Raw genomic sequence first — 71,425 nt, 5'->3', positions numbered from 1 at the left:
ATATAAAATAGATGCAATTCCTTTTTTAAATCATTTATTTATTAATTTATTTTAAAGTAATTATTAAGCAATTTTTTGAGTTCAAAATTCTCTCCCTCTTGCTCTGCCCCTCCCCTTTAAGAAGGCAAGCAATAAAAAAATATGCAATTCCAATTATCTCATTTTACATAGAATGAAATTAAGGCCCAGAGATGGGAGAGGAGCTGCTCAAGATACCCAGCAATCTCTGTAGTTTCAGTCCAAGATGGGGGTTGAACACTTGGCTTTTCTTATAGCTGCCTTACAATTTCATATCTAATGCTCGCTCCTGACCCTAGACCTGACTATCTTCTTGGAGCCTTTTGTCAGGGAGGAGGAAGTTGGTATAAGTATTTGCTTCTCAGAGATGTTTGCCATGCCTCTGGCTACATGTTCTAACCCAACCTGTCTATTATCTCCACCCCACCCCTTTTTGTTTCTGTTGGAGTAGAGAGAAGAAGAATCTTAGTTCCTTGGTACCTTTCTGAAGTATGGGTGGGAGTGGGAGGATGGGTGAAATTATCCATTTTCAATATATCCTTGGGAGAGGAAGGACGAATATAGGAAGAGAAGTTAGACTGCCCACATGGCCGGGAACTGAAGTACTCCTTCTGTAGTGGGATAGGGATTTTGACCTGTGCCCCTCTGCTTGGGTCTGGGATCATTGGCTTATCCGTTTTGGCCTGGGTTGGGCAGGTAGGAGAGGGTGGAGAAACCTTTCCTTTTATTGACATTGGCTTTCCCCTTCTATGAGTATTTGCTACTCTGAAGCATCTTCTCTTCTCTCACTCTCCTCCCTCCATCTCCAGGGGTGATATAGGATAAAGGGATGGATTTGGAATAATTAGTCCTGGGTTTGAATTTTGGTGTAGTTAATTATTACTAGTGTAATATTGGTGGGAAATTGTTTAGTTTTTCAGGGTCTTATCTTCTTCATTTATAAAATGAAAGACAGACTGGATCTTAGCATCAAAGATTTATTTATTTCCTGGGAGCATCATAGAGTTAGAGTTAGATGAGACTCGAGAAGTCATTTAGTCCAACCTCCTTATTTTATGGATCAGGAAACTGAGGCCCACAGAATTGCCCTAGGTCAGCTAGTAAATGACAGAGCTAGAGATATTTCTGAACAGCTAGGTAGATAGAACATTGGGTCTGGAGTGAGGAAAACTCATCTTTCTGAGTTCAAGGCTAGCCTCAGGTACTTATTAGTTGTGTGACTCTGGGCAAGTCTCTTAATCATGTTTGCCTCAGTTTCCTCATCTATTAAATGAGTTGGAGAAGGAAATGTCAAACCGCTTCAGTATCTCTGCCAAGAAAACCCCAAAAGGGATCACCAAGAGTCAGACACAACTGAAAAACAAAGCAACAGTTATTTCTAAGGTTTTTCTAGCTTTGAATCCGAGGGTCCTTTGGTAAGGATAGTAGAATCAGAATCTCTTACCTAGAAGGAGCTTCAGAGATTATTTTATTAACCTCCCACTTAGTACAAGAACATTTTCAACTGCCTCACTGACAAGGTCATCTTCCAGGCCCTGTGGAAACAACTGTAATAAGGGGGAAATTCACTTTCTTATGAGGCAGTCATTTCAGTTGGGTCAGACTCCCACATTTGGAGTTTTCTTGGCAAAGACACTGGCGTGATTTGACATTTCCTTCTCCAGCTTATTTTATAGATAAGGAAGCTGAGGCAAACAGGATTGAGTGACTTTTCCAGGGTCACACAGCTAGTAAGTATCTGAAGTCAGATATGAACTCAGGTAGAGAGGAGTCTTTCTTGACTACAGGACTGACACCCTGCCAACTATGAGACTGACTGTTCTATTATTGGAGAACTCTGTTAGGAAACTTCCTTATATTGGACCAAAGTCTGCTTCCAGCTCAGTAATTGAAGTTCAGTTCTCTGGGACCCCACAGAATAAGACTACTTCCTAAAATGTGCCAGAAGCAGGAGGATATGTGAAACTAAACTCTAATAAGGGTAGGCATCATTAACTCCACCTGGATGATAAAGTGGAAAGAGTGGACTCATAGGATATAAGTTTGAATCTTGTTTGCCTCTGTTAGTCAAATCAACTTTACTTCTCTAGGCTTCAGTTCCCAAGTTGAGGATGGGTCCCCTCAGTATGTTAATTGTTACACATATGATAATTGTCATACAAGATAGACAGGCATATCACTGAATTTCTTCCAAAGCAGGTTCTATATTTTTGCTTTTCTTTCTGTTCCTAATCTTTAATCCAGGGCCCGGCACATTTTAGGCCTTAATTAAATAATGAATGAATAACCAAGCACTGTGCTGTGTGCTGGGGATACAAACAGAAAATTAAGACAATCCTTGCTCTTAAGGAACTCACTTTTTAATGGGATAGACAACATATTGCTAGTTGATTGACTGACTAGCAGGGATAGGTTATGAGTGCCATTATTTCAGGGAACATTAAAGTGGATGAAATTATAAGTCCATTTGAAACATTCGCTTATTTGTTTATTTACTGATTTATTTAAATTTTACCTCATCTAAATCATCCTATGATCCTATAATACATGTAGAAAATAAGGCAGGGGTGGGTGGTGAAGGGATGCTGAACAGGTATGGGATTTCCCCATAGTCACATAGTGAATTAGTGATAAAGCCAGGACTAAAACCCAGGAATGCTGATTCTCTAGCTAAGGCCCTTTCAACTACTTCACACTGTCACTTTATGCCATGCCATGAACCCTGTTATGAATGCAATGAGAAGAGCTGAGGTCTAGGAATTCATTCAGTTCTTACCTGTCTGTTCCCTCCCCTCCCTTCCCCCCAAGCCCTTAACAGTCTAATTGGCAGCTAGTGGTGGAATGAGACTCTTATACAAAGAAATAAGTGTCATACGAAGTAGAATGTAATGAGTGCATGAGAGAAGTAACAAAGTGCTGATCAAGATCTGAGGAAAGAAATGTCACTTTGGACTGAAAGGGATTGGAAAAGCTTCTGGAAGAGGTGGAATTTAAGTTGTGTCTAGTTGGAGATTGGTGTGACAGTGGTAGGATTCCAAGAGTAGAAATGTCAGAAGCAAGGATAGTGATAGGGAATAAATGGATGATGGATGGCAGGGACTTTATAGGATCTAGGATATAAAGCTAGAAAGGAATTTAGAAAGCATCTAGCCTAATCTTTCATTTTGTAGATAATGAAATTAAAGTCTAGGGAAGGGAAGTGTAGCAGGCCAGAGGGGAATAGGGTGAAAAAAATCATCTAGGGTAGATGGGTAGTGCCAGCTTGTAGATGCTGTGAGAAGGGATGGCCATTTTGTAATGTAAAGAGATGAATAGCCATCTATTGATGTTGAAAGGAGGGGATGAAAGACCATTTTACCTTTGAGGGTCAATGAAGAGACTGATGAATAGAAAGAGATTTGGTTGGAAAGATGGGTTAGGTCAAGATGATGGGAGACTTTGAAGGAAGCCATTTTATGTTTTCAAAGTACAGCTCATGAACATGACAATCTCAAGAAATACAAATAAACAAAGAATACAATTCCATGTAAAACCATAAAAATGGAACTAATTATATTTTCATATGAGAAAAGCTAATCTTTTGACAAAAATGATTAAAAAAAACCCAAACTTATTTGCTCTGGATCATCTTCCAATCTTATTTCTCCATGGACTTCAAAAATTTTGTTTCTTTTTTTCTGTGGATGTTGTCAATGGGCTTTTGTTCTGATTCTGCTTTCCTTACTCAGCATTTCATCCTATTGCCCACATTTCTTTTACATTCTGTCTTTGTCCCCCTCCTCCTTTTTTTGCAAAAGAATAGTCACATCGATATCCTTAAAATTTAATTCAATAGTTAAACTATACTAGTGATGATGGTATGACGATGATGATGATGATGATGATGATGATGATGATAGTGCTAGCCAACATTTCAATAGCATTTGCTAGGTGCTAAGCGCTGGGCCAATCACTTTTCATTTATTCTCTCATTTGACCCTCACAACAACCATGGAAAGAAAGTAGGCTCTATTATTATCCTCATTTTATAATTGAGATAAACAGAGGTTAATTGACTTTCCCAGGGTCACATAGCTAGTAAGTATGTGAGACCAGATTTGAATTCAGGAAGATGAGTCTTCCTGACTCTAACCTGGGCACTCTATTCACTGTGCCACCTAGCTTCTTAGTTAATGTGGTATAGTGGACACTGGAGTCAGAAAAAATCTAGATTTGAATTCTATTTCTGTGATTTTTCCACCTAACTAATTTATCTTCTCTGGGCATCTGTTTCCTCCTCTCTACAATGAGAGAACTGAATTAGATGACTGATAAGGTCCCTTTTTATTATCCCCATTTATATATGAGGACATAGGTTCAAGATCTAGGATTCTATTAAGGTAGGGCACTGTCCTAGGTACTGGACATACTAAGAGAAAAAACAAAACAAACTTCTGCCTGCAAAGAGCTTATGTTTTAAGGGGAGTTGAGAGAGAACAAAGTGTTCCAAGATATGAGAATAGGGTTTAGGCCTGTGGTTTTATTAATATAGGTAACTAATGGATGAAGGAATTCACTCTGCCAATGTAGATCAATACCTTCTTGCCTAGAGTCCTTAGAAGTTAAGTGACTTACCCAGAGTCTTATAGTCAGCATGTCAAGAGGTGGGACTCAAACTTAATTCTTTTTGGCTCCATGGCTCTCCATCCACTCTGTATCCAGACTGGCTCTCTCTAAATGCAAACATCGAAGTAAGTCAGATAAAGTATTCAGTAGTCGTTCAGTTGTTTAACATGTAGGATGTTTCCATGTTGGGGTTTTTTTTGTTGTTCAATTTTCTGTTGCAACTAATACTACTGTGAATATTTTTCTACCACTAACTCTTTTTTTCAGCTTTTAGTATTTTGTTAGGTCATAGGCAGTCCTAGTTGTGTGATTTCTGGGTCAGAGGATGAAATCTGTTTTGTAATTCTTATTGTATAATGGTAGATCGTTCACCAACATGTCCACTATATACAAGTTCATAGTTCTGCCAATGGCCTAATAATGTGGCTATTTCCCTACAGCTCTGCCACCATTGTATTTTATTGTTTTATTTATCTTTTTTCAATGAAATGAGTACAAGTTAGTACTTAGGGGTAAGTAGGTGGCCAGGAATCAAGAAGACCTGAGTTCAAATCTGGCCTCAGATATTTTAATAGTTGAATGACCTTTGGCAAGTCACTTAACCTATGCCTGCCTCAGTTTCCTCATATGTAAATGGGGATAATAATAGCATCTACCTCCCAGGGTTGTTAAGAGGATCAAATGAAATAATAATTGTAAAGTGCTTAGCACAGTCCCTGGAACATAGTAAGTACTATATAAATGTTGGCCATTATCATCATTATTGTTATTTCAGTGTTGTTTTCTCAGATTAATGGAAAATTTGACACTTTTTCCAAGTGATTATTAACAAATCCATTTTTCTATCTTGTCTCTTGATACTATCTGGTGATTTAGTTACTGGAGGAACAGACATAACTGGGTGTTAATTGTCTATTTAATATATTTATCAACAACATTTTCTCCTGATCTATTTCTTTTTAATTTTATGCTGGGTGTGTTACTTTATATTTTTGCATAACCAACCATATTTATTTCCCTTAATTTCCAAAAATAATCTTTAATAAACATTGATCGAGTGGAAGAATTTGTTCACAATGTATTTAGGAAAAATACATTTTTCCTAAAGGGAATTTTTGAGACAAGCTGTAGGAGGTAGAAGGGAATCACTGGAATATTTTGAGCCAGGGAGATGATTCCTCCTTCCAGAAGATCTGGACTGACCTAACTCTAGGACCTTTTCCACCTCTGAGATTTTATGAGGGAAATGGTAGAGAAGGAAATTAGGAAGACAATTTGAATAACAAGTGTGATGGGAAAGGAGAGACAGACTGTAAAGGAATGGAGATTTTAAAAAAATCTTTTTTTTTTATTGCTCTACCTTGTTTTTATGTCACCTAAATTTCCCCCTTTCCTCCCACCCCATAAGGAAACTTATAGTTCAGGCAAGAGGAGGAAAGGCCTCTGATGGGAGAATGGTTTTGGAAATGGGAGGAGTGGGGTAGTGGATAAGAAAGACAGTCATCTGTGGGTATCTCTGTTTCTGTATGTGACTCTTACCTTCTTAGCTGTACTAGAAACTCTTTGAGGGTCTTTCTTATTTGTTTTTTGCACTTAACCACGCTCGTCCTTGATGATAGGTATCTAGGTGTTCATAATATAAGCTCCTTGAGAGAAGGGCTTGACTATATCTTATCAATCTTTGTGTCCCTAGAGCTGAACACTGGACCTTGTCCACTGTAGGTGCTTAAATGCTGTTTATTTAATTGAATTTCTCATCCACATCTCCCTCAAATCACCACAGAGCCATGTGCACAATGGCCTTTCAGTAAATAATTTTTTGTTTGTACAGTGAGCCTTAATGCTCATTTCTGCTACTTCAGCCCTCCTCCTCCTCCCCATCTACAAGTGCCTTCCCTCTGAGATTACCTCCACATTCATACTGTAGAGATCTTATAAGTACATAGTCGTTTGAGTTTATCTCCCTCATTAGAATTTGGGCTTTTTGAGAGCTTGGACAATGTTCATGCCTTTCTCTGTATTTCCAGTGCCTGAGAGATACATAGTAAATGCTTAGTAAATGCTGGTTGGAAGCTCCTTCTACGAGGGAAAGCTCTAGTTAGTCAGAGGCCATGTGCATTCTTTCAGAGGATCTGATGTAGATGTAGAGCTGAAAGGGATCTCTCAGAAGCCATGTAGTCAGACACTTCCCTTGCCCCCTTCATTTTATAGTTGAGCAAACTGCACCCCCTCCCCTCCAAAGGAAAAGTGAAGTGACTTGCTTACAGTCATACAAGCAGTAAACATCCAAGGCAGGATTGTAGGTTCAATCTATATTGAACCTAGTTCCTCTAATCCTTACCTAGGGCTCTTTCTACTCAACCATGCTTCTTTCCTTTTCACTGGACAAGCATTTTAAAAATGTTTTTTAAATTTTTACTTTTTTATTATCCTTACTTTTTGTCTTAGTAACAACTCGAAGACAGGCAAACAGGGTTAAATGACTTGCTTAGGATCACACAGCTAGAAAAGGTTTGGGACCAGATTTCAACCCAGCCCCCTCCTGACTTTAGACCTGGCATTCTGTCCACTCAGCCACCTAGCTGCTGCCTGGATAAGCATTTTTTGAGTGCCTACTACATACCAGGTACTAAATTATAAGCTAGGTGATGGAGTTACAAAGACAGTCCCTGACTTCAAGGGCATTATTATATTCTACTTACAGGTAATAACCTGTACCATATAAGTAAGTCCAAAATATATAGCAGGTCCCTGACCTTAGGGCTGTCTAAGATGCTGATCTCTGACCATACGGGTTGCCTGGGCCCCCTCTGGCAGGAATCCCTCTTCTTCCTGATCCAGCTCCTTGGCTCTTCCCCTTGCAAAAGGGCCTGCTTATTAAAACTTTTTTTAAAATTATGAATCCCATTGAATGTGTTTTCATATTTATTGTTGTGGGATTGATTGTTTGTTTTGAGTTATGTTATATTCATAGAAATCCTCTAAAGGGAAATTCCATCCATGGAGCACAGGAGAAACTGGGCCCCTTCCCCATCTGCCTGAGTGTTACCATGGGAACAGAGTGACTCAGATGACTAGTTGAGGGTGAGGCCCAGTTGGGAAAGATAGAGATTTGTAATTGTATCTCCAAGTGGCTGAGGTTTGAAGGAGTGAATGTCAAGGGGGTCAAGTTTGAGCAAACCTAGACTTAGAATGATTTTTTAAAAAAAAGCCTCGTCTTTCACTATGAAAGAGGGACATGCTGGGATTTTTTTTTAAAGCTAAAAGCCACATTGTGATGAAATATGAGGGTGGGAGGAGGGGGCAAGTAAGAAAATGAGGGGAAACTGCAGTCAGGCATTTGATCTGTATAATAAGACACCAAAGAGACCCTAATAGGAAACTCCCAGCTCTATCTATATGACTCTGGTCTCAGTCATTTAACCTCTTTGGGGCCTCAGTTACTTTGTAAATAAATGAAAGGATTAGATAGACTAGTTGCTCTCTCATGTCCTGTCCAAATCTAATTCTGTGATCCAGTGGATATTTGTTTCATCTTGAACCACTACTAGATCCTGACTCTGGACTAACCAATTTTACTCCAGGGTGAGAAATTACAGGGTTTATGCCCAGTTGGGAAAATGGCAGGTACACAGCTTAGTTACAAAGTCAAGCTGAAGCCAGAAATGTTGCTTAGGGAATTCCTCATTTATAGATTCTCTCTGACTTGCCCTCTAAGCATCAGCCCTTTCCACCTAGATCTTTCTCTTGCTTTAACTCTCTTTCAAGGACTGACTTTTCTTCCTTTTGTGTTTATTCCCTAAGTCTAAGCTAAAGCTCAGTTCTTGTAATCTGTCATTGAGGAAGTCCTTTCCTCCCCCTGTATTTTTTAGGTTTCACCCTCAAATTCATGCTAGATTGTCCTCTGGAGAGTCTGCTAAACCTTTGTGACTATGTTCTTCCAGCCTCTATTCATATTCACCCTCCTGCATTCTCTCCTTTCAACCTATCACCTTCTAAACTGGCTTCCCCCTTCCTCTGGCCTTAACTTCTTTTCTCTTTACTCTTTTCTGCTCCCAGAATGATTATACAGTGATGGGAATGGCACTGGGTATGGAATCAGAGGATATAGATTTTGATCTTGGGCTCTACTCCTCCATGTGACCTTGGGCAACAAGCCTCTGTAAGAGCCTGCAATTGTATATCACTAAAGGATTTATAAATTATTTTCAAGGCCTCATCTCTTTAGGTCCTAGTTTGCTCTTCTCAAATGAGGGGCTTGGATAAAATGATTTCTAAGGGCCCATCTAGTTCTTAATCCTGTCATCTTATGTTTTTCCCAATCAATTCCCTGCCATGACAGATGAATGTTTATAACAGCTCCACCTCATTACAGGATATCTAGGAAATGACTCTTGTCTGCAGCAAACATGGAGAGCCATATAACATAGGGAGTAGAGATGGGACTCTTCAACCCTGCCCGGAAGAGTAAGTGAGGAGTGGCCAGAACTAGAACTCGGTTTTCAGACAATTCACAAACCTACGCTTATGACAGGACTTGGCATCAGAAAAGTGCAATGAGTACAAGCTCTAGTGCCAGAGCACCTGGGTTCAAATTCCATTTCTGCAGTTTTACTATCTGTTTGACCTTGGATAAATCACTTGGTCCTTATTGGTCTTTGATTTTTTTTAACCCTTACTTTCTGCCTTAGAATCAATACTACGTATTGGTTCCAAAGCAGAAGAGTGGGAAGGACTAGACAATGAGGTTAAGTGGCTTGCCCAGGGTCACACAGCTAGGAAGTGTCTGAGGTCAAATTTGAACTAGAACCCCTCCTATCTCTAGGCCTGGCTCTCAATCCACTGAGCTACCCAGCTGCCCCCATCTTTGATTTTTCATCTCTAAAATGAGAGAGTTGGACTAGATGTTAGCTCCTAGATAAGAGATCATTTTCTCTCTCTGGAACTACTTCCCCATGTGCATAATGAGGGTATTAAACTTAATTTGCCACATTTGCCCTGCTCTTTGCAACCTCAGTTGCTCTGTAGGCTCCAGGTCTTGTGTGTGAAGGGGCAGGTTTAAAGGTGGCAGACATCAGGGATGCCAGCCCTCTCATAAATAAAAAATATTTGTTAAAATCAAGGTGTTGGCCTAGATCAGTGGTTCCCAAACTTTTTTGGCCTACGGCCCCCTTTCCAGAAAAATTATTACTTAGTGCCCCCTGTCATATACTATCACTGCCCCCTTACAGTTATTCACCACCCCCAAATACACCTGTGGCCATCACCACTCCCCCATCACTGCAGCACCCACCAGGGGGCAGTGGCACCCACTTTGGGAATCACTGGCCTAGATGATCTCTAAGGTCCCTTGCAGTGCTAAAATGCTATGATGAAAGCTTCCCTCAACCTCAGTCTCCTTACTAGCAGAGGAGAGATAATGGTCTCTGCCCTTTGCCTCTCTGGGCTTTGGGAATGATTCTGTGAGATAACTGATATGCACATGCTTTGGAAATGGAAATGGTAAAGTTTGGTGCACATGGGAGATGTTTTCACAATCAAATTTCATTGTGTCTGTGAACTCTCTGGTCCCCTCCCCTGTGGCCATGGAGAACAGCTCTTGGCTAACCTTCTCTTCATCCCTCTCTGATTTTCAGCTGAGAACATCTGGTCTTCCCCTTACCCCCAGCCCTGTGGGTCAGGGACTGAGCCAGGTAAGAGAATTTTTCAACCATATAAAGTCATTTCAGACAGGACAATGAAGAGATGAGATCCTTGTTTAATCTGTCAGGCAGCCCATGACTGTGTGCAAAGCTCGCTCACAATCACTTCGATCAAGAAGAGTGAGGTGAGGATTTATTTTTTTGTCCAAACCTATGATTTGGTCAGTGTCAGGAGCTCTCTGATGAGGAAACTCCCTTCCTTTACCAATGTAATTCAATGACTATCCTTTGATTTATAGCTGGAGAGAGTTGCCTGAAAAGTTAAGGGGCTTTCCCAGAGTGCCACAGCCTATATGCTTCAGAGGTAGAATTTAAACCCAAGTCATCCTGTCTCCACGGCCTGGCTGTTTGCACATAATGCCACACTGCTTCTCTGATGATCTTGGACCCTCTGCCATCAAAGACCTTGTAGCCTTCTTGGGGCAGACAGGCCACCAACAATGAAAAGGACTAAAGATTAGTGTCAAAGGAATTGTTACTTAGAGTAGAGAATAGGGTGATATGATAGGAGATGTCCTTTCAGTAGGAAAAACAATGATCCAGGGAATTAATCCAGGGATCCACGTTTTAATCTCAAGCTGAGAACTAACTTACTGTGGGACCCCGGGCACTTCATTTCTTTCTTGGACTAATTTTCCTCCTGTCAAACAGGGATAGTCTGTGTTTATCTCCCCCACAGTAATGTTGGGAGGCTCCTTGAGCAGATGAGTAAATGGTTTAGAAAATATTTTGAATAATTCACAAGAGGGCACAGCTAGGTAGCACTAGTGAGTGCTAGGCCTGAAGTCAGGAGGACTTGGGTTCAAATCTGGCCTCAGACCCTTCCTAGCTGGGCAAATCATTGCCTAGTCTTTACTGCTCTTCTTCCCTGGAACAAATACATGGTGTCGATTTTAAGTCAGAAGATAAGAGTTTAAAAAAATGCAAAAGAGTAAATGTCTTAGTATATTAGTCCTTCAATCTGATGTCATCAAGGCCATTGTTTTGAGGATGTTTGGTGACATCTGTCCCATACTTTTCTTACTGACTTGAATGGAGGGAGCAGTTTAGCTGGAGGCCAGCTATTTCTCACCAGTACATGCTTCCCTTTATGCTAAAATGATCGTGTTGTGGATTTCTGTCTCCCATCCCCTCCCTGAGTCATATCTACTTGTTCCCTACTTGGGACAGAACCTACTAGCTGGGGAGGCTTTTATTATACAAGGAGTCAGTGTGTGGGGTAAGTGGAGAGATGGATTTCTCTGTACCACCAGAGGAACAAGAGCAAATGATATTGTCTATCAGTTGATCAGCAAATGTCTGGGAAATGCCTTCTAGGACAAAGAAAGCAATAGTCCCTGCCTTCAGGCAGCTGATGTTCTATTGCAGAAAACAACATGGCCCCAGTAAATACAACGGGGAGCAGCTGGGTGGCTCAGTGAGGCCATTGAGAGCCATGTCTCGAGATGGGAGGTTCTGGGTTCAAATTGGGCCTCAGATACTTCCTAGCTGTGTCACCCTGGGCAAGTCACTTAACCCCCATTGCCTAGCCCTTACCACTCTTTTGCTTTGGAACTAATATACAGTATTGATTCTAAGATAGAAGGTAAGGGTTTAAAGAAAAGATAAACACAAAGGTAACTTTGTAGGAGAGGCACTAACAGTAGGTGCATATAGAAAGTATACATATCATACAAAGTAATCATCTGGTTCTGGTGGAAGAGTGGGATCAGGAAAGTCCTCATGAAGAATGTGGTACCTGAGATGAGCTATGAAAGGAATTAGGGATTCTAGAATGTGGGGATTAGAAGGGAGAGCATTTCAGAAGCCACAGTTTCAAACCAGAATCCTGAGAAAAGGACAGAGGCGGAAGGAGAACAGGCAACAAACCAGCCTCCAAGAAGGGCTTCAGCTCAGGAAGAGGCAACCTGATCTAATAGAAAGGATCATGGACATGGAATTAGAGGTCCTGGATTCTCATCCTACCTGCCACTTACTACTTAGGCAACCAATGATCAGATCACTTACCTCCCTTGGCCTCAGTTTTCTCATCTGTACAGAAGACCTTCGAGGTTCATTACTATACTTGAGGGATGAGCCTAATCTGAGATTTAATACCTTTGCAATCTGAGACATTATCAAATGAGGATCTTTTGATGAACTGGTTCCCTCCAGCTCTTCGATCCTAGGACAGCATCCATTGCTAAAGAGGATCACCTAGGAAGCAGATAGTTACCCAGTTTATAGGCTGGAACCCACCACCCTTTTGAGGCCAGCCAAGCTCTGAGAGCTCCCAGGCTTATGGAGACGGCTGTTTTCTAGGGCTGCAGATGTTACTCCCATTTGTCAGATGGTGCTCTTTGAGGGATGTGGGAATCCTTTTCTCCTATATGCCCTCAGGACATGAGGTCCTGGGAAGTGGTCATCTAAGGCTGCTGTTGTGGCTGGTATGTCATAATCTTAGTATAGTCAAATTTTGAGTCATGGGCACAAATGAACACTTGGATTCTTGAATTTGGTCAGTAAAATTACAGTTTCTGAGGGGCCTTTAGCAGCTCTTCCAATCAATCCCAAGGGGATACACAGCAAATCATAGTCTGTCTTTTGTTTTAAGCTTCTTAGTCTAGTTTCTTCAAGTAGACTGTAAGCTCCTTGGCAGCAAGCAATGTGGCGTACTCTTGGGAGGCCGCCAGCTTGGCTCCATAGAGAGAGAGCACTGGCCAGGAATCAGGATGCAGGAATCCTGATCTCAGCTGTCAGTGTCTCTTCCCTCCTCTGGGCTCTGGTATCCTCAACTGAAGGTTAGGAGCTCTGTATTCTACTCTGTACTTGGCCCTGCTATGTTGGAATATACTTCTGGAAAGTTCTCCTCCCTCCCATCTATTTTTAGAATCCCCGGCTTCCTTCAAGACTCAACTAAAGCACTACCTTCTTTCTGGAAGAGATACTTTCTAGTGCTACTTCTAGCCCCTAGGCCCTTCCCTCCTAAGATGACTGTCCATCTACATATTTTAGGAATATTTGTTTATGAATGGGTTATTTCCCCATTAGAAGGTAAGACTCTTGAGGGCAGGAACTATTTTTTGCTTTTTTTCTGTATCCTCAGTGCCTAGCATAGTTCCTGGAATATAGCAACCAGTTATTAAATAATTGTTAATTAATTAATTCCCCATCTATAAAATTAAAGGGTTGGACTAGATTTTCTAAGTTTGAACTCAGATTTAGGGATTCTTTATTTTACATAGTGCAGAGCACAGAGTAGGAGCTGATTGATCAGAGTACTGATCAAAGACAGCTAAATCTCAATATCTCCTACCTGTTCCCCAACTCTCAGTTTTTTCACTTAATGTTTAGATATAAAAATTTTTTAATTAAAAATACCTTTTTAATGTTTTTCCTATTAAAAACTTTTCCTTAGAGAATAATAGGGGGTAAAAGGCACTTACTAGACTTGGAATCTAATACTGATTGGCAGTATGATCTCTGAAACTCAGTTTCCTCACTTCCAAAATAGGATGATAATACTTGCCTCTTAGGAGTAGGATGAGAAATGTTCTGTGCAAATCTTTTAAAGGGCTCCAGAAATGCCTTGAATTTTGCTTATTATGGTTCAGACATCTAGAACTGGAATGCAATTTCATTTCAACCTTTTATTTTATAGATGAGAAAACCGAGTCCCCAAAGTGACTTGTCCAAGGTCATACATCTAGGAAGCAACAGAATTGAGATTCTTTACTTTAAAAATGAGTGCTTTCTTTTCTGGGGCCCGTAATGGAGTCCAAATGGAAAGAATGAGGTCTATGCTTGTTAATTTAGTGACCAGGCCTTGGAAAGTTGGGCCCAGCTCCCACATTCCTGTCTCTGTACCCAGCAAGTTCCTCCCTCTTCTGCATCAGTGGGGATGTGAGAGAGTGAGGAGTAGGAACTCAAGTTCCTCTCTCACTTATACTCACATTCCTCCACACCCTCTCATTACAGAAGTCTCAAGCTTAAGTTTCAAAAGTTCCTTCCTTACAACAAGATAACCCTTGTGGAAACTGGGGAACAGAATCACAAGACTACAGAATTTTAAGCAAGATGAGACTAAAGGTCATTTCACAAAACAGGAAACTGAGGTCCACATTAAGTGACTTGTCAAATGTCACACAGATAGTTAGTGGCAGGGCCAAGATTCAAACCCATAGCCTCTAAATTCCATATCCTGTGCTTTTACCACTATTGGGCTCCAATAGTGAAGTGACTTGTCCCAGGATTGACTAAGAAATGTTAAAACCAGGACACACAGTCTGTTGCCTAATGTGGGTGGAAGAGTGGAAAGAACACTGGATCTGGAATTAGAAGAGTTTGGTCCAATTTAAATTTCCCACTTACTTCCCATGTGACTTTGGGTTTACCTTCACTGGGTCTCAGTACCCCAATCTGCAAGTGAGGAGGATAGACCAGATCAATTCTAAGATCCCTAACAACAATAAATCTTTTTTATTCTCTCCAGGTCTCCTGACTACAAGACCACCTAAAGAAAGTCTGGATCAGAAGGTAATAACCACAGCTCACCTTTATAGGCTGTTTTATAGCCCTTTAAGCATTATTAAACACTTGGAAGAGAGTCAAAGCCTAGCTAAGCTCCTGCCCTTTGGGAGGTCACAGATTAGTAACAGCCAAGGAGTGCCCACTCCTGCCAGGCTGCCCTGGGCAAATAATTTTTTAAAAAATGATCAATAACTTTTGTTTTTACTGCACTGACATTTCTCAGTGAATCCCCTTCTCCTCTCAGTTAGTCCTTAGAATAAAAAAATAATGAGGGTCGAGGGAACCAAGCGTGTGAAAGCATATGAAAGTGCCACAAAAATGTCTGATGACATTGTTATTACCAGCTGATGGTTATTGTTTCAGGCAAGTTGAGATGGGGATGGGGGAAATGGTGCCTCAGGGAGGAGAGAGGTAAATCTTTAGCTGAGATTAGGAGACAAGACAGAATTCAAGCCCACCCGGCTTTCTCTACACTTTTCTCCTTTTGGTGGATGTACATTCTTGGCTCATTAATACGCCTTTCTTCTGGGGGCCTCTGCTGTGCCCCTTTTATCAATGTGGATTCCTTTGCTGGGTGGGTGAATAGCCAATGACCTCTTTGTGCTTTATTGGAAGGAGGTTGCTTGCAGGGTTGAGAGGGGGCTAGGAGGGGGGTAGTTATCCCATTTCTTTCTGCTGTCATGGCTTCCCTCTGGCTTATGTGCAGATGGTGCAGTGTTAACCCTTTCCTTCCCTCTTCTGCTAATCTGCATTTCCCCTTGCCTTTTGAAAAGGGGAAAACTGAGATAGTCCCAATCTGGTGTGATTCACAGCTCCTCAGACTGGGTTCCCTAAGGGAGAGTGTGCTTTTGGTTTTAGGGTTGTGGCTGTAAATTTTCGTTTTTATTAAAAAAACAACAAATTTACTTTTTCATCTTTGAATTGATGCTAAGTGTTGGTTCCAAGGCAGAAGAGCAGTGGGACCTGTTAAGTGACTTGCCCAAGGTTACATAGCCAGAAAGTGTCTGAGGCTAGATTTGAACCCTGGACCTCCCCTCACTGAGCCACCTAACTTCCCTGTGGCTGGAAATTATTTGTGGAGTAAGGAAGAATAGACATTACCCTTCATTCCTTGGGTAGCTTGGAGCAAAGAATTTCTTTCTGGGTCACAGTTTTCCCAACTCTAATGAGAGATTTGGACTTGATGGTCTTATCATTGTTGTTTTATTTGGTGTAATGCAGGCCAGGTTGGTCATTCCTACTCTATAGTAATGGTAAGGTGGCCTCAAATGAACTGGCATCATGGTATAGTGAAAAGGGCACTGAACTGAGAGAAGAGAGGGCTGGATTCTGTTTCCCCTCTAGCACTGTTTGCTGATAAGCCAGAACAAATCAAGACATTTAGGACATCATTGTCTGATACCACAACATTGAATAATATTCCCTACCCAGTCAACCTCAATCAGGTAATTGCATCAAATGGAATGAAGTGCTATCTATAGAAAGATAACCTTACACATTAAGGCATTAAAGATATTGAGTGAATTTGTTTTGTTAAATTGATTGATTAGTATTCATGAAACAAAGCTCCCCTAAACCATTAATCCACATCAGTCCTGTCTTCTCTTACCTGGTGTGGATAAAAAGTCCAACCTTGACTAGTAAAGAACATAGAATATCATAAATGGAGGGGACCCTCAAACACAGAACATAGAATGGCACAGTTGGAAGAGATCTCAAAACATAGAACATAGAATGTCAAGGCAGGAATGGATCTAACCAAACACATACAAGTTAGAATGTAGAACATCTGAGCTGGAAGGAAACCTGAAGACTAAACAGGTGAAGTGACTTGCTTCTAGTCACACAGCTAATGAGAACCTAGGGAGGGATCCAAACTCAGATGTTCTTGGCTTCAGGTCCAGGGCTAAGCCTATATCCCCTGAATCACTTCTCTTTTCCTTATGCCAGTCTAGTGCTTTACAAAGCCTTTTCTCACTAAGAAAAAACTAGTACCCAAGACAGTCACATTGTTACCTTCTCAGCTACTAGAAATCTCCTGAAGTCTTTGTTAAATCACATATGGCAGTGATGTTGAACCTGTGGCATGGGTGTAAAAGATGGCATGCAGAGTGCTCTCTGTAGGCAGCTCCCCCCTTCCGGTTTGTTATTAGAAAGGCAGAGGGACTCAGATGGAGCTGTTCCCTTTCCCTTTCCACCATACCTGATGACATTTTGCTCATTACCCACCCCTCTACCCAGCAGCCCAGTGGGAGTGCTTCTTCCCTTCTCTGTCTGGGCTAATTGGGATTGGGGAGGAGGGCATGGCATGGCACTTAGTCTCTGGTCAGGGGCCGACACAGCACTCAGACTAAGGGGTAGGGTCAGGGCCTGGCACTTCATTTCTAAAAGGTTTGCCATCACTAACATATGGTCTTGCTAACTTTTTCTCCCCGTCATCCTCCTTTGATGCCTTATCTTGGCATAGAGATGACCCTGATCATTCTTTTTAAAAAGAGGCTGATGTTTATATTGTGCTGTGCATGCATCATTTCATTTGATCTTCATAGAAGACCAATAAGATGGGTACCATTATTATCCCCAATTTAAAAAAGAAGAAACTGAGGCTCAGAAAAGTTAAATTATTTGCTCAGGTTCTCACAACTAGTGAGTACTGAGGTAGGATTTGAATGCAAGCCTAATGTTCTTATTTCCTGATAGAGTCCTATGTTGCTTATCTTGACCTAGGGCTCTTGCAGCCTATGCTAATGTGGTCCAAGCTCTGTCAAGTTTTGCCAAGGCAGAGAGGCTTCCTGTATGGCTTTGGTAACTGAACATCCTTGTGTTCTTAGTTAGGACCAGTCTAAGGATGGTCATTATCAGATTGACCACAAGGTGATGGATTTTTTTTTTTTTTGTCAACAACAACTCATGAAACATTGAACGTGCTAAGACATGATGGGAGCATTTTCCTTGACAAAATTGGAGATCCTTGAAATATATATTAGTGTCAAGAGTTTAGAGCTCAAAAGGACATTAGAGATCTTGCAGTCCAGTGCCTCCATTTTGTGGATGAGAAACCTAAGGCCCAGAGAGGTTTTAGTGATTTGTTCAAGGTCCCACATTTAGTATACAGCAGAGCTATCTGGTCCTCGGTCCATTCTTCCCTGTAGCATGCTGTTCAATTCAAACATTTATTAAAGAATGGGCATTATGCTAAGTGCTGAGAATTTGAAGCCAAAAATGAAACAGCCCCTGCCCTCAACGTCTCCTGCTGCTGGTGGTGGTGGAGGAATACAACATGTAAACAAGTTAGTAAATACAAAATATGTAGAAAGCAATTTAGGAGGAAGAATGTATTAGTAATTGGGGGGCAGGAGGGATTCAGGAAGGTCCCTGTGTAGGAAGTAGCATGTGTTTATGCTTTGAAGGATGTTAAGGATTCCATGAAGCAGAGCTGAGAAAGAAGTTCATTCTAGATTTGGGGGACCAACTTGTGCATTGGCTTTATGATAGGTGAATGGAAAGTTACCTTTTCCATTCTATAGCTAACAGGCCAGTTCGATTGGAGAAGAGTACAATAAAATGCCTGTTGAATTGAAATAAGACTGCTCTTGTTTCCTGTGTGTAAGTCTTAGCTTCCTAATTAGGCCCTGAGATCCCTGAGGACAAAGCCTGTCTCTTATATGTCTCCCTGTCCCAGTTGCTCTCTCACTCTCTTTCACTCTCGCTATCTCTCCCCTTCCTTCTCCCCCTCCCCTGTCTTTTTCTCCACCCTGCCCCCATCTCTCTTTCTCTCCCCATCTCTCTGTCCCTCTCTCCCCCTCTTACCTATATCATTTTAACTGGGACCAAATCAACTTGCTGAGTCAATGTCACATCTCTAGTGGGAAGCAGTTAGGCACCAAATATTGGTGGCTTTTATAAACATTTATTAAGTGCATGTTTTGTACAATGCCCTGTGATATAGGTAGTGTGGTAAGCAAAGATGAATAGAACTGTAATCTCACTTTCATGAAGTTTGCCATCTAGAAGAGGGGCCCGCAAGGCAACTTCAACTAAGTAAAATACAAAACTGTACAGAATCCTTACATTAGAGAGGAGCAAACCAAGTGTTATGTGAAGTCTTAGTGGGAAATAATTGCTCCTAACTATGGGGAACAGGATAGGCTTTGTGAAAGAGTTGGACCCCAAAACCTGGAAAGGATTAGAATAGTCAGAGATGAATAGGGGAGAGCATACACTCCAGCTTTAGAGTATAAACAAAGGTCCAGGGGTGGGAAAGTATAGAGGACCAAGCAAGTACTAAATTCACATTAGAAATAATAGGGCAATTTGAAGAGAGAGATAAGCCAATCGATTAATCTAGGAAGGAGGGAGGCAGAGAGAGAGAGAGAGAGAGAGAGAGAGAGAGAGAGAGAGAGAGAGAGAGAGAGAGAGAGCCAGAGCCAAAGTTAGATCATTAGAAATGTTTTAGAGTGCAATATGGCAAGGACATACAGGGGGCTTGCTTCCTTCACAGAACTTCTTCTCCCTTTCCTCTTCTCACCACAACTCTCTCATTAACTCCCTTGTCAGTCTGTCTGTAGCCACACTATTTTCATCTCGGGCCCCTAGAATTTCCCCTCCTGTCAGGGGCCCCTTGGGAATCAGAGGAAATCATGTGAAATTGAGACTATCTTGAGTGAGGTGGAAAGGAAAGGCTCATCATGATTCAGCACCAAGTGAAACTGAGTTCAGTTTCTGTCTTGGTGGGGTGGTGGTGGCAGGAACTCTAGAAGAGTGGAGACTTCCCATTGGCCATGAGGGGCTGTGTAATATAGTTGTAGGAAGAAGGAGCTTGGAGGTTGAGCCTAACTGCTTCCCACTAGAGATGTGACATTGACTCAGCAAGTTGATGTTATATCTCTGCCCCTCAGTTTCCTTCTTTTCTAGAATGGGGGTATTACTTCCTATACTGATTCCCTCACAGGATTATTATCAAGTATAGTATGTGATGATGTCTAGGAATGTTCTATAAACTATAAATGGATTGCTTTATTCATTTTTTCTTCCATATCTCCCTCTAGATCTTTAATAAAAGGATAACAGGGGAGGTATGGGAAGGAGAAGAAACAGGAGAGTTGAGACTTGACTACTTATTTAGTTGCTTCCTCTCTTTTCTTTGAAACTTTCTGGTGGCAATCATTTGTCTGTTACAAATAGGCCAAAAATCTTTTTTTTTTAATTAAAAAAATTTTTTTACCATGGTTACATGATTCGTATTGTCTCCCTCCCCTCTCCCTCATGGAGTTGACAAGCAATTCCACTGGGCTATCTATGTATATTATCCCTCAAATCCTACTTCCATATTATTCATTTTTGTAATAGAGACATCTTCTAAAACCCCAATCCCAAATCATATACCCATATAAACAAGTGGTAAATCATATGTTTTTCTTCTGTGTTTCTACTCCAACAGTTCTTTCTCTAAATGTGAATAGCATTCTTTCTCATAAGTCTCTTAGAATTGTGAATAGCATTCTTTCTCATAAGTCTCTTAGAATTGTCCTGGATCATTGCATTGCTTTTAGTAGCAAAATCTATTACCTACAAATAGCCCAAGAATCTTAAAAGACACTGAGAATAAATGGAGCAAGAAGACCTTAGCAAGAGGTTAGCACTTTCCTATTTCTTACTGACCTTTGACTGCAGAACTAAACTTTTCTTCTTTTCTAATGACTCCCCATTAACTCTACACATTCTTCTAGAATTTTTTTAAAAGAAAAGAATTGGGTCTACAAAAAATAGGTCATTGATCTTGACGTCAATTCTTGGGGAGATTCTAGAATAGATTACTGAAGGAATGGTTAGTGAGCATCCAGAAAAGGAAGCAGTGATTACACAGAGCCAGAACGGCTTTCATCCAGAACAGATCATGAAGAGATGAATCTTACTTCCTTTTCTGACAGGGTAAAAAAAGTGGCCCATGAGTGGAATGCTACAGATATAGTTTACCTAGATTTTTGAACATAATGTTTGATAAGCATTTCACGCTATTCTTTAGAAGGTGTGGAAAGGTTTGAACTAGGTGAAAATTCAATTAGATAATAAAAGTAATAACAGCTACTATTTATATAAAGTGCTTTAAAGTATACAAAACATTTTAGAAATATTATTTCATTTTTTCTCTCACAACAACTCTGGGAGGTAGATGCCATTATTATTCCCATTTTATAGATGAGGAAATTGAGGTAGACAGAAGTCAAGTCATACAACTAGTTATTTGGTTGGTGGTGGTGGGATCTGAACTTAGGCCTTCCTAACTCCAGGTCTAGAGTTTTATCTGCTAGGCTACCTAGCTATCAGTTAGATGGATTTGGAACTGTTTGAATGAGTAGATTCAGAGTAGTTGTAATGGTTCAGTGTCAGCTCTAGAAGGATGTCTCCAATAGAAGTACATGGAGACCTGTTCTGAGTCCTCAACTATTTTTTTCCTCCCCTGATCATTGATTTGTATTAAGTCATAGGTGACATCCTCTCACATCTGCAGGTGACACAAAGCTGGAAGGCATAACTGAGTAACACAATTAGGATCTAAAAAGATCTTGACAGGCAAGACCATTGAACTGAATCTAATAAGGAGAAATTCGATGCGGATACGGTTCCACTCGTTGCTCCTATTCTTGACCTATGGGGCCAGGCAGAACAAATATAATCTCTTACTCACAGGATGAGCATTCAGGTTTTTTAAACTTGAAGTTTTTTTGTTTTTAATCAATGTTACAAATACAGTATTGGAGATGAATGGTAAGATGGAAGTTTGAAAAAGATCTGGAGGTTCTGGTGGTCCACCAATTCAGTAGTCCACAGTATCATAAAGGATACTTAGCTCTTGGGCCACACTGAGAGGTAGGGCTTCCAGGAATAGGGAAGTGATGGTCCTGCTGTGCCTGGTCAGAACACATCTGGACTGTTGTTTCCGTTCTAGGAGAAAGTATAGATATGACATTGATAAACTGGAGAGTGCCCAAAGGAGGGCAATCAAGATGGTGAAGGTGCCATGTTATTAGGATCCTTTGAAGGAACTGAAAGAATGGTGTTTAGTCTGGAAAAGCAAAACTGAGGGGGTAGGGAGAGGAAGGGAAGTGAATGACATGCTGACTCTCATGTGGATCAGGGATTCGACTTGTTCCATTTGGTCTGGGAGGACAGAACCAGGAACAATGGGGAGGAATTGCCAAGAGGAAAATTTAGGCCTGAAGTCAGGAAATAATTCCTAATAGTTCAAGTTGTCTTAAAGGTGGAGTGGGCAGCACAGGAGGTTATCAAATGGGCTTCCCCTCTCTGGTGGTCTTCTGGCTGAATATGGTAGACCATTTCATGTTACAGTGGGGATTACTTTTGGGGTATGAGTTAAGACTGTCTGGCCTGTGGAGTCCCTTCCAGTTCTGTGACTCTGGACTTTACCTCACTAATCCCTAACTATTATTAGAAACATGATTGTAATTATGTTACCCCAGCTCTCCTCCTTGTCCCAGAGCCCCTCAGTTGTTTCTTTAAGAGAATATGGAAGGAAGCCACTTAGCCTAGAATTGAAGGCCCTCTGAATTCTGGAGTCAATTGAGAAAACTGAGGCCTAGAAAGGAAGATGAATTGTCCAAGGTCATTCAACAAATTACTAGAAGAATCAGGAAAAGAACCTAGAATTTCCTGTCCTTCTGTAGTATTGTTTATCATTATCATGACAGTTTTGGGTAATGAATAGAGAGAGCTGGCCTCAGAATCTGGAAGGCCTATGTTCTAATCCTGCTTCTGATTTCTCTTCATATATTCTACACCAGTGGGTCAAACTCATAGAAATGTGTGTGTATGTATGTGTGTGTGTGTGTGTGTGTGTGTGTGTGTGTATGTGAGAGAGAGAGAGAGACAGAGGCAGAGACAGTGAGGCAGAAAGAGAGACAGAGAGAAGGGGTGGGTGGGAGGGAAGAAGAGGCTAGACCAGACTTCAAAATCTCTCTGTGAGTATATATTGATTCAGAAAATCACATTTTAACATTACCTATGTTTCTTGTAATTTTATTTTATTAAATATTTCCTAAATATGCTTTAATCAGGTTCAGTCTACACTCAGGAGTACAGTGGACCACAATTGGCCTGTGAGCTGTGCGTTTTGACATTTCTGTTCTCCAATTCCCGCTCTTGCCTATTTTTGTGTATTTGCTCATATTGAGGGCAGAATATGTTGTCGTTCAGTTGTTTTTGGTTGTGTTTGACTCTTCATAAGTCTATTTGGAATTTTCTTGGCAAAGATACTGGAGTGGTTTGCCATTTCCTTCTTCAGTTCATTTTACAGATGAGGAAAATGAGGCAAACAGGCCTAAACAGCTTGCCCAGGGTGACACAGCTAGTAAGTGTTTGAGGCCAGATTTGAATTCAGATCTTCTTGACTTCAGGTCCCATGCTCTAGGTAGTATAATGAAAGAAATACCGGAATTAGAGTGAGGAGCCTTGGCTTCAAGTCTCAGCTTTGACAGCTAATGTTCACTTTGTGACTTTGGGCAATTAGCTATTAGTCTTAAGTCACTGTTCTCCACTGATAGATGGTGTTCCTCTCTGGGAAGTTCCCAAAACTAATGAAATAACGAGCTAAACAAAATAAAATTAGTTATCATAACATTAATAATTTTAATAGTCTTATTGTAATTTCCTAATTGCAGTGTGACTCTGGGTTTTCAAATGTGATTCTAGGAGAACTCAAGATCTAGGTAGGTTTTTTCAGGCTGTTTACAGAGGCCAGCAAAGAATTGCATTTTTACTCCCTGAGGATTATTCTAGCTAAAGTTTGGAGAGCCTTGGTACTAGGATGGCTACAGTTGGGAATGACTCTTTTGACCTCAACAGCTCTTGGGGACCACCTGCTAAGTTAAAGGAGTTGGGATCTCTGTTGGGGAAGAGTACTCATGCCAGCAAAATACAGAGCCTTGAAATAAAAATAGTATTTCACACTTCATATTTATATAATCCTTTATGATTTATAGCACTTTCCACCCCAATCATGTCACAAAGCAGTGCAGGGAATGGAGTTTGAAACTGAAATGAAGAGACTTGCCCTAGATCACATAACTATGTCCAAATCAAGATTTGAACCCAGGTTTTTTGATGTCAAGTTTAGATTTGCCACTCTAGCATATCAATTGGACCACATTGTTCTTTGTAAAACCCAAGGAAGAGCCCCTCTGATTTGATTGTCCCAGTTGACAAGAGGAGAAGGGGTGGAGGGCAGCCTGCGTTGGTGGATCCACTGGGATGATGGAGGTTAATGCTCACCATGTACTGAATAGGAGTTGAGAGAGAGGATGTTTGTGGGTGGGCAAGAGTGCTCCAGGGACAGGGAGCAGTCTGGTTTTCCAGATGGGAGAGTAGAGATACAGAAGGGAACAGACTGAATGAAACAGATGAATGGGAAACATGGCTTTTGGACAGACATCTTCAAATAGTAGGAGCCAGAAGGAAGAAGCCCTCTTCTGGGGTGAGGTAGAAACTGAGAACATAGTTCAAGGAAAATACCATTTTCATCATATCTTTCCTCCTGCTCAGAAACTATCTATGACTCCCCATTGTCTACATAGAGTCCAGACTTAGTCTGCCGTACAAAGCTTTCCAGAGTCTATCTCTAAACTTCAGCCTCAGCCTTATCTTTCGCTACTCCCTTAAATACTCCCACTTATGCTTGTCAAAGTGATCTCCAAGCCTATCACACACCCTGCCTGTTACTTCCTCTGTATCTTTGCTCACTCTGTTTTGCCCTTACTGGAAACATCTTTGCTCATCACCTACTTAAATCCTTCAGGGACCACTAGGAACTCTTCCACGATAAGTTGGCCTGTTGGAATCTGGAGTTAAAAGAACTCTAGATTGAATCACATGAAGAGATTGGATGAGGTGATTCTCTTGGGAATTTTCCAGCTCTCTATTCTGTGATCCATTGAACCTTTTCTGAGGAACTCAAGGCCCTGACTTCTTTGGATAACTGAGTTTATACCATTTGTTGTACCTTCTCTTCTATATTGTTTAATATTCCCCGTGTTAGTCAAATTTCCCAGCTAAGCCATTGTTGCCAGGATAAAAGCAGGGACCAAATCCTGACAACTTTTCCTTTCTAATGACTTTTGGATCCATCCACTGCTTTTGGCCTCTCAATCACCACCCTTGCTCTCAGGCCCTTATTATCTTCTGTTCAACCTAAGTTTTTTTGTGGTGGTTGTTGTTGTTTTGGCAGTGGGAAGGAGTGGGAAATAGTGTTGGAGAGTCTCATCTTTTAGCGCTGGAAGGAACCTTAGAGAAAATGTGGCCCAACCTCTTCATTTTACAGATGGGGAAACTGAGACCCAGGGAAGGAAGATAACTTAACCATGGTGACCTAGCTATTTAGAGTCAGAGGCATGCCTAAAACTCCTGACACCTAGTTCACTTCACCTTATCATTACTGCCTATGGTCTCTTTCCTGCCTTCCCCCTCCCAATTCCTCACACCTATCCATCCTACAGATGAAACTTTCCAAAGCCCAACTTATATCACTACATTCCCTCATTCAAAAACTGTCTATGTCTCTCCATTGCTTAAAGGACAAAGCCTGAACTCAGTCTGGCATTCAAGGCTCTCCATAGTCTGACTTTAGCATCATTTCATATCATTCCACATAATCTATAATTCCCACTCTTTCCCAATTTTGTGCATTTTCTCATGTTGAAGTCACAGTAGTGTAGTGGAAAGAGTACTACTGGGCTAGGGATGAGGAGCCCTGGGTTTCAGTTTTGGTTCTGATAGCTAGTCACTTCCCCTCTCTCACAGTCTCTTAATCTATTAAATGGGCTTAACTGTCCTGGTACTTCCTCATGAGGTTGCTGTTCCTCATCTAAGAAAAGAGGAAACAGTTAAAAAAGGGAACACAATTTAGGGTATATTTGGAGGACTGGGTCATTGAATTTTTCTGTCAGGGCAGAAGACTAATGTGGTTGGAAGAGCACTCATGGGCAGTCAGAAACCTGGTCTTAGTTCTATCATTTAATAGCCATGTGATCTGGGCATATCACTTCCCCTTAGATTTATCATCTACAAAATGGGAATAGTAATACTGGTCTTAATGATCTCACAGTGGTGTGGTTGGGATCAGATTGATATGAAACTACTTTGTAAACCATAAAGTCAATACAGCCAGTCAACTGTATTTGTTAAGCACTGACTTTGTGCCAGGCACTGTGTGCTAAGGGATACAGGTAAGGGATTATTATTATTATTATTATTTTTTTTAAACCCTTATCTTCCATCTTGGAATTAATACTATATATTGGTTTTATCCACCGAGCCACCTAGCTCCACCCTAAATTCACTGACTCAGTCTGGGTAAGTCACAACCTCCCCCCGGGGCCTGAATGAGGAAGTTGAACTGTATCATCTATAAGGTCGTATCCAACTCTTACATTCCATATTATGAGGCCCCTGCCAGTTCTGACAACTGTCATCCTATATTGTCTCGGCTTTGGTATTCTTCAGCTCTAAGTCCGGTGGGAAGGGCCGTTCCCCTGGTTTGATAGAAGAGGAATGAGAGAGGGAACCAACCACTAGGTCTCTGATTCTTAGGCTGTTTGTTACCTACTTTTCTCTGCCATGTTGGATGTTATCCAGTGATTGGCTGTTGAGATTTATCTCTTTTGATGGCAAGGTGTGTGTGTGTGTGTGTGTGTGTGTGTGTGTGTATGTAGAAGGTCAAACTGGGATTCTCACAACATGTCACATTCCATCCACTAAGACTAGTTTTAGGGCCTTGCCTGGCATCATGACTGAAGCTCAACTATGATCTTCTAAGGCAGTGATTCCCAAAGTGGGCGCCACCACCCCCTAGTGGGTGCTGCAGTGATCCAGGAGGGGTGGTGATGGCCACAGGTGCATTTGGGGGTGGTGAATAACTGTAAGGGGGTGGTGATAGTATGTGACAAGGGGCGCTAAGTAATATTTTTTTCTGGAAAGGGGGCAGTAGGCCAAAAAAGTTTGGGAACCACTGCTCTAAGGGCTCATGCTGTAGCCTCCATTTCTCTCTGCCACATTATACCATGTGATACATGCCCCTGCTCAGATTTACTTCCTGAGGAACCAACTCATCTGTCACAGGCAACAGATGGTGGGTGAGGTGGGTCTGACTCAGGAGCTTTGGCCACAGGGATGCTTCTGAGAATGATAAAATGTCAGAACTGACTTTTTGTTTAGAAGGAATTTTAGGACCTGGAAAGTCCAAGCTGAAAAGGAACTTAGAACAAAGAAAATGGAATGCCAGAGCTAGAAGAGACTTAGAACATGGAACACAGAGGCTATCTACTGTTAGAGCAGGTACAGACCTCAGTGACTATGTAGTTTAACCCCTTTATTCTACAGAGGAGATTGCGGTTAAGAGAAGAATAAGTTGTATGTTGAGCTGCCAGAGAGCTGAGTCTAGAATTTTGGTAATTCTGAGCCCAATCAAGGGCTTTTTTTTCCCTTCTGTGTTACTACTTCCCCAGGAAAATGTGAAACTCCTATCTGCTCAACTATGCTGACTGGTCACCCTGTCTGAAATATCTCCCCACTCCAGTCCATCCTGAACTGTTAAACTGATTTTCCTAAAGTCCAAGCCCGACGGTGCCATCCTTACCCGTCCCCCCTCCCCGCCTTCAGTAAACTCCAGTGGCTTCCTATGATCTTTAAGATTAAATATACAAGCCTTTGGCACTCGAGATCTCTATAACCTGGCCCCTTTCGAGCTCTCCAGGCCTCTTAAACCTCACTCCCTGTCTCCTCCCTGTCTCCTCCCATACTTTGTGATCCAGTGTCACTGACTTCCTTGCTCTTCCCTTACACAGGACACTCCATCTCCTGCATTTTCACTGGCTGTTCACTATGCTTGGAATGTTCCCCCCTCCCCATTTTTACCTCTTGACTTCATGTCTCAGCTACAATTTCACCTTCTTCAAAAAGCTTTCATAATCTCCTCTAATGCTAGAGCCTTCCCTCCATGATTATCCCTTAGGTACTTGTCTTTTGCCTCCCCCATTAGATTTTAGGCTTCCCAGGAGTAGGAACTGGCTCTTGCCTTCCTCTGTATCGCCAGGGTTTTGTAACAGGTGCTTAATAAATGCTTGATGACCCAACTCAGCATGCTTCTATGGCATTCCATGTACCTAGTGCTTTGGAGTTCACCAAAGCCTGTTTTGTGCACTGTTTCCCTGAATCCAAGGGATCTGTGTTTAAGCCCTACCTCTGTTACTTCATTACCTTGTGATCACCTTTCTGGGCCTCATTTTCCTCATCTGTAAAATGTGAGGCTTGAGCTAGGTGACATCTAAAGTACCTTGCAATTCTAAGTTTATGATCCTATGAATCCTATAAGGCCTACCTTCAGTGACTATAGATAATTGAGATATTTTTTTTTTCAAAGCTGAGCTAAGGGGATGAGAAAATAGGATGGTGGGGGAGACCCACAATTTGGAGCCCAGACTTCTGATTCAGGTTGTTGAACCTATAGGATTCAGAGATTTGGTTGGGCAGCACCTGGGAGATTGGGAGTCGGGAAAGGAGGCAGCTGAGTGGATTTCCTCTCATCTACTGGAGGCCCTGCACCTGGCTCCTCTGAGAACTGGCTTGCCAAGAGCTAATGGGCACTTGGTGTTTGGGGAATTTCAGGAAACAAGTGAGAACCTGCAGAATGGGCCTGGAGAATGATTTCCCATAGTTTCTTCTCTTCAATAGTGACTGAGATTCTTATTGCTATAGCTTCTTTCTACTCTAAACTCCAGGTATGTTTTCTCAAGGCTTTCTTCTATTTGGGGAAAGAATTTTGGGGGCAATTCCAATGTTTTGAAACTCAGAACCAATTCGATGGCTTTGATTTATAATCTCTTTCTGCCAGAGCTGGAGGGCTCTGGACAAGGCCTCTAGCCTAGTTCCTACCTAAAACAGGAATCTGTGCTATAAAACCTTTGTCAAGTGGTCATCCAGCCTCTTGTTGAACACTTCTGGGACCAGGGAACTCATCACCTCATGAGTCAGTTCATGCTCCTTTAGTTAGCAGTCATCGTTAAGAAAGTTTTTCCCCATACCAATATGTTTCCCATATACTCCTCTCCTTCAGCTTTGGTCCTGGCTCTGCCCTCCAGGGTCAGGCAGAATGAGTCAAAAATATTTCTTCCTCATGCTAGTCTTTCAGATATTTGAACTTCACAATCTGTCTCCTGTTTTCAGTTTCCTCTCTGTCACCAATCCCTCTAGTAATCTACAAAAACTATCCAAAGTGGCTGCTAATGACTGACATCAATCCTCAGATTTGTACCTTCCATACAGGTAGTATAGAGAAACAACAGTAAGTTGTTTCTGTAGAGTACATGATAGTTTACAGAGTTCTTTGCCATCCATTCTCCCAGGCAAGCCTCCTAACAGGTCTATGAGTCGAAGAGGCATGGGACCACCCCCATTTTACAGGTGAAGAAACTGAGACTCAGGCTAAATGATCATATGGGTCCATAAAGCAATCGAGAGGGCAAGCCAGGGCCAGAATTGAAGTAGGTTCATTTTTCTTTGAGTGTGTTTTCTTTTACCCTAGACCAGGGGTCGGCAACCTTTTTGGCCGTGAGAGCCATAAACGCCACATTTTTTAAAATGTAATTTCGTAAGAGCCGTACAGTGCTCACAGTGCGCGCTCCTGTAACAGCGCCTGAAAAAAAATGGACTTTATGGCTCCTGCAGAAAGAGCCATATGTTGCCGACCCCTGCCCTAGACTATGAGGCGGTGATCAATTAAAAGAACCAGGGATGTATTGCCTGGGGAAGATAAGGTGTGGGATGTGGCTTTAAGTCTTTGAGGGACTGTCATGGGGAAGCGGGGTTCGCCTTATTCTACTTAGTCCTGGAAGGCAAAGCCAGGAGTCGTGAGTGGAAGCTTCAGAGAGGTAGATTTAAACTTTTTATAAGAAAAATCTTGCTTATAATTGGAGATTTCAGAAAGTGGAATGGGCCTCCATGAGACTGAGTTCCCTGACAGGAAAGGCCCTTCACCAGAAGCCGGATGACCACTCACCAGGGATAGTGTTCACAGGATTTCAGTACGGGCAAGGATTCTGCCGAGGGGCCTCTGAGGACCCTTCTAGCTCTGACTGAGATTCTGGGATTCTGTCATCTTACTCGGCCCCTGGAGGCTCCACGGTAGAGGCTGCTAGGCAGAGAATCCACCATTGATCTCTTATCCCATTGATTAAGAGGTCTATCTGTCTTTTCTTTATGGGAATATATAGAAAAAGCAGTCAGTCGAGTACTGAGTCCTTCCTGTCAGGGAACTCAAAGTCCTTAGAAGATGTTGCCTCAGTCTGTGTGTGGGGAGAGAGTCATTTCTCCAGCTCAGAGATAGGGAAACTGGGACATCCCAGGGGTATAGGCCTAGCAGCCCTCACAGGCAGTACATAGGAGTGAACCTTGGGTAAAGGAGGGACAGTGTCATAGTCTGCACCCTGGCCACTAGCTTAGGCAAATTGTGACTTTAGGCCACTCGCTTTCTCTCTCTAGGCCTTTGTTTCTTTATAAAGTGGAGCTAGTCATATTTACCATTACCCCCCACCCCATAATGTTGCCAGGTAGGATGTAAAAATCTTAAAGAACCAAATACATTAAACTATTATAAATTATTATTATTATATAACTAGGCAGGGCTGAGGATACAAGACCATTGTCCTGTGGCCCCATCTATCTGGGTGAGTTGTCTGTAAATGCCATACCAGGGTAGGTTCACATTGCTGAGCCAGGTTCATAGAATTGAGAAGAAAACAGATATAGAGCAAAGTAGAACCAGGAGAACAATTTATTTGGTAATGACAACAACTAAAAAGGCAAACAACTCTGAACTTTGATCAATACTATAACTCGGCAGTATCAGGCATGCAGAAGAAGATGTCGCATAACACTCCCAAGAACAACAGACATTCCTGGAAACCAGATCAAAGTGTAATTGGGAAACAGATAACAAAATAAATGAAAACAACAATAAAACATATTAATATGTTTTTCATGTCAAAAGATGTCCCACAGGGGGCAGCTGGGTAGCTCAGTGGATTGAGAGTCAGGCCTAGAGATGGGAGGTCCTAGGTTCAAATCTGGCCTCAGACACTTCCCAGCTGTGTGACCCTGGGCAAGTCACTTGACCCCCATTGCCTACCCTTACCACTTTTCTGCCTTGGAGCCAATTCACAATATTGACTCTAAGACGAAAGGTAAGGGTTTAAAAAAAAAAAAAAAAGATGGCCCACAGGGATTTTTGTGTGATTTAGTGGTTCCCATTTCTTTTTGATAATTAAAAAAAAAAAACCAAACCCTTACCTTCTGAATTTAGAGTCAGTGCTAAGAATCAGTTCCAAGGCAGAAGAGCAATAAAGGCAGTTGGGGTTAAGTGACTAGCCCCATGTCACCCACCTAGCAAATGTCTGAAGTCAGATTTGAACCCAGGATCTCCTGTTTCTAGACCTGGCTCCCTCTATCCACTGAGCCACCTAGCTGCCCTTTGATTTGAATTTGACACCCCTGCAAGTAACCAACTGTGACCCTAGATATCAGATGATGAAACTGTTCCCTACCTCTGACAAAAGTGGTGGACTCAAGATTCAGAATGGGACAGGCATTTCTGGTAATGACCAGTGGGAGATTTTTTTTTTTTTTTGCTTGACTCTGCTTATTTGTTATGAGGTTTTCTTTTTTTTTTTTTAAATGGGGGGATGGAGAGAAGAAGAAGAAAACATTTTAAATGATTGTTAATTTAAAAGGATATTTTTAATGGCAAAAAATTACTGGAAGAGAATTTTAAGATTAAACTTAATTTTCTAGATAGGTGAAACTAAGGCCCAGAGACAGAAAATGATTTGCTCAAGGTCACATATGCTGTGAATAATAAAAGTGGGTCTCAAGCCAGGTTCTCTAACTCCATCCGCATCTAGTCTTCCTTTTATTGGGCCTTGCCACTTCTGAAATAGAGGCTGAAGTTGTTTTAGATCAGCTGGGTACTGGTTCTCAAAGCAAGGTAAGCTGCTGGTCAGAGCCCAGAGAGACAAAAATAACTGGAGAGTAAAGGAAAGGGAAGGCTTCAGAGGGACACAGAAAGCAGGATATCAGTAGTACTGGATGGGCGAGAACAAAGCCAAAAGGGAGCCTGGTGCCCCACAGCCTTGAAGGGAGAGAAAAACCGTGTTACTGAGTAGTTAAAAACATTCCTTCTTTTAGTTGAGAGAGAGGGGCCAGGACTGATAAGGGAAGAATAACAATTGTCATTTGGGGTTTTTTAAACTTTATTTTTGGATTCAGACCTATGATTGCATCTGTGTAGTCCTGGTATAAAAACTCCCGTCACCATTGCAGGTCAGCAACTCACCTGAAATTTATGGGCTTAGAGAGTTGTTTGGGGCCCTGAAAGGTACAGTGAATTGCCCAGGGCCACACAGAAGGGAAGCATCACAGGTGGGACAATAACATTCCTGACTCCCAAGTCCATCATTTCTTCCAATACACTGTGAATGTGATGGGAGAATCAGCAATGGTTTTCTAAGGTTCAAAGTTCTTTATCTGGGATTCTCAAGGCCCTCCACAATTTGGCACCGCCACACTTTCCTGCTTTATCTTATATTAGTCTCCTCAGGTACCTTATTTTGTAACCAAACTGGATGCTTTCTCAGCCACCAGCCATCTCTTTCCAATGCCTGCTAGGTCCTTCCTTCTCTGCCTGCTGAATTATTTCTTATCTTCAAAAGCCCATTTTGCCAAAAGGAACTGGGTTCAAATTTGACTAAGATGCTTCCTAGCTCTGTGACCCTTGGCAAGTTACTTAACCCAACTGCCTAGCCCTAACTGCTCTTCTGCCTTAGAATCAACACTTAATATAGATTCTAAGGCAGAAGGTAAGGATTAAAAAAAAAAGTTCATTTCAAATACTAATTTTATGAATTCCCACCCCCCCGCCCCACCCCCCACCACCACCACCGGCCCTCCAATGTTCTCCCTCAGAGCTCACATGGCTCTTTCTTGTTTTATAATTCTTTAATGCCCGGTATCAGGTAGTGTTTGTATCCTAGTTATTTGTGTTTGTGTTTTATCCTCTTATTAGAATAAAAGCTGCTTCAGGGCTGGGCTGTGGCTAATCTAAAAACTCTGTTTCTCCCAGCACTTAACACAGTTCTGGACACACTGGAGGTACTTCATAAATATTTGTAGTAACAACTACTGCCCCCTTCATCCCTAAAAAGCATGGCATCATGTAACCTAAGGATAGGTGGCTTCTTGATTGGCTAAATGTCCAGGAGGCTGTGGAACAAATGGACTCCATCCAGAACACCTAGCTGGAACTAAACCCAAACCCCTGGGTGAGAGAGATTGGGAAATTTTGGGGTAAAGCCAGAGTGGAGTAAAGAATTATGTTTGAGGACAAGGCTATGTGAGCTGCCATGTGAGCCTGCAGAATTTTGGCAGGGTTAAAAACTTGGCCCATGGTTTTTTTTAATTAATCTAGTAAGCTTGAAAGGAAGTGACCTAGTCTGTGGTGAAGAGATCATTTTTTAAAAAATTTGTTTAAATTGTTGGTTTTTGTTTTTTAGACAATAGTCATCTTCATTTACCATTTTTCCTTCCCTACTGAACTCCTTTCTTAAAATTGAAACAGAAAAGCATAAGGTAAGCCAGCAAACACAGCAATCGTATCATAGCCCCTGCCTTTTTACAGAGAAGAGGGTATAGGTATACTTCTTTAGCTCTAGAACCACAATTTCTCATTATAATTATTCATCAGAATTTGGCTTCTTTTTAGTGTTCTAATTTACATTGTTGTAGGCATTATCTAAACTGTACTCTTGGTTCTGCTTTCTTCACTGTATCACTTCACATAGTTCATCCCGTGTTTCTCTAATTCTTGATTTTCATGGTTTCTTACAGCACAGTAATATTCCATTACATTAATATAATGTGTTTCACTTTTTCCCAGTTGATGGATGCCCATTTTATTAACAGGGATTTTTTGTTGTTTTTTTGTTTAGCTAGTTGAGTAGACCTTCCCTCTCTATCTTTAGTAAACTTTCCCCTTTTTCCCCCCAGGGTATAATTTCTGAAATTATATTTTTCCTTTTATAAGTCATAAATAGAGATCTTCAATTAACTTCAAATTGTCTCTGCTGTGGCATGCTGGGACATGGGCATCTGATGGTGTTGGCATTTGCATATAGAGATCCTTGACTCATAGAAAGTATAATTTAGGGCATCAAACAATAAGCTTCTCCCTAGGAGAGGGGGCAAGCTTGAGAATTTAGAGGCAGGTGTAAGTTCCTGGCTCTAAGCTGTTGTTTAATAGAGTGGGAAGAACTAGGAGTCAGGGGATCTGGGTTCAAATTATAACTTAAAACTACTGACTATTTGACCATGGACAAGACCTTTGTCCACTTTGAACCTGTTTTCTTTAAAGCAAAGGAGTTGGATCAGATGATCTCTAAAGTCCCTCCTGGCTTTCAAATTCTATGTCCTAAGGACACTTCTAGCTTTGGAATTCTGTCTTCCATGGTTTTTTCCATCTCTGACATATTCTAGGTTCTGAAGTCTTTCCCAGCTCTGACTATGTTGTCAGTTCCAGAGGCTCTTGTAGCTCTGAAATTGTCTATTTAATTTGTAATGAATGCTAAGAGAATACATATTCATTCATTCAATCATTTATTGGCCTCTTCCTCTCTTCTGCAGTTTGGACCATGGGGAGTAGCAAAAGCAAACCCAAAGACCTCAGTCAGAGACGTCGAAGCCTGGAACCCACCGAGAATGTCCTCCACAGTGGTTTCCCTCTCTCTCAGACCCCCATCAAGGCATCTGTACCTGATCCCCACCGTACTCCCAACCCACCCTTTGGGACCACAGCACCTGAGCCAAAGCTCTTTGGGGGCTTCAACACATCAGACACAGTCACCTCCCCACAGCGCTCAGGGCCTCTGGCAGGTGAGAAGAGAGCCTTGGATTTGGGGGATTTTGGTCCTGGTTGCCCTTGGGATTTGGGACACTGGAGTTTACTTGCCCCAAATTTGGTCATGGACTCACTGTTTCACCTGGGAGTTTCTCTCACCTACTCAGTTCCAGAAAAGGGGCCAAGAAGAGCCTTGTCTAAGCTGAGAGGAAATAGTTTATATATAAAAGCAGGATGATTTGAGAGATTTCAAGCCAGAGGATCTTGAATGGAGACTTGGTCCCGCTTCTGCATGACCCTGAACAAGTCATATGACTTCTTAGGGCACCAATTTTTCCTACATGAAGAGGAGGGCCTTGGTGATCTCTAGGGTCCCTTATAGCACTATACCTAACAATGATAATAATAATTAGCACTCATATATCACTTTAAGTGCTTCATAAATATCTAATTTCACTCTCATGGCTTTATTATTATTATCTCCAGATTGCAGATGAGGGAACTGAGGCAAAAAGAAGTAAAGCAACTTATACAGGATCACAGGACTGGGAAGTATCTGAGGCCAGATTTGTACTAAGGTCTTTTTGACTCAAAGTCTAGTGCTCTATCCACTGTGCCATCTGGCTATGTTCTAAATCCTGTGATTGAGTGAGAGGAACTGGGAAGAGTCTTTTGTCCTCAAATGTCTCCATTACTATAATAGTGCCTAAAATTCTGCCATTAGAAATTTCTTTTTTTGGATTTAGAATATTTCTTCCTTGACTCTCCTATTTAAATGCAGCTTTCCCTGAAAGGGGGGATAGTTGAGGGAGAGGCATTAGGGAGTGGGATAGGGAATATGTCCTGGGGAATGGGGAGGGAAAGATAGAAGGCAGCAAGGTGAGAAAGTTTCTTATTAGGGTACCTTTGCTGTCTTATTTATGATTTTGCCTAGGGTCAGTGTTAGGATCAAGGGAAGGAGCTACAATTTATAGGTCTGTGACCCTTCCCGCCTCTCAGACCTTTTGGAAAGTTTTTAGTCCTTTTTTGATACCCTGCCCCATTGGGGCTGCAGCATTGCAGTGAGAGCAGAGAAGGAGGAAGGGATGACAGCTCCCAGATTCCCACAGCCACACTAGCTCTTGGCCTTCCTGCCACTACTTCATCCTGAGGCTAGTTTTAGACAAAATCATGACTGAGGGAGCTTATACATAAGAGAGCTGGAATTTAAACCCAGGTCTCCTGTCTCCAAGTGCAGAGCACATTGCAATACTCCATACTGCTTTTAAAATTACTGGAGGATCCACGTGGTGTAGTGGAAAGATGGATGTTGAAGCCAGACATTGGGGTTTGAGTCCAGGCTCTAATGCTTATTTAGTAGCCATGAGAACCTGGGCAAGTCAGTTTATTTCTCTTAAGGTTCAGCTTATTTGTTCTTGTTGTTCTTTTAAAAAATTTAGAATGAAGGGAAGAAATGGTTTTAAATAATTTTTAGAAAGGAACTCTGGAGCATTGTAGAGAAAACTGGCCTTAGAGTTAGGAACACCTGAGTTCAAATCATGTCTCTGAAAACTACTGGCTATGTGACCCTAGACACCAGTCCCAAGTAGCACCATGGATAGATAGGGTTAGGAAGATTCCTCTTTTTGAGTTCAAATCTAGCCTGAGATATTTCCTAGCAACATGACCCTGGGCAAGGCACTTAACTCTATTTGCCTCAGTTTCCTTATCTGTCAAATGAGCTGGAAAAGGAAATGGCAAATCACTCCAGTATTTTTGCTAAGAAAATCCTCAAAAGGAGTCAGAAAGAGTCAGATGCTTTCTAGCTGTGTGACCCTGGACAAGTTACTTAACCCTATTTGATTCAGTTTCCTCATCTATAAAATGAACTGGAAAAGGAAATGGAAAACCTCTCCAGTATCTTTGCCAGGAGAACCCCAAATGGGGTTATGAAGAGTAGGACTTGACTGAACATGCCTGAACCATCACCACTAGCACCACCACTAGAGCCACAACAACAAAGCCCCCAGGGCTTTTCTGTCCCTTTCTAAGACTCGGTTGTAGAGCAAGTGTTGATCCGAACTGGTAAAAGGAGTTCTCTCACTGTCTAAACTTTCTTTGCCAATGAAACCAGCGGCCTGAACCAAAACAAACAAACAAATAAATAAAGTTAGCGAAATGATAAGCCATCATTTCCTCTTTCTTTATGTCCCCTTTTTATTCCTTCTTTTTTTAAAGATTAGTTGCTGTTAGCATTTTTTCCATATACATATATTGTTCTGACTGATTTCTATCACTTTGTAGTCTCCATTTGTGCCATTTTTAGGGATGCCTCAGTTTCTTCTTCTGAAAAACATAAAATAGCATTTGTACTATTTGCTTCTCGGAGGCATTTTGAGGGAAGCACTTTGCATACTCTAAGGTTGTGTGGAAATGGAAACTCTTCTCAAAAGAATTTCTGTCCTTGTCCTTATTCCTTTTGTTTAGTCTTTGAAAGGTTGTCTCAGTCTCTTTTGAACATTCTCCTTCTGTGCCATATTGAGGCTAGAACTGCTTCACTTTGGAGCCTGAGGCCTAGCTTTAGTTTCACCTGGACCAGGAAGTGGTTCTTAGCTGGTGCTTCCTGAAGAGACAGTCCCTGAGGACCCCAGACTGACATGGAGTGACTGCATCCACTTGGCCTGCAGCCCCTGACATGCTCTCTTGTCTCTGCTGCAGGTGGGGTGACCACTTTCGTGGCCCTATATGACTATGAATCCCGCACTGAGACAGATCTGTCCTTCAAGAAGGGAGAACGCCTGCAGATAGTCAACAACACGTGAGTGTCTCCTTCTCTTGCTCCCCTCAACTCTTCTGAGTCCCCTTTGGGAGGTGGGGGGGGTGTCCAGGGTTCTCCTGGCATCTCAGATATCAGTAACCCCCAATGCAGACAAGCTTAGCTGTTGTTTCCTTTTCTTCTGGGGCCCTATACCTGATTATTACATGGGGATGACTTTTTTGTCTAGGCTGGGATTTCAGGGCATCAGAAACTTTGGTTGTGGCTTGTGCATGAATTGTAAAGGAAGGCTTAGGGGTTGGTTGTAGCCCTGAGATGCTCTGGACTTGGCTCCCATATGCCCTAACCAGGAGATGTAGCTGATAAAGGATCCCAGAGAATGGAGGGTTGGATGGGAAGTGTGGGTGTCAGCAATCTAGCATCGTCTCTGCCTTGGTCTAAAAGGAGCAGCTACAGCTTCTGGCAAAAAGGTCAGGCAGAACTGAGGCTGTAGCCAGATAGGGAGTAGATCTAGGAACCATAGAGGGCCATGGAAGAAATGAAGGGACCCTGGGGCAGTGGAAGGTTCCCCTCTGACCATTTTTCACACAATTCTTTTCTACTTCCCAACTGCCTCCCGACCCAAAAAAGGAGCTTTGGAGCTGTGCTTGCTCTGGCTAAATTTACTCCCTGCTAGGAGCTGGTTCGGGCCAAGAGGAAGCCTCTGGCATTCAATGACAAGAGTCTCTGAAGCTGAGCAGCATCTGTTGGCAATGCAGAACCCACTTTGTGCCCTGACTATAAACTTTTCCACTTACTGAGGATGGGGGTCCCAAATGTCTCAGCCCAGAGTGGGGAGGGCTTGGTGCCAAAGGGCCCACAAGGAAGTCCAGGCCCTGGCCCTGATGAAAGAGACCTGGGACGGGAGGCAGAAGGGAGCAGAACTTAGAATCCTTAGACGGGCAGACTCGAGGGACCTTGTTTCCTGGGAGCCTTCGTCTGCTCTAAGTGACCCACTTTGCTTCCCAACAGCTTCTAACCCTCCACAGTGCTGATCTCAAGCCCTTTCTGTCTCTCTCTCTCCTCTCCTTTGCTACATGCTTGCGCTTAGGAGAAAAGTGGATGTCAGGTGTGTACCTTGCTCTTTTCTCGTCTCTGTTGTGGGTGGCCAGCTGGCCTGTGGGGGAGGCAATTGGTGCTTCTGCTATGGCATTTGCTACTTTGGGAGCGGACCCTGCTGGAGTCTAACTGCTCTTGTGTTTGCATGTGCTTATTCCTTGCTTCATCCAGGTCTGGCATCCCTTTACCCAGGGCAATAGCCTCTCCTATTTGTTTTGCTTGGGCTTGCCCAGCTGCCTTTTTATCTTCTCATCCTTTTTCTTCCTTTTTCTCTTTTCCTCCTCTCTTCCTCTGTGATTCAAGCTGTTTGCATGCATTCTCTATATGTGTCAGCCAGCCCTGGGTGAGGGAGTACCAATGGGGCAATGTCTGCCACATTTCCTGAATAAACCTATCCTAGTTTTTTAATCTGTACATTCTAGATCCTGCCAGTGGCTTGGTCTATGAGCTTCATTCCACCTTTTGGTTCAGCCCCCAGGTGCTACCCAGGGCCTAGCTGTGATGGAAATCTAGTGACATCCACCCATCCATCATCCATCATCCATCCATCCATGTAGCCATCCATTCATTCCTTATTGAACATTTATTTAGCACCTACTATATGCAAGGCTCTGTAGATCCCAAGATGAATAAGGGGCTTATAATTTACCTGAGGACAAGGGGCTCATACCCATACTAGAAAAATTAACTAATTACAACAGGCAGCCTATGCTAATTCCTGAGTGAATGGCAGAGCCAATTTGGAAGAGGGAGACATCGTGCTAGGCAAGGGAGGTCAGGGGAAGCTTCTCTGCAGGAGGTAGGATTTCTTCAGGAATTTAAAAGGTGGTCAGGATTCTACAGTTTTGTGGAGGTATGGGGAGCTATTTGAAACCTAGGGAAACAGCACTGAGGACATAAAGGTGAGAAAACATTCAAAGGGCATTGAGGACATGGACCTGACTGGATAGAAGGTTTTATAGATAAGTTGGGGTCAATAAGGCTAGGGAGGTAGTTTGGGAGGGGAGGTTTTGGAGGACCTTCATTGGTAATCTAAGGAGATTGGGTTTTGGGGGATTGCAGCTAGCAACAGTGTGGCCAAGATGCTGAGGCTGCATTTAAAAAAAAAGTAAATATGTATTAAAAAACACATACCCACACACCAGAATAAGGAAAGTGATAGGCTCTGACCAAGGTAGGCCCAGGGGCATTCCCTGGAGTTCTGTGATGGGTTCTCTCTAGGAATGACATTGACTTGCTGGGGTATGGACTAAGGCTGGGACATGGGATAACAAAGAGACTGGGAAGTATGCATGTATGAGGATCAGTTGAAGGAATCAGAGATACTTATCCTAGAGAAGAGCAGACTGACTCTGGGACAGCTGTTTTCTAGGATTTGAAAGGCCCTCATGGAAGAGGGTTGAATCCACTTGTTCTGCTTGGGCTAGTAACATGAGGAAGATTCAGGGAGGTGGATTTTCTTCATTAGAAGGAAAATATTCTGAACCATCATAAGCACCCCAAAGTATAATGACCTACTTTGAGAAGTAGTGAAGTCCTCCTAACTAGAGGGAGGTCTTTGGGCAGAAACTAGAAGACTGGTAGTTGGGAATGTTCTTGGGATGATTTTGGCTTAGGTATAGGTTGGATGAGAAACCTTCTGAGGTTCTTTGATTCAATTCCTCCTGGCCCTATCCTCCATTAGTAGTAATCCTTATGGTTTTTTCCAAAGGAACTACAGTTTAGCCACTATCCACCCTTACCCCTCTAACATTCCCTTGTCTTTGCCTCCTTATGTGTGACCTCAAACCCAGGGCCATTCTTTACACCAAGAATCCATCCTCACAGAAGCTGGAGCTGATCACAGCAGACAGGCTTCTTGGAAATCACAGGATGGTGGCGAGCTTGCCGCTTTTCCCACTCTTGCTTTCTGTGATTCCCAACTTTGGTTATAGCACAGTTAGCCAAAGTTTCAAAAGCTGCCTCTATTCTTTCCTCATCTCTCAATTCCTGCCTCTTTTTCATCCCCTTCATCCCTTCTCTGCCTTTCTTACAGCTATCACCAAAAGTTTTGCAGTCCCAGATTGCATTTGGAAAAGGAAGTGATTGAATACAAGGAAAATACAATGAAGTCCTGGGGAACCAGCTTCCCATTGGTTGAAAGGCCCTGAATCTCTAGATGGGAATGCTCCATGACCCAGATGTTGAGCTGGGCCTTCAGTCTTACAGATCCCAAGTCTCCAGGACACACTTAGCCCTGACTTAGTAGACAGTACAGTTGGTTATGCAGGTGAGACACAGGAACCTCTATTATAAAATCCAAATCCTCCTTTCTTCAGTGACAAGGAGAATGGAACTGTTGGAGGAATAAAAGATACAGGTAACCATCAAGAAGACTGAGACAGAACAGGATATTAGATTTATAGGTTACCAGCTCAACATGCACATAGAATTAATTGGCCATAACCTGGGTGGTACTAGGAAGCTTTCCCAGCCCCCAAGTATTTCCCCCTCCCAGAAGTCCCAGTGCCTGAAAGGCTAACATTAATGGAATTTGCATTAATTACTTTAGGTAAGAATTGTCCTCTACAGAATACTTTCTCAAAAAGTTCATTCATTCAGGCCCTGAGCCCTTCTCTGGGCAAATATTAGAGCTAGTATTAGTCATTTGAGTGTTCAAGGCTAATAACATAAGACACACCCTCACATCAACTTTGTAATTCATGATATAAAAATAATATATGAAAAGTAATTAAGACAAATTAAATTGGGTAGGAGGAATTAGTAATTAAGGTGGTTTTTACCCTGAAGAAGGAATGCATATGTTAACTTTTTGCTCCTTCTTAATTTTGATGCCCCAGGGCATCATTCCTGTCTTACCACCTTAGCTCAGGGCTCTAGCCAAGAAGAGGCTAAGTCTTGAAATCGTTTTGCCCTGGCCTGCCAAGACTCAAGATCAGGCTACAGTTTGTGGTAGAGATGGGGCAGGCGGGGAGGGGGGATCCTCCGGAATGTTAGTCCTCTGGGCTTTCTTCCTGATTCCCTTTGGGGTTATCTATCCAGGTTCTGACTGAGTCAAGGCCAAATCCCCAGGAGTTGGGACTCTCCATTGTGCTTGAGACTGAAAAGTATGTCTTTATTGCCTTGTGATACCTGGTTGGGCCTTGCTTTGCTTTAAGCATTTGTGTCTCAATGTTCTGGGATCCTCTAACCCCTGCACTCTAGACCTTAATTCCCTTCACTGACAAATTCTCCCTTCTGTTCCTTGTTCCCATAGCCACAGTATCTGACAGCTGGAGCTGGGGACTATTTGCATAGCTTTCTTCTTCCTGTTTCACTAGCAGACACAATTTCTCTCAGTTTTAGTCTTTGAATCACAAGGCCAGGAATAAGCTCTTTTGGGGTTTCCCCATTCTTGTGAGCCCCTTATGGAAGTCCTGTAAGACCCAGGCTCGGCACATATTCATTGCTGGCCTGACAGCTGTTTGGGTTGGGTTTGTACCAAGCAAATGAGTCAGAACCACCTCCCTTCCCCCTCCAAGTTACTTGTTAGACTCATCAGCCCCGATGTCCAATTCTAATTATTTGTTGGCAAGCATGAGTCATACCATCTGATTGTTGGCTTTATAGGGTAAAATGATTCGTCTATTAATGGTTTGGACTTTATATAACTGGAGGTATTGCTTCTGACCCACCATGAGGAAGATCTTCTTGATTTGGCCTCATAGTAAGAGAAAAGGATTGATAGAGAGCTAGCCATACTCTTACCCACTACTACTTTGTGACCAGTTAGCTATGTGGATGAAATTACTGGTCAGGGTTAGGGGTACAGCCTGAGTTAGACCAGTGCTAACCGGACTGGAAAGGCCCTGTGACTTCAACATCAGTAATAGTATACTATGAAATGGGAATGGTGAACATAGGTTGACCATGGGCATTAAATCTGCCAGACTTGATGAATTAAAATAGATGTTTCAGTCTGCAAGATCCTACATCTAGTGCAAATAACAGGCTTTGGGGTTGGCTCTGGATCAGTTGAAGAGTACCCCTTGTGTCATTAGTTTTTTCCTCTGGGCAGCCTCTAGGAATCCTAAGAATACTCCTCTAGGATGCTACCACTTTGGATAGAACAAGTGAAGCCTAAAGAGGAATAGTTGGTATTCCTTTGATTGGAAATCAGCCACCAACTTAGGGCTCCGGACCTTTTAGCCCAGAAATCTCAGAATCAAATAAATTTGCTACAGAATAGAAGCCCTATTGGACTCCATTTGTTCTAGTAAAATAGTTATGGATTAGATAATGGGTTCTTCACCTGGAGTCCTTGAAGAAAAAAAAAATGACACCTTTATTTCCACCAACCTTTAAATAAAAGTTAGCATTTCCTTTAATTATTTAATAAATATTATTCCAAGAAATAGACCATAGGCTTTACCAGATTGCTTAGAGGAGGGCTATGGCACACACACACAAAAAAGATAGAACTTCTAGATTAAAACTTGTTTGAACTACTGTTTGGGAACTGTTTTTACTACATTTTTTGGAATAGAATAGGTCATCTGGTGGATTATTGATTCTCTAGCTTCTTTATTTTTACATTACTCCCCTCGATGCCAAGACAACCCAGTAAATTAGTAGCAGAACCAAGTTAGAAACTGGCCTTTTGACTGCCAGTCTAGGGATCTTTCTACCCATCTACTTCTATGGTAGTGGGCCTTTACCTTCTGAAGGTAGATTTTATATATGTAAACAGCTAAGTCTGATGAATGAGTTGGCTTCTTTCCTCAGATAATGCCATTTATTGCCCCCCAAAAATAGGGCTTTAAAATAGAGACTTGTTTCGTGTGCTTGATTATAAGATTATCATACTAGAAGAAACCTTCGTTATCATCTAGTCCAACCCCTTATTGTATGGATGAGAAAACAGAGACTCAATGAGGCTGAAGGATTTGCCGAAGCTTACACAGCTGAGTGGGATTTGAACCAAAGTTCAAACCCTCTCATTCCAAGTTCTGCACTCTTCAGTTCTCCACCTGGCTCCAAACACCATTCCCAAAGAAGAAACCGATTTGGAGCAATAATTAACTTATTGAAATAAGTGTTCAGCCTTCTGAGGGGGCAGCGTGGAAGAAGACAACACCCCTTTGGTGTGTGTGTATATGTTGAAAAATGTCTCAGTATTCTGTAGCAGTACTTCAGACACATGAAGGCCTGGCCTTGGGCAAAGCCAACTTCCTCTATTAGAATTTCCCAGGCCTGGGCTCAGTGAGCACAAAAACCTCACACCTGGATATATTTCCTTGCCCAGGCCTGGTAAGACAACTCCTAAATCATACTGGATTGGTGAGTCTGAATGTAGGTATGCTTCTCCTTTGTGACCTCCACCCCGTCCCCCATCAGCCTGATACACTCGTTCCCTCCCTCCATCCCCACCCCCAGCCTTGGTATTCTAAAAATGCTTAGGGGCTGACTCATTGGGGGCCAACCAAGGGTAGGCCTTAAATTCCAAGCTGGAGGCCCAGCGCCAGAGACTGGCTCAGACCAGACTCTTGACCATCACTCCGTTTGGGAGGGGCCGAGCGGGACAGATCTGCTTCCTAGCATTTGTGCTCTTTCCATGGCTCAGCTTGCCTGGGTTTGAGACCGCTGGGCTGGCGAGAGCATCCATCCTTCGTGTTCTAAGCTCTACCATCTGCATATGTGTTTGTTTATTCCTAGTAAGACGTAAACTCCTTGAGGTCAGGCAGTGTTTTGTCGTTGTCTTTGTGTTCCCAGCATCTAGCCCCATGCCCAGGTACATAGAAGGTGCTTAATAAATACTTGTTGACTTGAATCTCTCTCCTCCTCTCATCTCTAGGCCTCATGTTTTCCATATAAAAATGGGAATGGTTACATCGCCTCCATTTCTATTTCATAGGGATTTAGTGACAGAACTCATGCATACACCCATGCATTTGCATATTTGTATGTGTTCATGTATATATACATGCATGTGTATATATACACCCACACGTATATGTATGTGCACAAATATATCTATAGCTATGTATAGATATCTATCACTGGAGCAAAATCCTACTTCAGATACCCTTGGGACACGAGATGTTCACAACATTTGTGGTATAGGAGCACTGGATTAGGACCTGGGAGACCTGAATTTCAATTTCAGTATCACTATCTTGTTTGGCCTTGGACAAGTCATTTTACTTTTCTGGGCCTCAGTTTCCCTTTTGGCTTTCCCGAGCCCGGAGGGGAGTTGTGAGGATCCAAAGAGATATGAAAATGCCTTTTACACTATAAAGCTCTGTACTAGTAATTTCATGAAAATTGTAGAACTAAAAGGGCTCTGGGAGCGTAGAATTCCAGGGCTGAGAGGGCCATGGGAGGCTCAAAACTAGAAAAGACCTCAGAAACCATGTAATCCAACTCCCAGACCCAGAGAGGACTTCCTTGAGAAGGAGGGAGAGAAGTGACTCCATATTCTTTCTTTTCTTTCTTATTTCTTTTTTTAAAACCCTTCCCTTCTGTCTTAGAATCGATACTGTATATTGCTTCTAAGGCAGTAAGGATCAGGGTTAAGTGACTTGCCCAGGGTCTCACAGATGTCACTATTTCTTTATCTAGACCCTGATTCCAACCCTCCCTCCAGCTGGTTTCCCAGCTCCTTTAGAGCAAGCTTGAGCATCCGTGCCCTGGGCCTCTGCCATTCTCTCCTTCCCTGTCTGTGGGCTACCTGTGCTTCTTTTGGTTGCTTGTGCTGTGTGCTGGCCTCTGGCAGGCGATGAAGCTTTGGGCTGTTTCTCCTTCTGCCCCCCTTTGCTATCCCATCATCATCATTTGCTTCTTTTCTTTTTCTGTTCTTCCTTTTTTCCTTCCTCCTGCTCCCCTGTTGTCTATCGGGATTCCCTGTGCTCCAGCCAGACCTGGTTCACATTCAGATGGCTCCAAAGGTATTTCTCTCCTCTCCCTTCTCACCCCCATCCTGGGGAACCGCCTTCCAGGGCTCCTGGCTGGGGCTGGGCTGGGCCAGGGCCAGGGCCAGGGCCGGGGCTGGGGCAACAGCCAGGCCACGGCATCACCCTCCTCTCACCCTGGAGAGCGCCGGGCAAAGGGCAGAGGCCGGATTTGCCGGGTAAACTAGCAACCTGCAGAGTGAACCCGCTTCAGCGCCGGCTGGTCTCTGATGGGGGAGAGGCCTGTGCCCAAGGGGTGAGCCTCGCTCTGGGCAGAGCGGGGCAGGCCTGTGTGATGAGTCACAGCCTTTGAGTAGGTATAGGACAAAGCAGGGGGTGGAAGGCCTAGATCACGGCATCCTCTTGTTTTTAGGCTCTCTTTCCTCCCCTGGGCATGGGGGTAGAGTGGATACGATGCTGGGCAGGGAGTCAGAAAGGCCTGGGTTCAAATCCTGCCTCAGATACTTCAGAGCAGCATGACCATGGCAAGCTTCAGTTTCCTTATCTGTATATAATAATAGCAACGACGTATCCAGGTCGGTGAGGCGCCAGTGGGAGCATTTTGCAAGCTGTTATATACTGTCATCGTGTCCTTGGGCCTTCCTGAAGCTCTCAGACCTCTGTTTCCCATCTTCCCGGTTCTCCTCTCCCATGCTTGGGACGCGGGCACAGGGGCAGCCCTCGTGGCTGGCCGTGGCACGGGCGCTCAGAGCCCCCACGTCCTGCCCCAGGCAGGCAGGCAGCCTCTGGGACCCAGAGCAGGCCACTTCCTCTTTCCCGCTTCAGTTTCTTCCTCTGTAGGGTGAGGACCTGAATGCCATGGTCCCTGCCGACTCGACTCTGGCCGCTAGGTGGCGCCGTAGAGGGCCGGGCCCAGAGTCAGGAAGACTCCTAGAAGAGTTCAAATCTCCCGGTCCGTGGGCAAGTCCCTTAGCCCTGTTGGCCTCAGCTCAAACTTCAAACCTTTTCCCCTCTTACAGCTCCTGTGAAAAGTGAGCTGGAGAAGGAAATGGTAAATCACAATCCAGGGTCTAGTGGCCAAGAAAGGCCCAAACGAGACTGCCAAGAGCCATCCATGACTGAGCGGACACAACAGCAAACCGGAGGTCTAGGAGGGGGCCTTTGCTGGTGGCCCCTCATCCCAGGCCCCAGCTTCCCGCAGCCTGGCAGTTGCTGTGCCTCCCTCTCTAATAGTGCCATCCTGCCTTCTCTTTCCTGGACCCCACCAGCCTCTAGTGCCTTCCATTTGGAGGGATTTCCAGGCTCTGCCCCTTTCAGGCTTCTCCTGAAGTTTGAGGCTAGACCAGACTAGACTTTGATGACCCAGGCTAGACTGAGTCTGTTCTTTTGGCCACCCTCTGGCTTTCAGGATGGCCTCAGACCCAGCTCCTCCTTGGAGCAGCTGCTTTTTGGGCTTCCCAAGAGCCGTGTGACCTTAGGCAAGTATCTTTTCTCTTTTGGCTGCTATTTTTTCCTCTGTAAAATGGGGAGCAAAGGGTTGACGTAAATGCTCTCGGAGCTCCCTTCTGGTTCTGGTTCCTGTTGGCTGGAGGGCAACACTGTGGGGCCCGAGAGTTCAGCATTGCTCCATGAGCTCCCCGGACCTCCTCACTGATGGCTCTTCTCCTTTCCTTCCCTTACTTCAGAGAGGGAGACTGGTGGCTGGCCCACTCACTCACCACTGGACAGACTGGCTACATCCCCAGCAACTACGTAGCCCCATCTGATTCCATCCAGGCTGAGGAGTAAGTAGCTGCCCTGCTGCCCCTTCCCCAGTTCCCCCATCTTGGTGGGGAAAGCTTCCCAAGTCACTGCGGCCTCCTAAGAGATAATACTGACTGTCTCACTGGGCTGTGGCATTCGAAGCTTTTGGTAAAGCAGAAATCACTATAGAAATGGGAATTATTAGTAACCCATTCACTGCCCATCTCTACCAGCTCCTTAGGAAAAGGAACCCACCGGCTTTACATGGAGGCAAGACTGCCTTTCCCAGAAGGCAGTATGAGATATAGTCAGAGGGCATGCGTTTGGATCCCCGTTCTGCTGGATATTGCCCTAAGGACCTTGGTAAAGCCATTTGAACCTCAATTTCTCCATCTTTAAAATGGGGTAGATGGGGTTGTACCCCATCTTTAGCCACACCACCTCTATCTCCCAGCATCCTTTCAGTGAGGCTAGAAAGGGCTGATACACAATAGGCTCTTTCTTTTTCTTTCTTTTTAAATTAAACTTGATTTCTAAAAATCAATAAAAATCAGTGGTCTCTCTTTCCCTTCTCTCCCATCTCCCTCCCCCCCAAATTAAGATGGTACTTTGGCAAGATCACCCGTCGAGAGTCTGAGCGGCTGCTGCTTAATTCGGAGAATCCCCGAGGCACATTTCTGGTTCGGGAAAGTGAGACCACCAAAGGTATCCATTCCTTCCACCCCTACTCTGGGATCCTCCATCTAAAAGGGGACTGAGTAAAAGGTCAGGGCCCAGAACCCATTTCTAGAGGGAGGGCCCCAGCTTAGGATGGAGTCTCTAGAGACAACTTGTACCTAATTAAGCCACCCCTATCAGTCTAGAGGTACCATTAACTCCCAAAGTCCTTGGGCTTAGGTTCTAGGGCCAAAGGTTTGATTCTCAGCTCCATCACTAGATCACTCTGGACCTCACTGAGCTTCAGATCTTTTTGTCTGTAAAACGGAGATACTTCTCAGGGCCATAAATGAAAGGACAGAAATCTAGAGTTGGGAAGGGACTTTAATGGCCAACCAGTCCAGCCTCTATACCAAAGGAATCTTCCTGGAAACATCCAGCCTCTGCTTAAAGACCTCTGAGTGGAGCAACCCCCATTCTTCTCTTAGATAGCAGAATGTCTGGTGATAGCGAGCTGACTTTTGTTTCTTTGTGATTCCTACCCTTGTTTCTTCTGGTTTGGCTTTCTGGGCCCAGAGAGAAGAAGTCTAATCCTCTTCCACATAATGGCCCTTCAAGGACTGAAATGGGTTCGAGTGTTCTCTAGACTAAACACCTCCAACTCCTGATAGTGCATGGACTCAAGACCCTTCACTATCCTGGTGGCTGTCCTATGGATGCTTTCCATCTTTTCAACCTCCTCCCTACACAGAAGTATACATGGTCGTCTTTCAGAGCAGAGTAGAAGAGACTTGTTGTGTCCTTATTCCTTTTTTTTTTTTTTAAACCCTTACCTTCCACCTTAGAATCAATACTGTGTATTGGTTCCAAGGCAGAAGAGTGGTAAGGGCTAGGCAGTGGAGGTTAAGTGACTTGCCCAGGGTTACACAGTTAGAAAGTGTCTGAGGCCACATTTGAACCCAGGACCTCCTTTCTCTAGGCCTGGCATTCTATCCACTGAGCCACCCAGCTGCCTCCTACCTCCTTATTCCTGATGCTTCTTATCATGAAACCCAGTGGTGCATTGGCTTTTCTTAGTGGCCATTCTACACACACTCTGTTGACTTGCATGGAGTTTGCAAGCCTCCTAAACTTAGGGCCTTTTTTAGCTCTCTTGTCCTAATACTGTCCTTATGAAGACAGTTTTAAGAGTGTAAGACTTTATATTTATCTTCCTTAAATTTCATCTTAGTAGATTCAGCCAAATGCTCTAGACCAGGGGTCAGCAGACAATAGTCCAAAGGTCTCTTTCTGTTTTGGTAGCGGCCATGAGCTAAGAATTTTATTTTAACATTTTAAAATACATTATTTTGTTTTATTTTATTTCTATTATATTTATTTTAAAATGTCGGAATTCTTAACATATGGGCCTGACAAAGACATGCAGCAGGCTAGATTTGATCCTTAGGTCAGGTTATAGCTTGCCAACTCTTCCTCTTACACTGTGAGAATCTTCTTAGAATTTTGACTCCATTATCTAGTAGTATTTTAGCTATATGTCCCAGACTTCTGACATGTGCATAGGATAAGCATGCCATTTTTGCTTCTATTCAAGTCACTGACAAAAATGTTTGAGCACTGCCTCAAACAGATCCCAGTGGCATTCCACTGGAGATCTCCTTCCAAGTCAGCATTGAATCATTGACCCTTACTCTTCACTCAGTACTGAATTCATCTAATTGTATTATCATCCAGGCCAGTGCTGTCAAAAGCAAATAGAAATAAATCCCTGCAGGGTTTATTGTCTTAGATAAACATAAAATAAACATTACTTATGTTTTATTATATTCTTATTTTGTTAAATATTTCCCAATTATTTTTTAGTCTGATTTGATTAAAAGTCAGCCTACACCTCTCCTTTTTCATCACATTAGTATAAGATCTTTTATCATATAATTTGCAAAAATCTAGGTAAACTGTACCTACATCAGTTTCCTTTTGTACCAGTTTAATAACCCTGTCCAAGAAAAAGAATAAAGAAATGAAGTCAGATTGACATAATTATTCTTATTTTTAAAAAAGTTTCATTGACATCCTTTGTTTTTTTACATCACCATAGTTTCTGCCATTTTCCCTTCTCAAGAGCTATCCCACATAGCAAATAGCACTTTTTAAAGGCAAAAAAAAAAAAAAGGAAAAAGAGGAGGAAAAAACCAGCATAATTAACTAATGTATTAAAATATGTATAGTGTGCAATATTTGAAGACCTTCCACCTCTGCAAAAGGGCGAAGTAGGAGAATCTTCTCACATTTATTCTTTTGAGTCACACTTATCTTTATCATTTTTCTACATTCACTGTTGATTTGTATGTGTATAGTTGTTCTTTCCATTTTACATTGATGTTATCATTGTGTATATTGTTTTCTTTGCTCTGTTTTTACCACTCTGTTCATGTAAATCTTTCCATGTTTCTCTGAATTCATTGCATTCACTTGATTTGTTCTTAATAAAGCCATACTGCTTCTCTGTGATCAGTTTCCTTTTCTAGATATTCCGTACCCCATTTCCTTAATAATCGATTACAGAACTTTGCCAGGAATGAAGTCAGGTTGGAAACCAATGGTTTTCAGGCCTCAATATTCTGGCTTTGTTTTTTTTAAATCAGTACATTAACCCTTCTCTAGTCCAGCAATGCTTCTCCCATTCCCCACCATATTGAAATGTCAGTGCCACATTTGCAAATTATACATATATTTGAACATAGCCATTGAGGGAATTTGTTTTGCTTGATTTGCATATTTCTTACAAGGAATTTTTTTCTTTTTTTTCTTTTTTCCAATGAGGTGAGAGGAGAGAGAAGAAAAAAATAGATTTCTGTTCTTTTAAAAAACAAATAGGTGGAGGTGGCTACAGATGTGGAATGTCACATTTATTTTCAGATGAGGCCACTGTATTACTAGTTTTACTTTGCCACAAGTGATCTCTCAGAGAGCAAGGGTAATCTGTAAATATAATGTGAAAGCAAAATGTATCAATAAACTTAAAAACACACATACAAGATAAATATTATTGATGATGGCTCAGCAATCACATTCACCAACTATAAGGTTCCTTCCAGTTCTGAATCCTAGGACACTAAATAGAAAGTAATATATATATATATATATATATATATATATATGAATCATTATTCATCAATTCATCAATCAACTTAGCAAAGATATATTAAGTACCTTTTGTATTCATTGGCAGGTCAATGTCAGCACCCTACCGAATAAACTCTTGTGGCTTCCATAACTTCTACGAGCAAATAAAAAATGTTCTGTTTGGCATTCAAAGCTATTCATTACCTTGTTCCCCACCCCCTCCTGTCTTTTTTATACCTTATTCCTTGTTGTATATTCTTTGATCCAATGATGTTGGCCTTCTAAATGTTCTTCCACAATTAAGATACTCCATCTCTCACCTCTGGACATTTTCTCTGGCTGTCTTCCAAGCCCAGAATGTTTATCCCTCTTCTGCTCTAACTACTGATCTCTCTGATTTCCTTCAAGTCCAATTAAAATCCCTCCTTCTACAGGAAGGTTTTCCTAACCCTTTTTAATTCTTGTATCTTCCCTCTGCTAATTATTTCCTACTAATTCTGTAAATTTTTTCCTTTGTATATATATTTTTTCATTTTGTCTGTCTCATTAGCTCGTAAGCTGCTTGAGGGCAGGAACTGTCTTTTGCCTCTTTTTGTATCCCTATGGTTTAGCATAGTGCCTGGCTATAAATACTTTAAAATAAATAAAATAAATACTTTAAAAATTCATACTGATGGATTGATTCAGAACACTGTGCTACGAACTAAGTATATACAAAGACAAAAATAAGCAGTTCCTGCCCTCAAGGAACTTAAATCTCATCAGAAGGCTACAGATTGCACACAGCTTAGTAAATACAAAGTCATTTGAGGAGGGAATGAGTACAATTGGGATGACCAGGCAAGGCTTTTAAAGGGGAGGTAGCACTTGATATAAAATAAGGACTCAAAGGGGCAGAGATGCATTCCAGGCATGAGAGACAGTCTGTACACATTAATCAACTCTGCATCTCTGAGCCCCAGTTGGCCCAAGTTTCCCATGGAACCCCTAATGCCCTTTTATGGAGGGCCTGGTAATTAATGACTTACTTCATCATCCTCATTATCTCCTTTGTTTCTTTTTTTTGGTGGTGACTGCATCTCTTTATCTCCCCACCTGGGCTGCAGCAAATCATCTCAGCCCCTTACCTTCTCCCCCTCTCCCTCCTCTATTACAGTCATGCGCACAGAAATATGGTGCCTAGCCCTTTATTGTCTCACTCAGCCAATCAGCAGAGAACCAGGCTTCACAGGGGGAGCCGAGGCCTGGCCCTGGCTCTGTCCTCTTCCCCAAGAGCTGTGTGGAAAGTGGGTCAGGGAGCTGGGAATAGCTGGGTAACCCGTGACAACCGAGGACTCGGGCCTCCGTTTTCTGCACAGCCTTTGGCATAGGGCCTCAGTAGATAGAAAGAACAGAGTCTGCAGCTCATGGGGGTCCCCGTTCCACTGCTAATTTGCTATGACTTTGCCCAAGTCCCATGCCTTCTCAGAGTTTATGGTTAGACCACATAATTTCTAAGGCTTTTCCCAGGTGTGAAGTTCTATGCTTTAAGGATTCTCCCAGCTGTGACTTGCTGTCTTTTGTTAGAAGGTCTCTCCCAGTTCTGGAATTTTGTAGGTAAGCAGGTGCCCAAGCGTGGCTCTGGGCTCACTGGAGGAGACAGCATTCTCAGGATTGGCACACCACCTCCTGGTCCAGTGGCCCAGAAACACATCTCCAAGTATTTCTCCATTCCCCCCACAATCCCTAGCTTCCTACTTTGCTTGTTTTGTGCACAGGAATTAATCTTGGAATGGACATGACTATGAATCAGCTTTTGATTTTCCCTTCCTTTACCTCAGCCCCACCCCGAGGGTTTTGTGGCGATGATGTATTCAGGTCACTTGAGCTCCTGACCTGGAAAAGCTGCTGCCTCCTCCAGAGACAGGGCCAGGGCTGCCTCTGCTCACCAAGGGCTCTGTTGGGGAGGGAGGAGTGGAGTTACTGCTGTTGGCCTCAGGTAAAACTGCTGGGGCCATTAGGCTGGTGGTGTGTGGCCATGAGCCATGCCTAGGGACAGGGCCACAGGGTGTTTTCAGGTAGACCTCCAGGCTTCCTTACCACTTACCCAGGGGATGGGAGGTACCATGCTCCTTTGTCTTGCCTAGAGTAATGGTAATACTAATAGCTCTTATTTTGCTAAAGCACTTTCCTTACCACCTTCTTGCCCCTCTGAGTTGGTAACATAAATACCATAATCCCCATTTTACTGATGAACAAGCTCGGCCTGGAGAAGTCAGAACTTGCCTGTGGTCATAGGGTCGATCAGTTGTAGCTACAGCTGGTGCTAGAACCTGAGTCTCCATTTGGGCATCACTTCACTGCCCCCAGGCATTGCATTGCACTGTTGATAACAGGGGACAACTATCACTTATTATTATTATTTTTAACCCTTAACTTCTGTGTATTGGCTCCTAGGTGGAAGAGTGGTAAGGGTGGGCAATAGGGGTCAAGTGACTTGCCCAGGGTCACACAGCTGGGAAGCGTCTGAGGCCGGATTTGAACCTAGGACCTCCCATCTCTAGGCCTGACTCTCAATCCACTGAGCTACCCAGCTGCCCCCGATCACTTATTTTTAAAAAATTAATTTTATTGATAGCTTTTGCTTTACTACCACCTACATTTTCCATTACATCCTTCCCCCACCTCTTATCGGAGTCATCACTTATGATAAAGAATAAAAAAAAAATACAAAACTGACCAACATATCAAAAAAGGTCTGATATGATAATGCAATATTCCACATCCATGCTTCCCCCACTTCTTCAAAGAAATGGGGGAGGCCTAGGCCTCTCTCTTTTTTTTTAGACTTTTAAAAATTAATTTAGAATATTTCCTAATGGTTACATGAATCATCTTCTTTCCCTCCCCTCCTCACCCCCCAGAGCCAACGAGCTATTCCACTAGGTTTTACATGTGTCATTGTTCAAAACCTATTTCTATATTATTAATATCAGCATAAAGTGATCATTTAAAGTCAAAAACCCCGATCATTTCCCCATTGAACCATGTGATGGATCATATGTTTTTCTTCTGTGTTTCTGCTCTCTCAGTTCTTTCTCTGGATGTGGACATCATTCTTTCTCATAATTTCTCCAGAATTGTCCTGGATTGTTGTATTGCTGCTAGTAGAGAAATCCATTATGTTTGATTGTTAGGCCTCTCTTTCCAAAATGACTTGGCATTTATACTCTCAGTGTGGTATAAAGTGATTATTATCCCCATTTGACAGACGAGGAAGTTGGGGCCCCAGGAGGGGAGTGACCTAGTGAGTTAGAGACAGAACTGGGACTAGAACCCAGTTCTTCTGTTTCCTGGCCCTGTGATTGTTCCACTCAGAGGCTCTGTTTATCAAAATCCTAGCTGTCTAATACAAAGGTTGTTAAGCCTGGATTGGAGGGAGGGCCCAGGATGAAGATTTTTCTGCATCCTTCACTTCTTCCACTCCCTGGGGTTCTCTTGATTCCAAGCTGTGGCTCCATGCTGTCAGGAATAGCGCCCCGGGCAGATTGCTAGTGTCCTTCCTCTGCGTCCCCTGGATGGCACCCAGCTAGCAGGTCTTGCCCTCGGGCTTACGCCCTGTGTGCATGCACCAGGCCCCTGCTTCTGGGAAAGGGCAGGGCTCCTTTCAAGATTCCTGCCTGGGGCTGATTTCTACAGCAGAGATTCCCAGGTGAGTCAGGACCCTGGTCCTGAGTGGAGAAGGGCCCCAGGCTCCTTGGCAGAGGCCTGGCATCGGTGACCTGATTTCTCCCTGTTCTCTTTGTAGGTGCCTACTGCCTTTCTGTCTCTGACTTCGACAATGCCAAGGGCCTCAATGTGAAACACTATAAGATCCGAAAGCTGGACAGTGGAGGCTTTTATATCACCTCCCGCACACAGTTTAACAGCCTGCAGCAGCTGGTGGCCTATTACTCCAGTATGTTTCTATTGCGAGCTGGTCAGCTGTCCCAGGGTTTGGGACACGGGGGAGAGGGGGTGCCCCTGCTCTGCTCCCTTGGGCTTGGTAATGACACATATGGGCTCTGTGTGTGTGTGTGTGTGTGTGTGTGTGTGTGTGTGTGTGTGTGAGAGAGAGAGAGAGAGAGAGAGAGGAAGAGAGAGAGACAGAAAGAGAGAGAGATAGAGAGAGACAGAGAGAGAGAGAGAGAGACAGAGAGAGAGAGAGAGACAGAGACAGAGAGAGAGAGAGACAGACAGACAGAGACAGAGAGAGACAGAGACAGAGACAGAGAGAGGAGAGATGGGAATGGGGCCTATCTTGGCAGGAGGGAGAAGTGGGTGCTCCTTGGTGGGGACTGAGCTGTGGGTGAGCCAGGGGTGGGCAGGGAAGCCAGAAAAACCTCCTCTGCATTGCAGAGACACCGGCATCCCCAGGGGTCAGCTGGCTCGACTCGTCTCTAGGAAGGCTGCTGCGGCTTAGGGGAGGAGCCATGAGTCTCTGTGTGGCTGCTGGTTTCTTGGCCATCTGCATGTATGTGGTCGTGTCTGGGCCTGCGTGCTGGGTACACTTATATACATTTTGGGTAGACTTATGTATGTGCCTGTGAACATCTTTGTGCATCTGGCGTGTGCACATGTACATGTATACCTTTCTGCATGTCTGCCTGGACATCTTGGAGGGTCAGTCATCTAACCAAACATTTACATCTCTTCAGGCAGGCCCATGTTTGTCTTTGGCTTTATCGGTGTCTGTCTGCATGGGTTGTGTCTGCAGATCCATCTTGGTGGTGCTGCTGCTGGTGTTTTTTCATCTATGGTTTTTGCATACTTGTGAATCTGCTTACCTGTGTGTCTATTTGGAAGCATGACTACATGTGCTTTTGTGCATGGGCTGTGTGTGCTTTGTATCTGGGCTGTGTGTGTGTGTGTGTGTGTGTGTGTGTGTGTGTGTGTTGTGTGTATGCATGTGCCTAGCAAGAGGTGGAAAAGGAAAGGCCCCAGGGCATATAAATGTTGCTCACCTCAATCAAAATCTTGAAAAAGCTAAGGAATAGGATGCCGCGTGGGGGCTCTCAGTTTCTTTCTTATCAATTGTCTGACCCATCTTCCTTCCCTTTCTTCCCTCTCCACCTCTAGAACATGCTGATGGCTTGTGCCACAGACTCACCAATGTCTGCCCCACGTCCAAGCCACAGACCCAGGGCCTGGCTAAGGATGCCTGGGAGATCCCCCGGGAATCCCTGCGGCTAGAAGTGAAACTGGGTCAGGGCTGCTTTGGAGAAGTGTGGATGGGTGAGAGCTCCCTCTTTCTTTTGTCCCCTCCCTCCTTGCCTTCTCTTCTTCTCCTTCCTTTTTAGTCCCTGATGCTAGCCAACCCTCCCTTCTGGCCTGGCTGCCCCCCACCTAAGCCCCAGGAAATAGACCTGAACCCTCCCTGGGAAGACATACATCATTTCTCTCTTGCTGCTCAGGCATATGGTTTGACCATCTAATCTAGTCAATGCAGGTCAGGTCAGAAGAGCTCTGTTAAGCCCCTGATGTTTGCAGGACCTGTAAGAGGACGTCCTGTGCTGAAATCAGAGAGATGTATTTATACAGCTAGTCCCTGAGATGAAGGAAATGAAATCAAGGCCTGCCTGGGTACATGAGGTATGCACACAAGTATGTGGGCCCTGGCCTGTAGATCATGTCAGCTCATCCATCTCCTGGCCATCTTCCCCTTCCTCAAAGCCACCCCCCTTCACATAGACCCAAAGTCCCTTTTGAGTGATCTTCCATGAGCAGGGCTCTGATTATATCTCTTCTTCTGATGCTCCAAACGAAGTGTTCCTTCTCCTGAGCCCCACAGCAATGGCCACCAAAGTCTACCCTTCTTAGCCTGGAATTCAGTGCCCTCCACAATATAACTCCTCCATCCATTCATTGAACCAAAGCTCATGGAGTTCATGTAGAGTACTGTTCATGTTCTCCCTCCTGGTGGAGTTCACAGTCTAGAAGGAGTATAAGATAGCAATAAACAACACCAGTAATTGTGTATGATATTATGTGATAAATACATTAGGGAGGTGCAAAGTGCCATGTGGAGATGGCTACTGACAGAATCGGGGAAGATCACATGGAGGAATGCTCTTTCAGTCAGGCCTTCAAGTATTTCAGTAGGCAAAGAAGAGGGGAGGGGAGGGAGAGAGAGAATTTGGAACTAAAAAAAAAGTATGTCTTTAAAAAAATGAATAAATTTTTAAAAAGAAAAAGGGAGAGAGGGTATTCTAGGCATAAGAAAGGGTAAGTAAAATGGAGCAGTTAAGAGAGTTCAGGGCGTGCTACTAGAGTAGAAAGGAGGCCAATTAGGTTGACTTTCAGAGGGGATAAATGTGAAATAATTACGTAAAGGTAAACTGATGTGAGATTTGTGAAGGTCCTTGATAGCAGTGAGGAAATTGAGGGAAATGAGATTAGTACAGTAAGTGGTTAATTATGGGAACTGAATGAAAGCATACTGACTCCAACTCAATTTTGTAGCTAATTCAGTTCTCTTTATATTCAGTATCGGTCTAGTCTAACTAACTTCTGTCTTGTGAGAAAACTATTCGGTTGTGGGAATTGGGAGAAAATCTTATTTAATTGTTTGAACCTAGCCCTGTGTGGCTGGGAAGCTGGACCACCTCTATCTGTTGCTTAGAGATCCCTAACTAAGGACCTAAGAAACCTGGACAGATCCCAAGATTGATGAAAAGAGTTTTCTCACAACTGTACATCTCAAGCAACCCACATGTCTTATATTAGTCCCCAAAGTGCTCAATCTGTTATTATTCCCATGTTCCTTTATTTGTTCACAGATACTTGGGGGGGGGGGAAATGGGACCCCTCTTTTTCCAATTCAAGAAATTGCTTCTATTCACTCTCCCCCTCCCAATTTGGAAAGTCCCTAATCTTTCAACCAATTAAACATCAGATTATCTAATGTTGTATTTTCCCTTTTAATTAATTGATGTTTTTTGATTATTTTTAATATATAAAAATTTATCTGCCCTGCCCCAGGCCCCATCCTGCTCATATTCACAGTTCATCCCTAAGCTGAGGAAAGGGCTTGGTCCTGAGCTGTTAGGCAATTGGCAAGCATTGCTTGATAAATCAATATTCTTGGAAGCTCCAACTTCTTGTTTCCTTGGCCATTTCATCTTTTACTCATCCAGAGCAGTCAGAACTTTACCTGGGAATCTATGAGAGAACTGGCCGATAGTGTGTGAACAGAAAAATGTTATTCCAGAAGTCCAGATGGGTAGTAACCAAAGCCTATACCAGCTAACATGCTCAGCTTTGTATGTGTTCCCTTTGATATGTCCATGGGCTATCCAGATAGAGAAGAATGTCTGGAATGCAGAAGAAAGGTCTGGGCTGAGGACTTGGAGAATCTGCCTAGAGGTGTTAATAGCTGGAGTTACAACATTGAATGAGATGATAAAGGAGATTTCAGGAGAGAAGAGAGGAAAGACTCTTGAGGAAAACCAGTATTAGTGGGTGAAGAAGAAGATGAGGAAGGAGCAAAGGAGACCAAGAAGAAGCAGTCAGAGAAGGGGAAGAAATGAGAGCACTGAGGCTCTAGAACCCAGGATGAGAAAGTATTCAGTAAGAGTTGGGGGTGGGGGGATGTGTGTGCAGCAGCCTGACAAGTTCAAGAATTGCAGAAAGAACAGAGAAGATAATTTGAAAAAAAAGGCCATTGGATTTGGAAATCATTGATGGCTACAAGAGAGTGCTGAGAGGGGAAGCCAGGTTGCAAAGAGTTGAGAAAGTGTCAATTTTTCTCATGTGTTCAGCAGTGATGGAGAGATGGAATAGTATTTGGATGGGATAGAAGAGTCAAAGGTCATTTTTTAAAGAAATTGGCAAACCTGAGCATGGCTGTAGACAGCTAGGAAGGAGGCAGAGGAGAGGCTGAAGAGGTCCAAGAGAGAAGGGTAACTGCTGCAGGAGACTAAAGGGAATAGGATCTGGGGGTCCCACCATTAGAGGGTTACTTACTCCTCTGGGACCAGAGAGTAGGAAAAGAGGGAGTGATGATGCTGAAATCTGAAGACTAGAAGAGGGGTACTGATGACTCTCACATGGGTAGACTCTAACTTCTCTGTGATTTTGTATCCAGGTTATATCTCTTCCACATGCCCCAGGCTTGCATCTCCCATTACCTGTTGGACACAACCATCTTGATGGATGTACCATAGACTTCTCAAACTGAACATGTCCAAACCAAAACTTCTCTTTCCCCCTAAACTCATACCTTCTCCTAAATTTCCCTATCTCTGTTGAGAATCCCACTATTCTTTCAGTCATCTGGGTTTGAAAGCTGAGACAATCTTGATTTCTCATATTCTCTCTCCTCCACTTCACTGTAATCAGTTGCCTTGTTGATTCCACCATTTCAATCTCTCAGATTTCCTTTTCTGATGAGATCAGGATGGGTACCCTTTGGTGGGCACCTTTCCTTGAGCCCACCACTTTTTAATCCTCAGGGACCTGGAATGGCACTACCAGGGTGGCAATAAAGACCCTGAAGCCTGGCACTATGTCGCCGGAAGCCTTCTTGCAAGAAGCACAGGTCATGAAGAAACTTCGGCATGAGAAGCTGGTACAGTTGTATGCTGTGGTGTCTGAGGAGCCCATCTATATTGTTACAGAATACATGAACAAGGGTGAGCCACAGGCGAGAGAGGGAGCCGGAGGGCAGAGGGTGAACCCTGGGTCAGTTAGGCTGGGTCTATATGAGCTGGGGGAGGCAATGGGCAGGTGGAGAGGGGACTGGATGGAGCAATGAGAAGAAGAGAGGCAGAATGTCAGAGTGAAAAGTGCTGGGGATCTGGGGGTAGAAGTCCTGGGTACATCCTGGCTCTGATACTTCATTTGGCTGGTGATGTCCGGCAAGTCCTTTCCTCAGTTTCCTCCTCTGTAAAATGAAAAGTTTGAACCAGATGGCTTCTAAGGTCCATCCAGCTTTTAGTCCATGACTTTTTGGTCTATTTCTGGCTTCAGTTTTCTCATTTGAAAACTAGAAATTGAATTTCCTTTTGGTTCTAAATCCTATAATTTAATTTAATTTAATTTAATTTTTTAAACCCATACCTTCTGTCTTAGAATCAAATGTGAATTAGTTCCAAGGCAGAAAAGCAGTAAGGGCTAGGTAATGGGGATTAAGTGATGTGCCCAGGGTCACACAGATGAGAAGTGTCTTGAGGTCAAATCTGAACCCAGGACCTCCCATTTTTAGGCCTGGCTCTCAATCCACTGAGCCACTCACCTGCCCCCTAAATCCTATGATTTTAGAAGGGAATACAAGCAAGTTCTGGGTTTGGGCAACTTAATAGATGACATTTACAAAACAGATTATTTTGGAGACATCTTAGCCTCTATAAAGGATTCACCACCCCATGGATTTGGAATGAACAGTGAACCAAGAGCTGGAGCAGTCTGTTTTTATTTGCTGCTCTAAATAGGAATGTTTGGCTGGGCTGCCAACTGAACAAATGCTCATCAACAAAACACCTTGGGAACCTGTTTGGTCCTGGCCCAAAGCAGCCTTATGTGCTAACCCTGGGCCCATATCTGAATGTCCTGGCATTCTCCAAATTGTGAACCTAAGGTGGCCTTTATCATTATCATTATTATTTTTTTTATCCTGCCCATGGCTTAAGTTCCCCTAGAATCCCTTTAAAATAATGAGCACCTCAGGACATTCATGTGATTCTCATACTCCCTGTCTTGTAGTCATGGGACATAGGGCCAAAAGGGATCTTAGAGATCCAGCTGTCTCATTTGATAGAGGAGGAAACTGTGGCTTCAAGAGCAAAGAAGTCACTTACCCAAGGTTATGTAGATAGTAAATAGCTAGGGAATCAAACCTGGGTCTTCTGCCTTCTGGTGTTCAGTGCCCTTTTCTACTCCACCTGGATTCAAATTCTAGTGCTGCCTCTTATTAGTTCGGGGACCTCATCAGCAACATGAGAGAGTTAGATGATCTCTGAGGTGCCTTCATTTCTAAATTCTGTGAAATCTGGGATGTGAAAAGCAAGATCCTCCCATTTTCCATTGAGGAGCCATGAGAGTGACATCTTGAAAATTACCCTTTGTCCTGTTGCCCCAACTGGCTTCTTCATTCTTTGATCAAGACTGGGACACCTTCTGTCTGCAATTAGAATTCTGCATCTTCCTTCCACAGGAAGCTTGCTGGACTTCCTTAAAGGTGACATGGGCAAGTATCTTCGGCTACCCCAGCTGGTGGACATGGCGGCTCAGGTGAGCTCAAGAAGGAGTCCAGAGTCCTCTCAAATCCTGCTTCATATTTAAGGTTTAGCTCAGGTTCCTGTCTCCCCTCAGGTCATTCCAGCCCACCACTTCTCCTCCTCCTATGTAAACTTGTAGGATTTATTGTTCAGAGCATTCATTTGAACTGTGTCTTAAATTTCTGAGCTCAACTGTGATCACTGGGTTGGCTCATGGAAGAAAAGTAATTTGTTGATTGGTTGAGAGAGAGTGAAGTATCAGAGTCCTGGCTTTGCTATTTCCCAACTGGGTGACCTCTCAGCCTCAGTATTCACATCTGCAAAATGAGCATAATAATACCTGCACACCTCCTTAAAGAAGCTATTAAGTGCTAGATAAGCCTGAAAGTGTTATCAAAATGTGGACTAACATCATAATCACCATTGATTCAACCAATTCATCATTAAGTATATATTAAGCACTAACTGAGTAGTAATCAACTAACAAGGTCTGTTTTATAGGGGTACCCATTCAAAGGCAATGCGTAATTTAGAGAGAGGGCACACATTTATGAGGTGGTTGATGAAGAAGAGAGCAGCAGTCTCAGCCCAGGAGCCCTAAGTCTGAGCCCTCCTTCTGCCACTGACTTGTAGGTGACTGGCCAAATTGCCTCCTTTCAGGGGGGCAGTTGGGTGGCTCAGTGGATTGAGAGCCAGGCCTAGAGATAGGAGGTCCTGGGTTCAAATCTGGCCTCAGACACTTCCCAGCTGTGTAACCCTGGGCAAGTCACTTAACCCCCATTGCCTACCCTTATCACTCTTCTGCTTTGGAGCCAATACACAGTATTGACTCCAAGATGGAAGGTAAGGGTTTAAAAAAAAAACAAAAAACAAATTTCCTCCTTTCTTTGGGGCTCAGTTCTGCCATCCTTAAAATGAAGGGGATTAGATTTGAGAATTTGAAAGGGCCTCATGCAGTCATGGCATCTCCTCGTATTTTACAAATTCTCTCGTCTGGGAAATAGAAGGGTGGGACTAGGGATCAGTAAGGGCTCTTTCACCTCAATAATCCTCTAAGTAGGGAAAGGAACACATACTATGCCTGACTCCTCCCTGGATGGCCTGCCTCTGGCCACTCTTGACCCTTTCCCTTTGCTGGGTCAGCCAACAAGGATCCAGTTGTTTGTTTTAAACTTCAAAACTTGTTTCCATCTAGATTTGTCAGTGAGCTCAGTGACTTGAGTGAGAAACTGAGAGGGGGCCGCCTCCTCCTGCTCGGGCTCTCCCAGTGACATGGATTTTACTTACAGATTGCATCTGGCATGGCCTATGTGGAAAGAATGAACTATGTCCATCGAGACCTCCGGGCTGCCAACATCCTGGTGGGAGAGAATCTGGTGTGCAAGGTGGCAGACTTTGGGCTGGCCCGGCTTATTGAGGACAACGAATACACTGCCAGACAAGGTAGGGCAGGGTCCCAGGGAAGGAGCTGGCAGACTGGTGGGGCAGAAAGTAATGGAGTCAGCAGACACGAGGGGCTGCTTCAACTCTACCACTGATTCAGTGTGTGATCTTGAATGTATCACTTGCCCATTCAGTCTCCACCTTTATAAAATGGGATTAATACCTATCCAGTTTCCTAAGAGGATACTGAATTCAACTGAGGTGGTAGTCAGTGATGGTATCTTGGAGGTGAGATTTGACCTGACTTTGAAGGAGGAGAAGCAAAGAGATATGGACTAGCAGAGGTGGGCTGGAGGGCCTGGAATGGAGGGTTATGGCAGCTGTGACAAATGCACCAATTGGGAAGCCAGTTAGACAGCAATGTAGCCCTTTAGGTTTAGAGGCAGAGACCTCGGTCTGAACATCATGGTCGCCACTTACTTTTTTTCTTTCCTTTTTTTGGGCTGAGGGCAATCTAGCTTACTTCTTTGGCAGAAAGTGGGAGAGTTGAACTAGATGATCTTTAAGGCCCTTCCCAGTTTTAGTTTCCTGCCTCACTAATCTATTCCTTAACTCACCATGTATCCTCATGTCAGTCACATCATCTCATCTGTGAAATAGGAATAGAAACAATTGCTCATACCTCCTGACCAGGGTAACGGGTCTTGGGAAGGCTGAAGGAGATAATGAATCTGAAAAGGCTTTGAAAAGCACAAGCTCTTCTCTGGGGTGATGTGTGTGTGTCCCCGGTTGGGACTAGTGATGATCTAAGGGGAAGAGCTGGAACTGGGAACTCCCTGTTTACCATATTGCTATACAATAAAATAACTAACCAACAAGCATTTTGTCAAGCACCTACTATGTACACTGGGAATACAAACACAAAGGCAGAACAACTCAACTCTCAATGAGGAGCCATCACATTCTAGTAGAGGGAGACATATATGATACATTCAAAGTATAGGCACGAGATAATCTTACAAGGGAAAGTCCCAACTACAGGGCTGGGGCCTGGAGCAGGAAAGGCCTTCTGTAAAGATAGTGTTTGAATCTTGAAGGAAGCCAGAATTTCAAGACAAAAAAGGGATGAGGGAAAGCATTGCAGGAATAGGGAATAGCCTAAAACAAAGGCACAGAAACAGGAGTTACCATCTAGTAGGCCAGGATAATTGAACCCAGAGTGCAAGAGGAGGGATCAATTTGTAAGAAAACTGGAAAGGTAGAAAGGAGCCAAGTTGCAAAGAACTTTGAATGGCAAAGGATTTTATACTTGATCCTGGTGATGATAGGAAACCAATGAAGAGGTTGTGACATGGTTAAATTTGTGCTTTAGGAGAATCTCTTTATCAATTGGGTGGAAGATGAAGCTCCCTTCAGCTTGGAGGTAGAAAGACCAGTAAGGAAGCTGCTGACATAGTCCTAATGATAGATGATGAAGGATTGAACCCCACTTCAATGATTGCTAAGTGGGTGTAGAGAAGGAGACCTTTGTAAGAGATACTGTGGAGAAATGACAAGATTTAATAACTCTTTAGATACCTGGGGTGAGTGGGAGTGAAAAGTCAAGGAATGCTTAGGGCCACACTGCGAGGAAGGTTGAGCTAGATGCCATTTGATGTTCCTTTCCACTGTGAGAGTATATAGCCATTAGGTCCCCATTCTTGGTCCCCTTAGGGACAGAGCAGCTTTTTCCTCATCCCTTATACTCCTTTCTCCCTTTAGGTGCCAAATTTCCCATCAAGTGGACAGCTCCAGAAGCTGCCCTATATGGCCGGTTCACCATCAAATCTGACGTGTGGTCCTTTGGAATCTTGCTGACTGAGCTAACGACCAAGGGCCGAGTGCCATACCCAGGTAAATACCTTATAGAGTGCAAGGCCCTGGGAGGTTGTTATGAGCAGCCATCACATTCTAGTAGAGGGAGACATATATGATACATTCAAAGTATCAAAAGGGACTGTACCAGTTGGCACCTTCAGGACTAGCATGCAGCCAAACATGCAATGGGTAGAATTTATCATCAGTATCCATGCTCTTGTCTGACCTGGCTTCTCTGCTCACATAATTTCCCTTATCCTTCTCCTAGTCAAAAGTTGCTCTTGGTATTCTTGTTAACTTGGGAAAATTCATGAATAAGAACAAGCTGGTGTGTGATCTCATGAGGGAATCTGCATTTTTATAAGGTGTAATGCCTTAAGCCAGTGATGGCAAATTCTCAGATCTATGTGTGCTCTGAAGGGGGGAAAATCACCAAGGAGGGACTAGAATGTGACTGTTAATTTAACACCTAGTTGTCACTAGGTTAGTGGCAAGTGGACAAAAATCGATTAGAGTGAGATTACTGACCATCATCTCAATCCTCTACATGCCCTGTTTGAGGAAGGTGTGACCTGTATTCAGAACAGTAGAGTGAATGCTCCATGAAGTCTGCCTGCAACCAGCCTCATCACCTACTCCTATCAGGGGCTATGGCCTGGGAAGTACCCCAGGTTGGAGCTGAGGCAATCAAGAGGATAATGTGGCATCCAAAGACAAGCCTGGTGTCCCAGATGAGGGGGACGATGGTCTCTCTGTCCTGCGTCAGAGCACATCAGGGAATTTTGTGTTTAGGCTCGGACACCAGATTTCAGGAGAGGAATTGGCAGGTTCATGGTTAAGATGATGAGGAAACTCACTGAGTGGATCATTAGGGATATTTAGCATGGAGAAGGAAAGACTTAGTGATTATCTTTATCTTCAAGTATTTGAAGGGCTGCTCTGTGGAAAGAGGATTAGTCTTATTGTGCTTGGCCCCAGAAGGTACTACTAGGTTGGATAACCACACATCAGCAGTACAACAGCGTAGAATGCTCTAGAAGCTTCTGTGGTTTCAACTCTTTCATTCTAAATGGACTCAGTATCTAAAAGAAAGGGAGCTTCCCTCTCTTGCCTTCCTGCTTCCTTCAGTTTTCCTCCTCTTACCTTCACCCACAGGGATGGTGAACCGGGAGGTGCTGGACCAGGTTGAGCGAGGATACCGGATGCCCTGCCCACCAGAATGCCCTGAATCCCTGCATGACCTCATGTGCCAGTGCTGGAGAAAGGACCCTGAAGAACGGCCCACTTTTGAATATCTGCAAGCATTCCTGGAGGACTACTTCACATCCACAGAACCCCAGTATCAGCCTGGGGAGAATCTATAGAGTTGGGCTGGGGCCCTGGTGCCAAAGACTCCCTCTTGTTCCTCAGGATTACCCTGAGGGCTTGCTGGGCCAGAGGCCTATCCAGCTGAGACCATGGTGCTGTAGCTATGGTGGGCTCTTCCCAGAGCTTGGGCAATGGGCCACTTCTTCCTCCCTTGCCTGGCTAACGGGACTTGGTCACCCCCTCCTTGCCAACAGATGATTTTGCCCTTGAGGTGAGCTGCAGTGGGGTGGTGGCCCTAGAGCTGCCAGTGATGGAGCTGAAGGGCTGAATGTCTGAGCCTTAGGCCTACTATATACCATGGGCGTTCTAGCCCCTAGCCTCCCTCTGCTCACTGGGAGGATGGAGGGAACCATATTCTTGGAGCAGCAGATCTCAGGCTGACAGCTCAGCACTGAAGATCAACGTGGGCACTGAAGACCCTTTTCCCTTCCCTCGCTGTCCCTCTCCCCTCATTTCCCCCATTCCCCTCCAAAACAACCATGATCCCCTTCCTGGGCTAACTGCCTTGTTGTCTGGTGTTACCAGCTAGTCCAGCAACAGGTTATTATGGACGAGAGCTTGATGCATTTCTTGGGTGGATAAAGTCAGAGCCTTTTTCACTCATAGCTGAAAACTGAGAATAACCTCAGCTCTTCTGAACCACATCTAGCTCAGCCCAAAGGGCCTGGAGCCTGCCTAGATAAGGGAAAGACCCATCTCTGGCTCAGTGCAAAGCAGGTTGCAGATATCAGTCTTCCAGTCGTCCCTGTCTGGTCTAGTCTCCTTCCTTCATCAGTTAACTCTGTAGGACTTGTCCTAGAAAATCATAATGAACATATCTTGTTGACATTTTCTGGGGCCTCAGGTTGAGGTCTCTCTTCCCCTTGAAATTGAGTGAACATTCCTAGAGGATGCATTCTCTGAGTTCCCATTTAACATCTGACTGAAGTTAGCAAACTAACTTCTGCTCAGTATTTTGGCCTACTTCTTATCTTGCCCCCTCCTCCCCTCTTGTTCCCAATTTATTTATTTCCAGCTTCTGGCTCATGGGCTGTCCAAAGATCCCCTTTTCCAAGTTGAAGAATCACCTGTAACCCTAGGGTCCCTCAGAGCTGCAGGGCTTGCTCTTCTCTCACCCTTCACTCATATACTCTTCCCTGCCAATCTATGGGGGTAAAAAGTCTTGCTATCCCTAGACATCATGCTTGAAATTCCTTTGGGGAAGGTTGGCCCAGGAGTCTTCTTTGCAGTAGGGTCTCCCCCCCACCCCCATGAGAGACTATATCTTAAAGAATTCCAAGGAGATTTTGGAGGGCTCAGCTTGCCAGTTTTCACTCTTTGCCTCCTCATAGAGTAGCAGCAGGTCCTGATCCTTTGGGGCTGCAGGCTTTAAAAAGATAGTTCCCAATCCTCCATCCTTCCTTCTAAACCAGTGCAATATCTCCAGGACTATAAAGGAGATGCCCATGGAGCACTGGGCTCCATCAGTAAAGGCTGGCATGGAATCCTCATTTAATTTCTTCCATGCTTTTGACTCCTCCCAACTCAAAAATATGCATCCTCAAGGGTGGGGCCTTCTAAATTGGGGTGAAAAAAGTAAAAAGGGGGAAGGGCAGGAGAGCCTAGTTTTTATCACAGAGGCAGGGCAGAGCTAGGGTCTGGTCAGCAGTAGTCAGTGGTCTGAGTCCATCAGGGTTCTATTTTTATTCTGAACTCAGTACCTGTTGTCTGTAAAGGTTTTTTTCCCCCAATTCTGACCAGGTGACTTCAGGTTTTCAACCCACCACAGTGCCACCAAATGTCAGAGTTAGATCATCTAGTCTAATGACCTCATTTTACAAAGGATGAAACTGGGGCCTAGAAGAAGGAAAAAAAGTTTCCTAGATCTCACAGTGGATTAGTAGCAGACTAGGGACTTGAGAACCCTGAAACATCACAATAGGCTGAGAGTCTGACAAGGTAAATCTGGTTTCCAAAGTCGAGAACCTGATGACAAAGACGACCTGCTATACCTGTCCCCTCCAAGATAGTGCACACCAGATCACTGTTAGCCTCAAATGACAAGATATGGAGAAATTGGAAGAAGAGTTGATGTCTTTTTGGGGGAGGGGGAGGGACAGGCAGTTCTTTTCAGTCTCAGAGTTGGAAGTGACCTTAGAAGTTCTACCATTCAACCCCTTGTCAGTACGCCCTGATGGGATTATCCAGCCTCTGACAGGAAGCTTGCTACCTTTAAAAAATTTTAATTGTTTCTCCAGTTTGTGAGGCTGAAGAAATCTAAAATCTAGTGATGGAAACAACTATTAGAGATAAGGGAATTTAGACCTAGAGTCTTCCCTGGATCAAAACAAAGCCTGAAAGGAGCCTGGTATTTCTTAAATCCTAAAGGCTCACTGCCACTTTTGGCTATGTCCTCCTTATTCCTATTTTGTCTTTATCCCCCACCCCAATCCCTAATCTTCCATATTCCCATCAAGTTTGTCTTTCTAGGCTAGGACCCTGACAAGGTGGTTAATGCTGATGGCAATGGGGTGGAGGGAGCAGCATTTCCTCAGAAATTTAACTTTGCAAAAGAGGTCCTCAAAAGGTTAGGAAGCCAGGGTTGGCATGTGTGCGTGTATGTGGGTGCATGTGTGTAGCTGTGTGTCCATATTTAACATGTAAAAAATCCTTTGGGGAACATTGTACATTATCTTCTTCCTACTTCACATTCCCCCAGTGGTATGCCCAGTCAGTCGTCCCTTCCACCTCTCAGTAGCATAGCAATAATGACCATGAGCACCTTGGGGTTCATTTGCCCAGTGCTAGGTCTGCCCAGTGCCTGGGGCTGCACACCTGGGGCTAATCTTGCATCTCAGCAACATCAGCTGAGAATGCAGGCTCAGACCCAGGGAGCCCCAGGAGGTGGTGGCTGGGATTCCTTGTACCAACCAGCCCTTGCCTGCAAGGAAGGGCATTGGTGATGGCTTTCCTAGATGCCCCAGCCAGTTCTGAGGGTTTCACCATTTCCATTTTTCAACCTCTCTTCCCCTCCAGCCAATAAAAAGGCAATTTGTTACCTAATGAAGCTGTACCATAATGATTGCTGTCACTGTCTGGATGCTCTTTAGCATTCCTGTCCTGAAGAATTCAGTCCTTGCTACAAGAGAGTCTGAAGCTGTCTTTTTTTTTTTTAAACAGTGTTTTGTAAATTCCAGATGACTATGCAGAGGCCTTGGGGTCTCTCACCCTCACCCTGGTCTGGCTGGGTGTGTAGCCTTCAACCTTGGTAGGGGTTGGGGAGGGAGGGATGTTTTAAGAACTGCAAAAAGGTGGTTTGTAAATACTTTGCATTTTGTCTGATTAAAAACAACAGACCTCACTGGTGCAACAGTGTCTGTGGGGAGGAGGCGGTGTACCTCTGTAGGCATGTTTATGCACATGTGTATATATGGCTGCCGCTATAGAGGTCACTCTTCTCTGATGCCTTACTGTGATGAGTAGGTGATCCTGGCTTATCAGAGGTTACACCAGCTCAGCCTAAGCTTGAGCCAGGTCCTACCAAGCTGAAATGCCTTGAAGGGTCTACTTGTTATCTGAAGACTCCTCCAAGGTGGCTACAGCATCTCATGAAGACATCCCTGTGTCCTGGGAGGTAAAAGGACATCATGGATGAAATCACATTGAAAATATCCAAGGTTACTGTGCCTAAGAGACAATGGCTACTGAGCTCATAAGCACAGTCTTAGTTCCCGGCACTTGTTCACTGGAATCTGGTTTTAAGCCTCGGTGTCAGAACTAGAAAGGTTTCTGGACATCATCTTGACCTAAGTTTTTCAGGGGAAGCTGTGAGTCCAGCTCCAAAAAAAGAGTATGCCTTGCTGATCACCTGCTGGGGCCTGGTCACTGTGGAGTTCTCCCTCTCCAGGACTTCCTGGCCACCCTTCTTCCCCATTTCCTTTCCCTTCTCCCTCCTTCTGGGTCCTCACATCTTAGTCTCCTTCATCTTCTGCTTTCTATTTCCCATTTTATCTTCCCAGGCAATGGGAAAAGCCAAAATGGATCCTCAGTCAAGACTGGGCCTGAGCCAGGGCTCAATCAGTTTATAGGCTTTTATTAAGCACTTGCTGCATATTGAGGCTGTTGCTATGAAAACATGAAAAGGAGTTCACAGTGTAGCAGTCATACATGTGCTAATACCTGTGTTTGAGGGCCCTTGTCTTCATTAGTGAAAATGGTTTAACCTCAGTGACCTTGAGGAAGTCTTTTCGTTCTTTGCTCCTACCTGTTTCCTCACAAAATCTAGATAATACTGGCCTATTTATCTCAGAGGAGGGAGCTTGACAGTGGTAAGAACACTGACACTAGTAAAAGGACCTAGGTTAAAAAGCCCCCTCTCACACTGACCTCACTTATAAAATGCAAGAGCCGCACTAGTCCCTTGCTCCAATAAGGCCAAGGACCTCGAAGGTCCACTCTGGAGCTATGATTCTATTATGATTAGCCTCAAGCTCCCATCTCCATTCTGGGGGCTACACTGATAACTCGCTCTCTTCCTCTCACCTGTCCTGTGATGCCCCCTGGTGGGGGGCTCTTGGACTTCAATAGGCAAAGGTTATTTCTCCACCTACCTTTCCATATTAGACCCGGAGGATAGTGTATAAGTTCTTAGAGACAATGTCCAGGGAAGGACTCTTAACGACATCTTGAGTCAGAAGTTTGAAGGACAGGGAGGTTCCAGCCTAGAAAAAGAAGGCCAGCTGGGTCCAAAGACAATTGAAGGTGGCAAAGAGCAACAAACAGGCAGTCCTGGGTAATGTGACCTTAGACAAATCACTTCTTGTCGGGCCTCACGTCTGCAATGAATGGTAAGGAGGGTCCTTCTGCCTCCGCTCTTCATCCCCTCTCCATGCAATTTCCTAACAGGCTGCATTCTAGTGCCACATAGGACTCCTCTGTTACCTTCATTTAAAGTATAAAAATCAACAGTACTGTAAGGATTCTACAAATCACTTGGAGTCCACAGACCAAAGTTTATAAAGCTTTTATTAAACATCTTAAACAGCTGTGCAATTGAGCCAACCAAAAATAAAACAGTATTTTAACCAGCAGCCCTTAAATTTCAAAAATGTTGCTGTTAGGTCTAATTCCCCAGGTGACAAGCACCAAGTTCAGTCCTCTGCCCAGGTCACCTCCCACTCCTCAGTCAATCCAAGGGATGATGAGCGAGTGGATCAAACTGGAAGTATACTAAGAAAAACAACAAAGTCTTCTTCCTGGCTATTTCTTTGTACTGTGGAATCTCTGAAGATAAAGCCCAAGTTCCCAGTATGGAACGGAAATGGCCACTTCTTATCACCTCTCCTGAGTTGTTCCATTTAGGTTGTTGTGTTCTAGGGCTTGCTTCGTTCAACAATCTCCACCATTGTACCAGGTCTCAACTGTGCTAGTGATAAATTCCCAATTCAGATATGCAATATACATTCTTCTCCAAGCTAATAAAAACAAGATAATCCCCAACTAACACCATTGATTGCTCATCACCACTCTGAAAGCAAAGATCTCCTCTC

General features: G+C 43.5%; 2 protein-coding genes across 5 annotated transcripts in view; one reads left to right on the top strand and one right to left on the bottom strand.

Moving 5' to 3' along the window:
• Nucleotides 1–34,579: 34,579 nt before the first annotated feature.
• On the top strand, nucleotides 34,580–65,893 carry SRC (SRC proto-oncogene, non-receptor tyrosine kinase). Of its 2 annotated transcripts, XM_044664309.1 has the most exons (12): nucleotides 34,580–34,820; nucleotides 37,483–37,582; nucleotides 38,631–38,648; nucleotides 47,214–47,312; nucleotides 47,873–47,976; nucleotides 54,842–54,991; nucleotides 56,152–56,307; nucleotides 59,526–59,705; nucleotides 61,226–61,302; nucleotides 62,579–62,732; nucleotides 64,434–64,565; nucleotides 65,685–65,893. In XM_044664309.1, exons 1-12 carry the CDS (start codon nucleotides 34,580–34,582, stop codon nucleotides 65,891–65,893), a joined length of 1,620 nt encoding a protein of 539 aa, XP_044520244.1. The 2 variants fall into 2 exon arrangements, with proteins under 2 accessions (XP_044520244.1, XP_044520243.1); XM_044664308.1 differs by lacking the exon at nucleotides 38,631–38,648.
• Nucleotides 65,894–70,874: 4,981 nt separating this feature from the next.
• Nucleotides 70,875–71,425, bottom strand: part of LOC123235440 (BLCAP apoptosis inducing factor) — an 11,334-nt gene continuing 10,783 nt past the window's right edge. For all 3 annotated transcript variants that reach the window (XM_044661564.1, XM_044661566.1, XM_044661565.1), the window contains exon 2: nucleotides 70,875–71,425. This exon is cut by the window's right edge and continues 1,237 nt beyond it. The gene's annotated coding sequence lies outside the window, so the exon portion shown is untranslated.

Source organism: Gracilinanus agilis, chromosome 2 (assembly GCF_016433145.1).
Source record: "Gracilinanus agilis isolate LMUSP501 chromosome 2, AgileGrace, whole genome shotgun sequence".
Classification (NCBI taxonomy): Eukaryota; Metazoa; Chordata; class Mammalia; order Didelphimorphia; family Didelphidae; genus Gracilinanus; species Gracilinanus agilis.
This window is presented reverse-complemented; position numbering and strand designations above follow the sequence as displayed.

What these genes read in the sequence shown, in the direction of transcription:
- SRC (XM_044664309.1), top strand. Translation starts at nt 34,580, where the DNA reads ATGGGGAGTAGCAAAAGCAAACCCAAAGACCTCAGTCAGAGACGTCGA. An exon ending in GCGCTCAGGGCCTCTGGCAG is followed by an intron (nt 34,821 to 37,482) that starts GTGAGAAGAGAG and finishes TCTCTGCTGCAG; the next exon opens with GTGGGGTGACCACTTTCGTG. An exon ending in GATTCCATCCAGGCTGAGGA is followed by an intron (nt 47,313 to 47,872) that starts GTAAGTAGCTGC and finishes CCCCAAATTAAG; the next exon opens with ATGGTACTTTGGCAAGATCA.